Raw genomic sequence first — 72,089 nt, 5'->3', positions numbered from 1 at the left:
TTTTCTCCTGCATAGAACGATATCCATTGTTTACTTGCTACAAATTAAGGTTGCTCATCATGAGAACTACTTTAATACTAAAACAACATTGCATATACTAGTAATAATAAACTAGATAAATGATATACTCAGTGGCAGTAAGGTAATCAGATTCCAGGATTATCTCTAATGGGGTTTGGTTGATTGGTAGGATTTTAGATGGGTTTGCAATTTTTTGACAATAATTCAAGTTTATTTTGATGCATTTCTACCAACTTTTGTGAGTTTAAAACTTCATCAACCTCAACTGGATGAGTCATAAGCTCATAACATCAAATATTGGTTACATACTTACACCACCAACAAACTCGAGGCCAATTAAAATTATCCTTTTCTTCTTTTTCTCTGGTAATCAAACTAACAAAATCATCAATCACCTCACTTGAACCATTTAGAAGAAGAAAATTTAGAAAACCAATGTTTCCTTTTGAACCACCATATGTAATACCGCCACTGCTTTTTCAAAGTTACTTTCGCAAATCATTGAAAGAATGACATGATATTATACTAGAGAACAAAATCACCTCACTTGATATGTACAGTAATTTTAAGTCCCAAATTTAACGTTTGTTTCATTTTTAATTTCCATTAGCTTATATGAAACAATCAAGCTCACATATTAATCATCTAACTACACTACATATACCACATTCACTATAGAAGAGCCAAGTAAACAGCTAATAATAGTAACCCAGCCTGTTCTCCTACCAGCCTATACTGAAAAAGATTAAGTTATTAGAAATGCATCAAAATAAACTAGAACTATTATCAAGAAATTTCAAACCCATCTAAAATCCTACCAAACAACCAACCCCTCTAATGGACGTATCCCTCTCAGGCATTTCATCAAACAGCTATGTAGCATTCTCAAAAAGCATTGCATTTTACATATAAAGAGCAGTGAATTGGAAAAACAAATAACTATGGGCATTTTACCATAACCCAATCCACCACAACTAGCTATCAAACCAAGAAAAAAAAAAACATCGCACAAGGAGAATTGAAAAAAACAGAGAGCAGCAAAAAAAAAAGAAAAAAAAAAAAAGAGAAAAGAGAAAAGTATACCAGCGGTGAACAGCCAATGAGACAACGGCAGAACTCTGGCACCGGAGAGAGGATGCCGAGGTTATGGACTTCTGGTTGGATAATCCCCCCCCCCCCTCTCTCTCTCTCTCTCTCTCTCTCTCTCTCTAAACTGAGCCCAAACTTTCTCCCTCTCTCTCAACGGTTCAGGTTATTCAGCTTTGGTTTTTATTCCCACGTGCCTCTCACATGAGTTTTACTGTTAGTTTATTAACAGAAGAATAACAGAGGTATTAAGTTGGTAGGAGTCTAAAGTTCAAGGCAGGTGTCTTAAGTTCAAGGAGTAAATTGGCCAAAATTAAAGTTAAAAGGATGTTATAACCACTACTTAAAAGTTTAAGGGGTGTCTAAACATTTTTTCCAAAAACGAAAAAGTCTACCAACTTTTTTAATAAACTGTCGCTACAAGTTAAGGCATCATATTGTAGCACTAGTAAAGTGTGTTATTATTATTATTATTATTATTGTTATAAGAGAATTCATATTTATTTTTTGAATTAATTTTCGTAGTATGTTTAAGGTTAACTGAAAGACTAGCCTTACCTAGTCTTCAATTAATTATACCACGTTTATATGATTATATTAGACGTATTCTCTCACATATTTGCAATTGCTGATATATATGATTCAAATTTGACACCAAAAAATAAAAAAAAGGTTTTGAGCTGATTTTTGTGCGATAATTTATTTATTTATTTTTTTTGCTATTTGCGACGGGTGGGCTCATAGTGGGGTAAATCGCTGGCCCAAATAATATTTTCAAAGTGCAGGTAGCCAAACTCAAACTAGGGAGCACACCCAGTTAAACCTGGTACAAGCACCTTGAGACCGAGTGCCCAACCAACTCGGCCAACCCCCTGGGTTGTAGCAATGCGATAACTCGTGAGCATAGAAATGGCACAATAAATTTTTACCATGCAACGGACTGAACCAATGGCAAAGTTCGCATAGAAAGAATTAGAGAACGTTGTCGTAAATGGCAAGGAGCACCCATCTTGATATGATTTGTGGAGAACAGATGCTCTTAGAAATGGAATTAATGTTTACCCTATCTCTTTCTATTCCTCCTATCTTAATATCGTCATTATTGATAACGTTCACGTGATCAAGAACATAATGCTTTTTTTTTTCTTTTTTCTTTTTTAAATCATAGATGTTCCTATCTTCTTTTCATACCAAAAAAAAGAAGCTGAGCTATGCATAAACCCATACAATCATGCATATATATGGCATCCAGTAGTTTCAAGGGTTATATACTAGTTATATTTTCAAACGTCAAATTTCAAAGTCAAAAGGAAGAGTGCATTAATACAATTGAATTACACATATAGCAGTTAATTAATTTCTTGTTCCAGTATATTGATTTTTATTCTTGTCTTTCATGTGCTTAAATACTCTTGATTTAACACAATATTTTTATTTTTTCTAAAACAAAAAAGGCTAAGAGCCTAAGACAAGTGATGAGTGCGATTAATTTATCTGAGCATAACAGTACTTAACTGCTCTTAGGCTAAGACCTAATTTAATGAAATCTAAGAAACACTCACACGTCTCTTGTGGGGAAGGATGACCCGAAACAAAAACACTACACATTGTAAAATGTTGTTGGGTTGAGACCCAAGATTTAATTCCATTTTCTCTTATACCCTGGATTTATTTCCTTATTAGGAAATTGACTTATTACCTTGGCATGGCCCCCATGGTATGCAAGTGGAAAAAACAAATTTCTTCTTCGTGATAATAAAAGTGACTTCTTTTTTATCATATTTATATATCAATCAGAAGGGTACACATATATTTGGTTACTACTGAACACACTTCTGATCAGGAACAACATATTCAAATATGAGTAATCAATAAATTAACCGCTAATTAAATTAGTAAGGACGTTCACCATAATAATTACCCGGAGGATCATAGCTGCAAATGATAAATACCCCCCATTATTGCACTTCACTCTGGCACATCCAAGATGAACAGAATCACGCCACACAACCTGAGTATAGTGCAGGCACTCACCACCAATACATTTGTTGGACTTGTGGTTATAATTAGGCTTCTCAGCTACCCACAAATTCACTGCTTCTACTCAGCTAAAGGTATCATAACCTTCAGCAAGATTTTCTCCATAGGGCCCTTGTGAATGTTCCAATTCGCAGTTTTCTATCTTCGTATTAGCATACTTTTGAGCATAGGCTGCAAGTGTGTTGTTCCATCCAATTGCACCGACACCAACTTTGGCACGAGCTACATTGTGTGCATGGATAAAGTCGAAGTGGGAGTTTTGGGCTAGGGAGACATGAATTAGGGTTAACCCCAAGAAGCATATAGCCAGCAAAAACTTACTAAACCCCATTTTTCTCTCTATGCAAGGCGCAGCGAGCTTTTTCGACATTTCTAGTTCTTAATGAAAGTATTGATTTATTTATTTATAGGCAAGAGAGCGGCGGTCGTTATGGATCGAGTGGTATGCATACATACATGAACCTTGTTATTCCTAATTTAGGATCATATCCCTAGTTTAGGATAATATCCCAAAAATAGTATTCCCACGTTAGACTTCCTATTAGTTCTCCATTGTAGGAAGATGCTACAATATTGCTATAAAAAGAAATGTTATGTGTACACCACATTATGACAACAAATCCTTAGTAACACATTGTTATTGGTGGTAAGGTAAAAAGATAATTTTAATGTTGAATTCAAGTTAGAATCAGTAACAACTTACCACTAGAATTTGTTGTGAAAATATTATAAAAATGTTGCAGATGTAGTACTTCTCATATCTAAATGAAATAAAGTTTAAAATAAATAATCTAATATTGGTATTTTGAAAAGCAGTTAGCTAAAAATACGAAGAAGAAATTAAGGAATCTTTATCAATAACATAACCTCCATAGTCCTTATCCAAAAATTAATAAATAATGAAAAAAAAAATAATACACAAAAATTCAAATAATAATAATAATAGTAATAAAAATAATGACAATGTTTAATTACAAAATTGGTTGCAGTCTTAGGCTACAACCTTATTCAATATCTTTTTATTGAAATTGAATTTTAAAAAATCCACCATTAAATTACACATTTTTCTTATATCCTGCATGTTTAAAAATTTTCTAGAAAATTAAATATTAATAGCTATATCTTCAATAAATTGTTTAAATTGTAAGTTTTTATAATTTAAAATTATGTAGAAAATATAAGCATATAAGTCATAAGGTAAATAATATCTAATTGACACAAAATTTGGCATGTGTGTTAAGACCATAAAGAATAAAAAATTTAATGGTTAGATTTTTAAAATATATAGTAATATTTATTTTGTAACTTATTAAACACATATAAATAGATAGTGTTGAGGGAAAATTTTTGATGTTCCCGAATAGAATATGGGGTAACCAAAACTCAGCGTGGGCCCTTGAAATAAAGCCCAAATGCTTTTCGTGTTGTGTAAGCCCGCCTAAGTAAGACATAGAGACTGCAACTGACAAGAAGACAACAATAAAGCCCAATAACACGTCACTATTATTAGTTTATTATATTATTAATCCTTTTACAGCATCATAGTTCAAATCAGTCTTCCAGCAGTACAATATTATCTCCAGCGCTAGGGTAAATTACATTGAATTGTTAAATAAATTTAATAAAATATTAGCTTTAGGAAAATCTTGTGTGTTTTGTTAAATAGGGTCCATAGTACTCTCAGACATCATTACAGCAACATAAAGAAAAAATTCCAAAAGTCTCAAATACATTATAGCCTCCTATAATAAAACAATAAGTAAATATTAGTGACTGCATAGTGATGAAAAATGAGTTATTTGGCATAGTATAAAGGGAGAGAGGGAATCCCAGCTCAATGCAGCATGTGGTTACAAAGATCCTTAAGGGAAATGAGCGTGGTATGTAAGGTGATGGTTTTTTGTTGGGTGAGTGTGTGAGCTTATGAGAACTTGGTTAAGAGGAAGCTTGGCCGAGTTTCATAGAGAGAGTTTAGGCTGGTTATGGTTAGTTATGGGACGTTTATGGATTAGGAAGGTGTAAGCAATGTGGGGAATGTTGGTGTTATGGTGACTATAGGCTGAGAAAGGTTATGAGTGAGCTCAAGAGAGCTTGGGGAAGCTTGAAGAAAGCTTAAGAGGGACTGAATATTTGCAAAATGTAGTTAATGATAGAAATTTTTAGAGAGGCTTTGGTCTCCCCCCTTCAGGGGCTAGAGTGGTTTCGCTTTTATAGAGAGGATTAGAGCAAACATTAATTAGCTAAAATTCAAAAAACGTAGGTCTAATTCAGGGGAGCAAGATAGCTAAATTAATAACCTGGATTTGGCCTAAAACGGGTGATTTGGCTTAAGGAATATCTTGTCTCTTTGGGCAATGTCTCACATAACCCAAATTCAGCACATTCCCTCATTAAATGCTAGAATTCTTGGAGCTGGTTGGGCCAATGAGGGCTAGGCAAGTATGATGAGAGGATTTTGCTTAGCTACACTGATATTGAAGCATTGAAGTGAGCTCTAACACCCTCAAGCCAAGTGTCAAGTGTTGAGGGCACCCACATGCTTCTGCTGTAGGTTTCCCTAATGCCCTCAAAACCACTAGTTCCCAAATTTTCCCCTTTAGGAATTCATGGGCTTGGTTCATGAATTAGTAACATATATTTCTAGTAATAAAATAAACTATTTAATTGAGCATTTCATGAGTCTTGGTCATGGCTTCCTTGAGTTGTAACCAAAACTTGGAGAAGAAGGGTATTTATTGCCCACTAGATTCTACTGGAGGTAGGATCTTGAGGGAGATGATGATGCCTCTTTGCCCATTAGCTTCCTAACTATTGTTATTGCTAGGAATAGTTATTAGCTACTGTTCTCAATAGAAAATGTGTTAGAATTCTGCCATGACAGCCCCTTGGTTCATTCCTAGAGGTGTGGAGAAACCTTCCGCTGGTGGTGGACTTAATTAGGTTGACTTGTTTCAGCTTGAATTTCTGATTTGTTGGGGACCTTTTTGGGTTGAGCTTTGCTCCATTTTAGCACTTTTGGTTGGGCCACATGGCCCTTTCTTTGCTTGGGCTTGTTCCCTACTCCATGAGATTCTTAGGCCTACAAAATGGGCATAATAATAATGCTTTGCCATGGTTTTTTTTTTTTACTTCTCATGGGCTTTAGTTGTTAGTAGAAATAAAATGAATCCATTAACTTTAATAAATATTTATGATATATTTTGGGTATTAATTTCCATGGGCTTTAAATAACAATTTGTATAGTTTCTCATAATTTTTGCTATGGATTACTTTGTAAATGATATTTTCTTTGGGGCCTTTTAAATAATGACCTCCAATATTTTCTTGAGAATAATATTAACCATGGGTTTTAAATAGAGGCAATATCCATGGGTTTTAAATAAATATGGTAGCAACCACTAAAATGGAATAATGTGATATTCTCATGAGTTTTTCTATAGATAATCATAATGGACATGTAGGATGAATAATTACCATGAGTTTTGGAAATAAATATTATAAATGTTGTGATGTAAGATAGATAGTGAACATGAGTTTATAATATGATATGAAATAAATAAATGTCATGGGTCTAAGATAAATAATCATAACTTTCCATGGGCTTTTATAAGATGATTGCCAAGGGTTTTAAGAATAGATAATTCATAAATTTCATGAGTTTGTAATATTATAGTAATAGGTTTAAGAATTTAAAGTATTGTTCATTATTGGACTTTTAAGTGAAATAATTATGATATAGTGTTTTGCTAAGTGTTAATAACCTTGGGTTTTTCATAAAATAGTGCCAAATAGTTAGTTTTGGCTTTTAATAGTGCCAACGTAAGTTTAGCTTTTGATATTGCCAATGATAATTGGGCTTTGATATTGCCGACAAAAATTGGGTTTTAAATATTGCCAGCAAGAACTGGCTTTGATATTACCAATAAAAATTGGGTTTTGATATTGCCAATGAAAATTGGGTTTTAAATATTACCAGCAAGAACTAGGCTTTGATATTGTCAATAAAAATTGGGTTTTAAATTTGCCAATGTGAATTGGGCTTTAGAAAAATAAAATTGCCATGGGTTTAAATCATAGGCTTTGATTATGGATTTGAATTCCATTGATAAAATTGTTTCACCATGGACTTGAATCATAGGTTTTTCAAATATTGTCAAGAATAAGTATTCTTGGACTTTAAATAAAATAGGATGTGTGTATTGGGTTCATAGGGTTGGTTTTGGGCTTCGCTAAATAATGATAATAAAATTGGATAAAATATGAGTTTTTGGGCTTTTTATGATAGTATATATCATGACCCAATTTAGATAATGAGATATGAAATATTTGTGATTAACATAATAATAGTACAAAAAATATTTGGGAAAACACAATAACTAATTAATGGTATTTAAAAATAAATAGGTGGTACTCAAATAAAATTAGGTGTAAAAAAAAAGTACCCTAACATTTAGCCCCCCGAGTCACGTGTGATCAAGTTATTAGTAATACTATATTTTTTGAAAGAAAAATATTAGGATCACACGTGCGAGTGTTTTTTTTTTTTTTGAAAAATGGTGGCCTTTTGTAGATAACGAGATAGGAAATATTTGTGGGCCAATAAGAAATATTTATGAAGCCCCAAAATAATATATGGGTGATATTTTGGTATTTTTGGTGAATAAATAAAAGTGATTAAATAGGATTAGAGCATGTGGCATGAGTGAAAAGATTGTAGCTCAACATTTAGCCCGAGTATGTGATCAGCTTGCCTTTGGTCACACATGTGAGTTTGAATAAGTCCATAAGCTTGTGTTGCAATGGTTGAATGAGAGAAAGATATGGTGAGCTTGAAAGGGTGAGCTTGAAAGAGAGAGCTTCTTCCTCTTTTCTAAGACTAAGAGAACCCTTCTTCCGCGCTCCTTTTTTTATACAATTCTTCTTGATTGAGCTTTAATTTAGTTATTGGTGGAACTAAAGCCGTTGGCAAGGAGGTTGAAGAAATCGAGCCTTTTTTGCCACTGCATGATCTATGGTGCTGTTATTTCCATTGTTTCAGCAGTAATTTAGAAGGATAATCCAATTAGTGTACCTCTGAATTGGGTGCTGTGAAGAGATATTCTAGTCACGAAACTGCATAGGCTCCACGGTAAAAGCTTTTGTTAGCCCCCATTTGATTTGTCTCTTTCAGGGCTCATTAATGGTTGACTTGGTTGAGAGACTGCTAATGAAGTTTTTTACTGACTCCGTCTTAAAGCCAATATCTTTGGTGAGGTAACATTGTTCTGTTGTCAAATTTCATACCATGATCTAATGCGTCGCTGGAATCTAGAGATGCTGAATTTAATAGTTGTTTAGTTCATGGAAGAGATATCCAGATGAGTGGATTAAGAGGATAACAACATGGTGGAAGCCCTCAAGTCTGATCTAGTGAGAATTCTAGTCATGATAAATCTAAGATCCTCCGATGATGGTTATTTAGATTAAACTGATACTTTTGTTAACCCAACTATTGGTTCCATAGGTCCAACTGTCATGATGAAGCAATTTAGGGGAAGACCATTGCCGATAGGATGAAGATTTATGAACCTATGGAAGAACTCCTTATCTTCTTACATCCTTTCTTTCCTTTTTCTTATATTCCTTGTCTTCATTCATGGCCTTGCATTTTTCTGCCCTTATGGTTCCAGCAGCTTGGTGATAATAACAAGACATAGCCGAGGAAGTATGATGATGGATTTGAGGATAAAAATACAGACTTCGGTAATTTTATGCCCCTTTCCACTTTCTCATCATGTATATTTACTGCTGATGTATTTTCACTTCAAGTTTTGCTGCTGAAGATATAATGGGAATTGACAAAAGCCTTGCTAATGCTGTTGCGGCTGGACAGATTGTTTCTAAAGGGCTCCAGCTGTGATTCCGCCATATCTTCATGATGTTCCTTAGAATTTTTTTTAAAAAAAATCTTCAAGCATGATCTGAAGCTGCTCATACTACTAGAAGGAATTATGACTTGATACTGTTCATCTACTCTTTTGTTGTTACCACTAGATAGTTGACTATGGTCTCTTACTTTATAGCAGTGCATGGAAAATTTCTTGATGTTGCTCTTATAAAATATTAATCTTCAAGGGTACTTGAAGGTATTGTAAAGAAATATTCTGGCTAAATGGTTGGAGGCAAGATTGGTGTTACTATGAGAGGACTATTGCTCTAGCTGTAGTCATATTTATTGTGCCATTGAATCATGTATTGTTTGTGATAATGAAGATATCTGATCTGATGAGAATATTGCATCAATGATAGTTGAACTTTATCCTTTGATCAAATGGATGAGATCATGTGGTGTTTGTCTTTCAACAATGCTTCCCCCTTCAGCAGAGACCATTTGCAATGGCTTTGTTGGAGTAGATCTTTATATTTTCTTAGGTGTATTTTTTCAAAAATTTGCTTTTGCGATGTATTGTAATGTAATGTAATCACTACATAATGTGAAGTGTGTTGTAAGCTTATGCAACTGTAAATGTTGTATTTTATGTGATGTTTTGAAAATTGTTCTAGTCATATATGTTGTATTTTATGAAGTGACTTGAAACTGGTTCAAACGTATAGGCTATATTTACTTTAGCCATAAATTTCTTTTGTCAAGATATCTTGATTGTTAAAAAAAATCACTATTCTTAGGCTACCAAAAATCAAAGTATGGTCATGGAGGCAATATCTATTCTTGAAATCACATGACCATTTTATTTTGATGAGGTCCAGCCATAGAGGCTATTATCAAATTTGAATATTTATAAGTTTGAAACATGTTTTGATCATTGAAATATTGATGCACTTAAGCCAAAATACGGTAATGGAAGTTATACATTTTATTTTGTAAAAATAACTTGTTTAACCTGTGATAGTTTATTTTGAAGATATTAAATTATACAAGGTTTTTCATTGCAAGTTTGAGATGTCAATATCTATTAAAATATTCATATTTTTGAAACAAACATAAGATAGTCATGGTTTAGAGCAAAGACAATGTTTACTCTTTATTTCCGAAGTAGTTTATAGGAAATATGATGATTGAGTTAAGTATGATATAGCTCCAGCCATTGCCACTGATAGGTTCCATGAGATTTTCGCTTTCCGCCATAGTCAGACAATAATAAACTTCCCTTACAAGATAAAGGTCTTCGGACATTGGGATGCCAAATTGATGGGGCCTTTTAGATCAAAGCCCCCAAGTGTGAGGTAGTTGACATCCTTGATGATGCTCAAGATTTCAAAGGTTCCAATATGGTGAATATGATCTTAGTAATATGATGCGTGAGGTCACCACGGCTTTAGGGTGCATGGGGTTACCATGGCCTTGAATGTGTGTGGGGTTGCCATGGCTTTAATGGTGAACATAAAGCTTCTTTGATGACCTCCAATTTGCTTGGTTCAGCGGATGATTCAGAGAAACTTTCTTTTATTGATTGGAACAAGATTGATGATTCCAGTGGCAAGGAGTTATTGAATTTCTTGGATGATTCAGGCTTCTATACTGGGATGGAAAATCCTCGTCAGTTTTATGCCTACAAAATAAAAAAACCCAATATTTAGGAATCATGATGATGATTGAATTAAATAATATATTTTATATTATAATTTTGATTAATGGTCGCAATAAAGATTGATTAATGGTCGCAATAATATATTCATGTTAAATATATATTACTTAATTTATCTCAATCTTTATTTGAGATATCTGATTGAATGATGTATATGATATAATATATATTTGATTGAATGATGTATTTGATTGAATGATGTATATGATATAATATCAAAGTAAATTGTATTAAGCAGTATAGTGCTAGTAGAGTAACATATATTCAATATAAATTTAAAGATAGCAATGTGGTGACTTATCTTGAAAGTTGGGTCCAGTCGTATATCAGTGAACTGATGGCAGTCCAGCAACATGATGACATGAGTATAGCAGTGGAGAGTCCATATGTCATGATGAATCTCTCCATGACTTGACTTTGAAAGCATGTATCACCAAGTTAGGATCTAAACTGAGCATCATGTTGTACTCCTAAGCAAATATATCAATGTACTTTTCATTAGATGGAGAAGGTACGTCAGGTACCACTAGAGGTTCCTTAAATGGTTCAGCTATACAGCTGGACAAGAATTCTTCTTCCATTAGATGTGTTCTCTTTTGGATACAGCCGTGAGTATTGTACTAGCTTCATTTGGCCTAGGACCCTTCTATTTGAGGCAACTAAGCCTCACGCGTCATCATGAGTAACAATATATACTTCCATTTCGTAGCCATGTTTATTCACATTGTGGTTGCGCTTTGCTGCTGGATGCTTTTGTGTACTTTCTTTTACTTTCTTTTAGGTCAAAAATTTTCTTTCAAACTTATTTTTGGGATCATCCTTGATGTCCCTTCAATTTGGCAAGGGAGTTTCAATGAGGCTTGTGATAGAATTTTTCCCATATGAGATAAGTTCATCATAGAGACTAGTTTCATTATAGTGAGCTTCGGATGGTTCAAATGGAGTGAGATTAGCCGGGATGTGTATGGTCTTACCATTAAGTTTCCCCTTTATATGTTTATGGTAAGTGAATGACACGAGCTCACATTTGTGGAGTCATGGTGGTCCAAGCAAGTCATGATAGGCCATGGTTGAATAAATCTTGAGGAATTTTGTAATTGCAATAATAGAACCAGCTCTATATGTTGCCAAGGGTTTGCTCTTAGACCCCTTCATATTGGCTTAAGCAATAGCATGCACGACCAATAGGAAAGTTTGGCCAGCATGAGCTCCAACGGTGAGGGAGTGTGTACCAAATTCAACAATAATTGATATTGAAGCTTTTGGTGCTGCTCTCCTTGACTCCTCTTCGAGCCTCAGTTGTTTGAACAAAATAAAGCCTCACTGAAGAGTAAAGGCAACCGCTGGTAGCATCATCGAGGTGTTGGACATCATTCCCAACATGAATGCCTACCACTAACATGACATTCCCTTCATTGTGTTATGACAATGGGTTCTGCTAGACCTCTTACCCTTATGTGAGGTCAATGGTTCCACTTGAGACCTCTCTATAAAATATATTTTGGAGTGCTTTTAGATCCAGTGATGCACATGTTGATGAAGGCGACAATGTAATGGATCTTGCTTGTCTTTAGAAGTGGGCTCTTGCTTGGTTAGGTTTGTATGGCTTAAGCAACCCATAGGCATCCATCAAAAATTGCATTCATCTCCTCATCAATCCATAGAGTAGGAAGATAGCTTACTTTTTCACTTTCATTGTCTCTTTTTACCTGATTCTCATCACTAGTTTACTGCTAGAGATGATGGAAGCTTGAAGAGTGCTCTTTTTAGGGCTTTCCAGCGGTAAATGATTTTACTAATGCAGCTATCTTGTTGGCATTTTGGAGTTGTGGAACAAATCGAAGCGATATCAAGATTTTCCAAGTATGCATGATAATCATGTAACATATTGTTGATGAAGGTTTGTGCCTTTCATACTACTCATAAAAACCAAGAGCGGTATCTTTAAGCCGATGGATGCAATCAAGAAGTCTTTTAAAAGGATTTTGCTTGGTGTTGTGAAGAGTGATAATGTTGATTTTTCTCTTTCATAGAAAGAAAAATTTTTGAGCAAAAACTTTCAATCATATTGTCCCAAGTGGTGATGGAACCGGGCTTAAGTGTTGCATATCAAGTATATGCATGGTTGGTGAGGGACTTTGAGAATCCCTTTGGACAAAGTTCTTCATTTTTTGTATGAGGACCCATGAATTCGAGAACTTGTTTTCATATCCTAGAGAGTGGAGGCAAGAGCTTCATACTTCTTTAGGCATGGATCATTGAGTAACTTAGCTTGATATGGTGGCTTACAAACAAAATGACTAGGCATCTTTTGGAAGTTTGTCCCTTTCTCTTTCCAGCAGCATGATGAGATCAAAGAGAGCGACAAACTACTAAGGAGAGGTGCTTCGTACACTAGATGGAGGATCTCTAACTGTTGACCCCTTCTCCTGTTAATGTGCGGATTACAAGTTTCCTTTGAGGGGCATGGATGACTAGGACTATTACTGCTGGAATTCTGCAGCAGGTATGGTTGGACAGTGCAAACTGTCACTGCTGGAATTTTGAAGCAGGTATGGCTAGACAGTGCATAATGTTACCGCTAGAATTCTGCATCAGGTACGGCTAGATAGTGTAGAATGTTACCGTTGGAATTCTGCATCACGTACGGCCGGATAGTGTAGAATGTTACTACTGGAATTCTGCAACACGTACGGCTGGACAGTGCAGACTGTTACTGCTAGAGATTAGTATCTGGTGCGGCTGTATAGTGCAGACCACTACCACCGCAAATCAGCATTTGGTGCAACAAGGTAGTGGAGGCTGCCAATGCTGCAATTTGGAATCAGGTGCAATTAAGGAGTGCTGCCTTTGTGCCGCCGGGTTAACATCATGTTGACTTGCTTCTTGTTGGCTATTATGCAACCTTGAGGGCAACATAGACTTTCACTATGGTTGGCTCGCCAGTGGAGTCACCAAAATGTAGAGCGGAAAATTTTGACATTCCCGAATAGAATATGGGGTAGCCAAGTTAAAACTCAGCGATGGGCCCTTAAAATAAAGCCCAAAGGCTTTCCGTGTTGTGTAAGCCCGCCTAAGCAAGAGAGAGGCTGCAACCAGACAAGAAGACAACAATAAAGCCCAATAACACGTTACTATTGTTATATTATTAGTCTTTTTACAGCATCATAGTTCAAAACAGTCCTCCAGCGGTACGATATTATCTCCAATGGTACGGCAAACTATATTCAATTATTAAATAAATTTAATAAATTATTAACTTCAGGAAATTCTTGTGTGTTTTTTGTTCAATAGGGTCCGCAGTACTCTCAGCCATCATTACATCAACATGAAGAAAAAATTCCAAAAGTCTCAAATACATTATAGCCTCCTATTGTAAAATAATAAGTAAATATTAGTGGTTGCATAGTGATGAAAAAGGAATTATTTGGCATGGTATAAAGGGAGAGAGGGAATCCCAACTTAGTGCAGCATGTGGTTACCAAGATCCTTAAGGGAAATGTGGGTGGTATGTAAGGTGAAGATTTTTTGTTGGGTGAGTGTGTGAGCTTATGAGAAGTTGGTTAAGTGGAAGCTTGGCCGAGTTTCGTGGAGAGTGTTTAGGCTAGTTATGGTTAGTTATGGAATGTTTATAGAGAAGGAAGTTGTAAGCAAGGTGGGGAATGTTGGTGTTATGGTGACTATAGGCTGAGAAAGGTTATGAGTGAGCTCAAGAGAGCATGGGGAAGCTTAAATGAAGCTTAAGAGGGACTGAATTTCTGCAGAATGTAGTTAATGACTGAAATTTTTAGAGAGACTTTGGTCTCCCCCCTTAGGGGCTGGAGTGGTTTGCCTTTTGTTGAGAGGATTAGAGCAAACATTAATTAGCTAAAATCCAAAAAACGTAGGTCTAATTCAGGGGAGCAGGACAGCTGAATTAATAACCTGGATTTGGACTAAAACAGGTGATTTGGCTTAAGGAATATCTTGCATCTTTAGGCAATGTCTCACATGACCCAAATCTAGCACATTCCCTTATTAAATGCTAGGATTCTTGGAGCTGGTTGGGCCAGTGAGGGTTGGGCAGGTATGAGGAGAGGATTTTGGTTGGCTACATTGAGATTGAAGCATTGAAGTGTGCTCTAACACCCCCAAGTCAAGTGTCAAGTGTTGATGCCACTCACATGCTTCTGCTGGAGGTTTCCCTAGTGCCCTCCAAACCACTAGTTCCCAAATTTTCCCCTTTAGGAATTCATGGGCTTGGTTCATGAATCAATATTATATATTTCTAGTAATAAAATAAACTATTTAATTTAGCATTTCATAAGTCTTGGTCATGACTTCCTTGAGTTGTAACCAAAACTTGGAGAATAAAGGTATTTATTGCCCACTAACTTCTGCTAGAGGTAGGACCTTCAGGGAAATGATTATGTCTCTCCGCCCATTAGCCTCTTAGTTGCTAGGAATAGTTATTAGCTACTATTCTCAATAGAAAATGTGTTTGAATTCTGCCATGACAGCCCCTTGGTTCATTCCTAGAGGTGTGGAGGAACCTTCCGCTAGTGGTGGACTTGATTAGGCTGGCTTGTTTCAGCTTGAATTTCTAATTAGTTGGGGACCTTTTTGGGTTGGACTTTGCTCCATTTTAGCACTTTTGGTTGGGCCACATGACCCTTTCTTTGCTTGGGCTTGTTCCCTACTCCATGAGATTGGCATTAAAATAATGTTTTGCCATGTATTTTTTTTTACTCCTCATGGGCTTTAATTGTTAGTAGAAATAAAATGAATCCATGAGCTTTAGTAAATATTTATGATAGATTTTGGGTATTAATTTCCATGGGCTTTAAATAACAACTTGTATAGTTTCTCATAATTTTTGCTATGGGTTACTTTGTAAATGATATTTTCTTTGGCGCTTTTTAAATAATAACCTCTAATATTTTCATGAAAAATAATATTTACCATGGGTTTTAAATAGAGACAATATCCATGGGCTTTAAATAAATATGATAACAACCACTATAATGATATAATGCGATATTCTCATGAGTTTTTCTATAGATTAATGGACATGTAGAATGAATAATTACCATAAGTTTTGGAAATAAATATTATGAATGTTGTGATGTAAGATAGATAGTAAACATGAGTTTATAATATGATATGAAATAAATAAATGTCATGGGTCTAAGATAAATAATCATAACTTTCCATGGGCGTTTATAAGATGATTGCCATGAGTTTTGAGAATAGATAATTCATAAATTCCATGAGCTTGTAATATTATAGTAATAGGTTTAAGAATCTAAAGTATTGCTATAGTGTTTTGCCAAATGTTAATAACCTTGAGTTTTTGATAAAATAGTTCCAAGTAGTTAGCTTGGGCTTTTAATAGTGCCAACATAAGTTGGACTTTTGGTATTGCCAATGAGAATTGAGTTTTGATATTGCCAATAAAAATTGAGCTTTAAATATTACCAACGAGAACTGAGTTTTGATTTTACCAATGAAAATTGGGCTTTGATGTTGCGAATAAAAATTGAGGTTTAAATATTGCCAATGTGAATTGGGTTTAAAATAAATAAAATTGCCATTGGTTTAAATCATAGGCTTTGATTATAGATTTGAATTCCATTGATAAAATTGTTTCGCCATGGACTTGAATCATTGGCTTTTAAATATTGTCAAGCATAAGTATTCTTGGGCTTTAAATAGAATAGGATGTGTGTATTGGGTTCATAGGCCAGGTTTTGAGCTTAACTAAATAATGATAATTAAATTGGATAAAATATAAGTTTTTGAGCTTTTTGTGAAAGTTTATATCATGACTCAATTTATATAATGAGATATGAAACATTTGTGATTAACATAATAATAGTACAAAAAAAATTTGGGAAAACTCAATAACTTATTAGTGGTATTTGAAAATAAATATGTGATACTCAAATAAAATTAGGTGTAAAATAAAAAAGTACACTAACAAATAATAACTTAAATTTCAACTCTTTTTGTAACCTCAAGGTAGCTCTACCAAATGGTACCTCTTAATGTTTTGAATAAAGATGTCCATGATTTAAATCTTTCTACTTCTAACAAAGGTTTGTGTATCGTTGTGTGATACCCATAATTAGTAACACTCACAATGAGAGGGGGAGGAGTTGGCCTGGTGGATAGATTAATTTCTCTCATAAGCCTTTTGATTTGAATATGTTGATGGTTGATGAAGGGTTATGTTTATGCAAAGTAATGGGCCTCTGTCTTTTAAAAATAGAACCGAAAGAAATGGCCCACGAGCTATAGTACTAGTGGGATGGGCTTTGATTTTTTGTCTCCAACACGAGGCATCTCTATAAATATGGTTAGTTTTTTTTTTATTATTAAAAAATAGTAATACAAATGAAAATGAATCAAAGTTAGTGCCACAAGATTAAGAATTTGAGATAATTGAATTTGGGTTATTACAATAATCTATTGTTGTGGAAAAACTACTCTCTCTCTCTCTCTCTCTCTCTCTCTCTCTCTCTTCTTTAAAGAAAAGTGAAAAATCTATATTAGAAACTTGAATTTGTGCTTTTCTGAAGCTGCACCGTATCTTTAACAAAATTTACGATATAACTAAAATTGCAAATGGCCAATTTAAATTTTTATGCTAGTGGCCTAGCTAATATATATAAATTTACCGTTATTTTTTAATTTGTTTATAATATGATTGTCAATTTTTTCCAATAATCAAAGAAAAATCAACATGGAAATCGCTTATGAATTTGTTTATAATATGATTGTTAATTTATTACAAAATATAAATCTGTATTATTAATATATTATTGTAATTAGGGTTAGTTGCAGTTAATTTACCTGTGGTTTGGGCTAGGGGTGTTGAAAACAATGCACAACGAGGCTTCCTTCACACATACACATACATATGTGTGTGTGTGTGTGTGTGTCTAGTTGGATTCCAAGGGACAATACTAAAAAGTTAAGAGCTAAATTGACACATTTGAAATGATAGAGACCAAAATAGTAATTTACTCATATTATAATTCATAGGGAATATTTTCACCAATTAGAAAATTTTTTCTAACATCCTAGAGTTTTCGATTACCAAAAGCATCATGAGATTACCAAAAGAATCTTTAGTCACCAAAAGTGTCGTCGGTCACAAGGGGTCATCAAGTACCCAACGGTCGTCAAGTACCCTCCCTGACACTGCGCGACACATTCTGCACTGACGGTCATCACGTATCAATGAGTCTTCAGGTACCAAGGGGTTGTTAGGTACCCAACGGTCATCAGGTACCCTCCTTGACACTATGCAACACGCTCCACCCTGACAGTTGTCATGTATCAATTGGTCGTCAGGTACCAAGGGGTCATCAATAGGGGCAGCGCCACGTTCATGTCAGGGTGTTCCCAAGAACACCCTGACCTGAAAATAAAAATTTATATGTAATAATTAAATTTTTTTTATTTGTTTACTCTCTAAAAAAATTAGGAACACCCTCAATCAAATTTAGGAACACCCTCAAATAATATATATATATATATATATATATATATATGTTCTACTTTCAAGCAAAAAAACAAAACAAAAAAAGCCCAAAAAAAATTTGGTACTAAAATTTTTTAAAAAAATTGTAACAGGCAAGCCCACCAGGAAAAAAAGCCCAATATACTGAAAACAGAAACCCACGGATTCTCAACAAAAAAAAAATGATCAGTACAAGACTGATCGGTGCAAGCCCAGCAAAGAGCAAACCCACGAATTCTCAACAAATGTAATAATAATAAAAATTTTATAAACTTAATACGTATACCCATTACCCATTACCCAATTCCTAACCTAATAAGACCTCATGTCCTCACTTGATTTCTCAAGAGCAGCAGCAGCGACTCGGCATCAACAAGGCAGCAATTCTCAAAAAAAAAAAAAAAAAGAATCAGCAAGGCAGTAACAGCAACACTAAACACCCAGAGCAGCTATGCGATGGCAAGATCGGAGATTAACTTGGCCCAGATCAGAGATTGCGAGATCAGCGATGGTAAAAGCGAAGCTAGATCGGCGACGACAAAAGCGAGATTGGGAAATAAGAACCTCAGCCTTCAACGTGCTGCGGCGCCGCCGCTCCTGATCTTAGGCGACATCAAGGTATTTACTTCTCTCTCCTTTTCCCTATCTCATCTCTACTCTAACTCTCTCTCTCTCTCTCTCTCTCTCTCAGTTTTTATCTTTCTCATACTCAATATTTTCTGACTTGTGTTGTGAGTCTTGTGTAAATTGCTTAGACTTATCTTCTTCTTTTTTGAGCAAATTGCTTAGACTTATCTTTTCACTTATCTTTTGACAATATAAATTGCTTAGCTTTTGTCTTTTTGTGTAAGTGTATGCAAATATAAAAATATGTAATTGTGTTGAAATTGCTGATTAGCTCTTGTCTCTTAGTGTAGGGTGGATGGGGCAGTGGCATTGAATTGGGATAGTGGTCAATGGTCCATTAAAAGTAAGTGAATACACAAAAAAAAAAAAAAACCCTATGTTAAGCAGTTTTGTAGTGGGTTGATATACATATATACACTCTTATTGTAATATTTTTGGTTGTTGTTTTTCATTATTTAATTACATTTTTATGTTTTAATATTCTAAAATATTAATTTTTATGTAATAACTAAATGATCTGAGTGTCAAAAAAGAAAAACTAAATGATTTTTTTTATTTAAGGATTACTTATTTGGATCAATAAATTTATGTTGTATAAGAAAATATAAATATATATTAACCACCAAACACCCTAAAATGGTACATCGAAATAGATTGGTACCAAAATATTCTGTTCCACTAAACAAACTGAAACAAGGTCCAAAACGGTATTCATAATGTTGCTTTCAAGCAAAAAGAAAAAGCTAAAAAGAAAAAATTTGAACTAAAATTTAAAAAAGAAAAAATTGTAACAAAGAATCTGAAGAAAAAAAAAATAACAAAGCAAGCCCACCCAGGAACACCTTGAGAAAAATTCCTGGAGCCGCCACTGGTCATCAAGTCCCAACAGTCGTCAGGTACCTTCCCTAACACCATGTGGCACGTTCCGCCTTGACGGTCGTCACGTATCAATAGGGCATCAGGTACCAAGGGGTCGTCATGTACCAAACGATCGTTAGGTACCATCCCTAACACCGCACGACACGTTCCGCCCTGACGGTCGTCACGTATCAATGGGTCGTCAGGTACCTAGCGGTCGTCAAGTACCCTCCTTGAGACTAAGCAACATGTTCTACCCTAACGGTCATCACATATCAGTTGGTCGTCAGGTACCAAGTGGTTGTCAGGTCCCAACGGCCGTTAGGTACCTTCCCTAACACCATGTGGCACGCTCTATCTGACAGTCGTCACATATCAATGGGTCGCCAAGTACCAAGGGGTCGTCAGGGACCCAGCGGTTGTCAGGTACCTTCCTTAATACTACTCAACATGCTCTGCCTTAACGGTTGATAAGGACAAATCCCATAGTAGACGGATCCAATATGCTAAGCTAATAATAAAGCGACAGTGACGCCTAGAAACAGTCTGGATAGCCTAGCAGACAAAGACCTGGTAGACGGAGTCTCGTCTTGAACGGAAGGTAGAGAGACGAACAAACCCTTTAAAGTGGGCGGACTCTTTAATAAGGACAAACTCTTTAAGGTGGATGGACCCTTTAATGGGAACAAACTCTTTAAGGTGGACGAACCTGATGGAGATGGGTGGCAAAGCCACATGGCACCCATGTGAACTAAGTAGTCTCTAAGGAACCTAATATGGGAATGCTTTGCATACGTTCCATTGTAATCTAAGAGATCCTTACAAGGAAAGAATCCCACAATATATGGATGCTGGAAAAGATCTTCTCTATAAGGAAATACCTTCTCCATCAAGAAACTAAGGTCAGCTTTATGCTACTATAAAAACTCCAAAGCCCTCACAAATCAAGGTATGTGAATTCTCTCGAGCTCTTGCACTATTGAGTTCTTGGAGATTCTTCCATCACTGACTTATCCTTCGGAGGGTTTTTGGCTGGTACCCCACCGGTGCCCCCTTTGATTGGTTCTTTTCTTTTATTCTTTAGGTGCACCCATTGGCACATGTGTGGATGATCAACTCATTGATGATTTTATGTATCATCAGTTGGCAACGTCTATGGGAACTGAGTGATTAGCCATATCACCGCTTTTAAGACAAAGAGTTACATGGTCCAGACGATCAATGGCTACCATCAACCAAGAGACCAGAAACCCACCCAACGCCTTAGAGAGGCAAGTGCAAACCCTCACCGCAACAGTTGAGCGACTCACCCAATAAAATCATGAGCTAGAACGAAAGTTGGGCCAACAGAACGGATAGCATCTGAACCATCTAAATGACGAATAAGGCAGTGGCGAACGTAACAATGACCATCCCTTGACAGACAATCACCAAGAAAAGGATTACCAAGATGAAAGCATTTGAGTGGACCAATGAATGCTAAAGCATTTGAGGAACTGAAGGCATACCTCACATCTCCATCACTCCTCCATCCATCCAAACCCGATGAAGAGCTTTCCATTTACTTGGCCGTGTCCCCCACGGTTGTTAGTTTAGCTCTCATCCAAAACAAGGATCGTGTGCAATTACCCGTATGCTACACCATGGAGAAGTTAGCATTTGCTTTAATCACTCCATGGATATCACTCCATGGAGAAGTTAGCATTTGCTTTAATCACAGCAGCCTGCAAGCTTAGGTCATACTTCCAAGCACACACCATAGTAGTCTAGACGAACAAGCCCCTTAGCCCAAGCATTAGCTGACTTCGTCACATAATTTACGACGAACAAGGCGGAAGGCTAGGGGCAGCCCCATGGAAGGTCTCAACAGACGGATCATCCAACAGACATGCTGGAGGGATCAGAGTAGTCTTACAATCTCTTGAAGAGGACATCATAGAATGCGCCATCCAACTCTAGTCCCAACGACCAATAATGAAATTGAGTATGAAGCTATACTAATGAAACTCGACTTAGCCAAAGCAGTCAGGGCCTCATCAGCCATCATCCATAACGACTCACAAGTTGTCATCGAGCATATCAACGAAGACTATAAAGCCAAGGGAGAGTGGATGAAGAATTAACTTAGCCTTGTCAAGAGACGGACACATCAAAATTTTGCAGCAGAATTTATACAAGTCCCAAAGGAAGAAAAAGAACATGTTGATCGATTGGCCAAGGCCACATCTACCGAACACAAGACTATCCGAAGGACCACAACGTGTCCTAAAGGTTGAAAGTTCGAACATTGCACTATGTGTTGATAGGAGAGGTTTCTCCCAACCATACCTAAGATGTTTGATCCCCTACGAAGCAGACTACATCATGAGGGAAGTCTATGAAGGGGTGTGTGAAAACCACTCAAGTGTGCAATCATTGGTCCACAAGCATGTCTGACTAGGGTATATTGGCCTACCATGCAGAAGGATGCCCAATCTTACATAAAAGCATGCGACAAGCGCCAACGCTTCAGCATGAACTTATGGCTAAACACTATGAAAGGAAGCCGACTGGCACCGAATCCTCATCCTAACGGGATGTATAGACAACCAAGAATGCCTATGGGCACCTAATTCTCATCCTTACGTGATGGATGGACAACCATGGATACCGACGATGAAGAATGCCAACGGCACCTAATTCTCATCCAAAACTAAGTCCTACCTATGGGATGGACCAACAGTCAAGGATGCCTACGGGCACTTAATCCTCATCCAAAACTAAGTTCTACCTACGGGATGGATCGACAACCAAGAATGCCCACAGGCACCTAATTGTCATCCTTACAGGATGGATTGACAACTAAGGATACTGACGATTAAGGATGCCAATGGCACCTAATCCTCATCCAAATTTAAGTCTTACCTATGGGATGGATCGATGATCAAGGATGTCAACGGCACTTGAACCTCATCCAAAAATAAGCCCCACCTATGGGATGGACCGATGATCAAGGATGCCTATGGGAACCTTACCCTTATCCAAAACTAAGTCCTACAAACAAGAAGGACCAACAATCAAAGATGCCTGTGGGCACTTGTTCCTCATCCAAAATTAAGTCCTACCCATGGGATGGACTGAAGATTAAGATAGCCAATAGGCACCTAATCCTCATCCTTACGGGATTGATCAACGCTTTAAAACACCAACAGGCACCGGATCCTCATAGCAAGCTAAGTCCTACCTACGGGTGAACAAACAAACAATGTCACCTAAGGGTTGACGGTCCAACATAAAGTCATCCCCAAGAGGGACAGATGATGAACAAAGTTGCATACAGGTGGACGGACTACCAAAGTTGCCTACAGGTGGACAAAAAACTAAGTTTGCCTACAAGTGAACGGTCCAAAGTAAAGTTATCCCCAAGATGGAAGGACAACAACCAAAGTCACCTACGGGTAAATAGAAAACCAAAGTCTCCTACGATGGACAGTCCAAAGTAAAGTCATCCCTAAGAGGGAATAACAATGACCAAAGTCACCTATAGGTAGATGGAAGAACCAAGCCACCCACGAGTGCCTTGGTCAAAAGCCTAAGTCTTCCTACCTATAGGTGGATGGACGAACTAAGCCACCCACAAGTGCCTTGGTAAAAAAATTTAAGTCCTACTACGGGTGGATGGATGAACCAAGCCACCCATGAGTGCCTTGGTAAAAAATTTAAGTTCTCCTACAAGTGGACGGATGAACCAATTTACCCATGAGTGCCTTGGTAAAAATATAAACTTTCCTACCTACAAGAGGACTGACAAACCAAGCCACTCACGAGTGCATTGGTAAAAAAATTTTAAGTTCTCCTACCCACAGGTGGATGAATGAACCAAGCCACCCACGAGTACCTTGGTAAAAAATTTAAGTCCTCCTACAGTTAGACGGATGAACAAGGCCACCCATGAGTGTCTTGGTAAAAATTTAAGCCTTCTTTCCTATAGGACGACGAACGAACCAAGCCACTCATGGCTACCTTGGTAAAAAAGTTTTAATTTCTCCTACCCACAAGTGGACAAAAGAACCAAGCCACCCACAAGTGCCTTGGTAAAAAATTTGTCTACCTACAGGTAGACGGACAAACCAAGCCACCCACGAGTGCCTTGGTAAAAAATTTAAGTCCTACTACTGGTGGACAGACGAACCAAGCCACCCATAAGTGCCTTAGTAAAAATTTAAGCCTTTCTACATACAGGAGGACCGACGATCCGAGCCACTCATGAGTGCCTTGGTAAAAAAGTTTTAAGTTCTCGTACCCATGGGTGGACGAATGAACCAAGCCACCCACGAGTGCCTTGGTAAAAAATTTATGCCCTCTTACGGGTGGACGAACGAACCAAGCCACCCATACTTGGTAAAAATATAAGTCTTCCTACCTATAAACAGACGAATCAAGTCACTCACCAGTGCCTTGGTAAAAAAGTTTTAATTTCTCCTATCCATGGGTGGATAGACGAACAAAGCCACCCATGAGTGCCTTGGTAAAAAGTCTAAGTCTTCCTACCTACGAGTAGATGGACAAACTAAGCCACTTACGAGTGCCTTGATCAAAAATTTAAGTCATCCTATCTACGGGTGGACGGACGAACCAAGCCACCCATGAGTGCCTTATATAAGTCTTCCTACCTACCGGTAAATGAACGAACTAAGCCACTTATAAGTGCCTTGGTCAAAAATTTTAATTCCTCCTACCTATGGGTGGACGGACGAATCAAGCCACCAATGAGTGCCTTATATAAATCTTCTTACCTACAAGTGGACGGACAAACTAAGCCACTTACGAGTGCCTTGGTAAAAAATTTAAGTCCTCCTACCTACGGGTGGACTGACAAACCAAATCACCCATAAGTGCCTTATATAAGTCTTCCTACCTACAAGAGAACGGACAAACCAAGCCACTCATGAATGCCTTGGTAAAAAAAGTTTTAAGTCCTCCGACTAACGAGTGGATGGACGAACCAAGCTACCCACAAGTGCCTTGGTAAAAAATCTAATTCTTCCTACCAATGGGAGGATGGACGAACCAAGCCACTCGCAAGTGCCTTAGTAAAAATTTAAGTCCTACCTATGGGTGGACGGATGAACCAAGCCACTCAGTTGTGGTCAATGGGTCATCAAGTACCAAGGGGTCATCAGGGATCCAACGGTCGTCAGGTACCTTCCATGATACCGCTCGACATGATCTGCCTTAACGGTTGATAGGGATAAATCCCATAGCAAATGGATCCAATTTGCTAAGCTAATAATAAAGCGACGGTGACACCTAGAGACGGTCCAAATAACCTGGTAGTCAAAGACCTAGTAGACGAAGTCTCGTCTTGAATGGAAAGCAGAGAGACGGACGGACCCTTTAAAGTTGACAGACTCTTTAATGGGGATGGACTCTTTAAGGTGGACAGACCCTTTAATGGGGACGGACTCTTTACGGTTAATGAACCTGATGGGGACGGGTGGCAAAGCCACATGACACTCACGTGACCTGAGTAGTCTCCAAGGAACCTAATATGGGAATGCCTTACATTTTACATTCCACCGTAATTTGAGGGATCCCTACAAGGAAAGAATCCCACAATATATGGACGCTGGAAAAGATCATCTCCATAAGGAAATACCTTCTTCATCAAAAACTGAGGTCAGCTTTACGCTACTATAAAAACTCCAAAGCCCTCACAAATCAAGGTATGTGAATTCTCTCTAGCTCTTGCACTATTGAGTTTTTGGAGATTCTTCCATCACTGACTTAACCTTCGAAGGGTCTTTGGCCGATACTCCGCCGATGCCCTTTGATTGGTTCTTCTCTTTTATTCTTCAAGTACACCCATTAGCACGTGTGTGGACGATCAACTCATTAACCATTTTTGTGCATCATCGATAATTATTGTTGTCATTTCCTATGCATAGTATGCATAATGCATAAAGCAGCAGCATGCACGCCGCTTCCATAATTTTGTCACTATTATTATTAACAGTCTCCATGCCTATAAATCACTTTTAGACTATTGTTTTTGTCTTCACATCTTTAGATGAAGCGTTTGCACCGGCAAGAGGAATCAACCTTTGAGATTTGATTCCTCATTAGGTTTGTCCTTTATCTCACTTTATTTTAACTAAAATTCAAATTCCTTGTTCCTATTGTAAGTATCAAGTTTTTTTTTTTTTTTTAATGAATGAATCAAAGAAAGAAATCACCAGATTTTCTACTTGTAACGTGCTTCCTCTGGCCCCGTTTTGGCTGCATCCATTGATTAACAAAAGCGCACATGACGAGCCTCAACTATATACTTACTTTCCACATGAAGTTACAATTTTTTTAACTTGTAGTTGCAGGGCAGATTCGAAATAGAGAAGGTCTTATATTGACATTACTGCCTGACTGTTTCCTTAATTACATCTAGGTACGGCCCTAGCTAATCCATCTTTGCGTCATGGCTCCACCGGCATCCTCAGTGCAAGAAGCTACAATTCACAGGTAATGGGAATGATTCATGAATGCCTTTGTTAAGAAAGTTGGGAGTACTATTCATTTGAAAGTTTCTTTGCCTGGAATTGCTTTCAAAAGAATAATAGTTACTTCCATGTATGGCACAAACCTATTAGCAACTTATTTTTCCATAGTCTTTATTTCACATATTGTTTTTGTAATTAAATGCAGGAATTATGGTGAAAAGTACGCTGATGTCAACTGGGATGAACTTGGATTTAGCTTAACTCCAACGGATTTCATGTTTGAGATGAAATGCTTTCAAGGAGAAGACTTTTCACAAGGAAATCTCATTCCTTATGGAAAAATTGAGCTTAGCCCAGCTGCCGCAATCTTAAATTATGGACAGGTCAGTAGCAAATGCAACTTTTACACGAGAGAATTGAAGCATAATAAACATGAACTACAACTCTTTTTGTTTATTAATCAGACGTGAACAACTTTATCCAACTGACAAATACATGCATGGTTGTGTGTTTAGGGATTGTTTGAAGGCCTTAAGGCATACAGGAGAGAAGATGGTCATATCGTGCTCTTCAGGCCAGAGCAGAATGCTCTGCGCATGAAGATGGGTGCAGAAAGAATGTGCATGCCATCACCTTCTGTCGAGCAATTTATTGATGCTGTAAAGCAAACAGTCCTTGCCAACAAGCGTTGGGTATTAATTCATTTCCACTACCTTCAATATCCCCTTTAGTTCCATTTAGTACTGTCTTTTTGAATGAATCAATGTTCTTGTTTTGAATTCAAACATATATAGGTGCCACCTCCAGGAAAAGGGTCACTATATATTAGGCCTTTGCTCATGGGAAGTGGATCGATTCTGGGAGTGGCGCCGGCACCAGAATATACATTCCTAGTGTACACTTCTCCGGTGGCAATTATTATAAGGTGGGTTGTGCTATCTGAGAAAAACTTTGGTCCTAGAAATAGTGACTGCAGGAAATTGTTGCAGGGATGGCTCTAGCAGTTACAATGGAGAATAAAGTAGTCATGGGAAGAAATGAGTTATACTAATGGAACTTGGAAGGTCCTTTATTTGTGCACTCTTGATTCTCAAAGCAGTATTATTGAGTAACTCATGTTACACAATACTGATATGCCTAGCAAAATAGCAAGTCCTTTTACCTACATATAAATATAGAGAGTTTAAAATTGTCATGAATAATGTACACATTTCAACGAGCTTCACTTAATTGACTTTGTCCTGCTACACATATAGATCTATAATAGTTAAGATTTTCTTCACACGTACTTCGTCTGTATATACATAATAGGGCACTGGCACGCCTATAAACTTGATTGTTGAGGATAAGCTTCATCGAGCGATCCCTCGTGGAGCTGGAGGTGTCAAGACGATTGCCAACTATTCACCGGTGAGCTACTCATTTTGTTCTATTTTGAGGTACCCATAGGCATCCACTAGATTTCTTTGTGTTAGAATTGTTATTTATATTGCCAAGAGAATTGTGGCTGTATTCCCTCTCTCGGGCTAGTTGTAACAAATATATATATTATTGACTGTGAATTTTTTCAAATCTACCATTAAATTTTATTGTTTTTATTTTATTTTTTATGCTTGCAAAATTTCAAGACAATCAGAGATAAATAATTATGTCATCAACTAGATATTAAAAGTTCAAGTTTTTGTAGTTTAAAAATGTATATCAAAGATGAGTTTCTTAATCAAATTCTAAATAAAGTTTAATTAGCGTGAAATTTAACATACATGTTAAGTTCATAGAGAACATATAATTTAATAGTAAAATTTTTTAAGTATTTATACAATAAAATGTTGTTAGTTGGTGTAATATTTTTCAAAGTACATTAAAAAGTTTTCTTTGGTACTTAATCATTTAATTAACACTTTGGTTTTTCAAAAGTTCTTTTGAAAGAGGAAGCTTGCAATCTAACAGTCATATGCCAAATCAGCAATCAAACGGTGAATTTTAACTAAAGACTGAAGAAGGAATAAACAGCGTCGTTTGATTAAGTGACTCAAGATGTGTCACTAGACGACATCGTTTAACACCCACTCCTTTTAATGTTCAAAGCTACACTATGTCACCTTCTTCAGTAAAAAAAAAAAAAGCTACACGATGTCGTTTGTTGCAGATATTTTATGACCAGCTTGGGAATCCAAAGCTAAAAGATTAATTCTATAAAGCTCTATAAATAGAGCACTCCTAGATTGTAATTCATAAGTGCTTTCCAATATAATTTCTCACATATATTTTCATTTCTTTCAAGCTAGAGTTCTCACACTTTTGCTCAAGTTCACCTAAAAGCTTATCATCTTTTGTGTATGATGAAATAATTGCAATAATTTATTTGTTGTGTTCTTTCTTCTTCACATGAGCTTATAATACAGAGGAACCGTTTTTCGTTTCTTTCGTATATAGGTTCTCCAAGCACTCACTCAAGCAAAGAGCAAAGGATTCTCCGATGTCTTATTCCTGGATGCAAAGACTGGACAAAATATTGAGGAGATTTCAGCTTGTAACATTTTCATTGTGAAGGTATTAACAATTGTTGTTGCCACGGGCAATAATAATTATTTAAATCAATTTTACTTCTGTAAGCATCAATTAAAGCTTTCTTTTCTTATCTTCAATGAGTAGAAGTATGTCTTTTTATTGCTGGCATAAGATGAATTTGAGAATTTCGTAAATAGTAGAAGTACCAAGTTGCTAAAAGAAGTAATGCAAATCAGAATTTTTTTTTTTTTTATATGCGAGTATCTTCAAGAAGAAAGAGAGAGATGTTTATGTATAGGATTAGATGCTACTCATAACGAAATAAACATATTCAATACTTTAGTAGCCAGTTTCACCCAACTTGAGACATTAGTTTGTGCATTCCATCAACAAAGTAAAATGCCATATCATAAGGACAAAGTTTGCCAAACCTCATCCATATTATAATGTGGTCTATATAGTTGTCAATAATTCTAGAGTAAAATAAATTTTCATGAAATTTTTTATAGGTAAAATGTTGTTAATAGTAGATAATAAAACGATATTAAAAGTGAGCTTAGTATTTATTTACTCAAAGACTAGTCTTCTCAACATTCTTGTCATCCTGTTTCTGTAGGCATCATTTCTATTTACATTGCCCATATGTTGTAGGATAAAATTATTTCAACTCCAGCTACACTTGGAACTATTTTGCCCGGAGTTACGAGAAAAAGTATCATTGACATTGCCCTTGATTTTGGCTTCCAGGTGATAACTCTTCTTCTATAATATGATTCGAATTTGAACTATTCATGGTTTATCAGTTCTAGCCAATATTTGGGTGTTTTGGTCTGACTAATCCTTATTTTGTTCACTAATCAACAATAATAGAGGAATCATTGGCACAGAATCAAAAGTAGATTATGATCCAAAACCATTAATGAAACAACCACTAAACTCACAATTCTAAAGTGTTATATTATATGATATTCCAATTGGGGAGAACATGTGCCATTCCGCGGGGAATATTATGCTGGGATTAATTAGCTAATATTAGTGCCTTCCCCCCTCCCCCCTCCCCCCGCCCCAAAATTTTAAAAATTTCTTTAATTATATGTTTATTTTTTCAAACCTTTAATGATTTAACTAAAAAAATAGAAGTCCCCTCCCCCCCTCCCCAAATATTTGAGCTAGTCAATGATGCTCTTTGAAAAAAATATAGAATTTGTCAATTGGTCTAATAGTTATAATGAAAATTTAGTTTTTCTTTACTCAATTTCTTTTCTTGTACATGTCTAATATCAAAATAAACACATTTTATATACTCATTGGAATTTCAAAGATGATAAATTCTCCCAAAATTATCTCTTGAATAAATATATGTCAAAGTTGATATTTAATTTTGTATACAATATATATTTATAAATTATGACCCTAGTATTATTAATATCTTAAGGTTATATACGTGTGTTTACACATGTGTGATGGTTTGTATTAATTCTTGTTTGATATATTGGTACCACAATTTGGCCCCTTCAAACAAAAAATCCTAACTCCACCTTTGGCTACAATGTTCTCAAAAGCAACATATGCCGCATGCATGACCCTTGTTAGAAACTAACATAGATGCTCGTGTTATAACTAAGAGTCAGGGTCTTGTTACTTTCCTTTGTTGTCATTTTTATTCCGTTGAATTAGCAATAATTAAACTCTCATCCAAATGCAAATAACTCAAAACAACCCCCCCCCCCAAAAAAGGAAAAGGAAAAAATGAAGTATAATGTATGAACAGTTAAGACAAAAGACACAAGTAGTTGCTCAAAATTTAATTTCTAACGCAAAATGTGCCATAGGAGCAAATAGTAATTTGGCTAAATTCCTCTAAACTATCCTGAGGTTTGGGCTAATACTAACTAGATCTAAGACTTTTAAAAAACAACCAACTTGGTCCTTAAAAGACAATTTTATCCTTGAGTCCGTTTAGCAAGGTTACTTTATTCTCACATTCTATTCACTCCTCTTTCTCATCTCAGACCCCTCCCCTCTCTTCACTATCTTCTCTCATATTTTCTCTTCTATAGTAAATGTTTATTACATGTTGAGATCTTTGATTTCTATTCACTATGATCACACTAACATGAGCATGGATATGAGCAAAATTCATATACTACACAATTGCACCATGTCATAGACCACAAACATACACTAATACACATATAGCCATATAAATTCTAAAACTTGAAACCCCCAAAAATCATCCCAAATTACTAATCATACACACAGATTCATATGCATACATGAACAAAATCACCATATTAGAGTCATTTTGAGATAAACCCTAAATCAAAAAATACCCACAATTCTGCAAATGACCATGCGCAAACCCCCTTTCAAACCCGAATAAAATAATTACAAAATCATTATATCACATAAGAAAACCCAATCCCTAAATTGACCAAGACCCAAACCAACAAAGAACCAAACCAAAAGAGAAATAAAAAAATAGAAAAAAGAAAGAGGATAGAGATCGGTGGCCACTAGTGGTGGCATCAAAGCTTGTGGGTCTTTGCCAAATGTTCCCTTGATATTTGGCACACAAACAAAGATCCAAACCTGGAAACAAAGACCCAAACCCAGAAACGAAGACCCAAACATGTTTGGCATCAGATTAGAGTTGTTGGCAAGGAACTATAGCAACGGTGGTGATGCGAAGCTCAAAATCCCTAGCTAAATGTCTCTATGGCACTAATTTGAAGAGAGAGTGGAAGATAGTAGTGGAAAATCATGGGCTTCGGCCATGAAAGAGAGAGTCTTCAGCTGCCGTGGGTGTGGGTGAGAGAGAAGGAGCCACTGTGGCTGAAAGAGAAAAAATAATAATAAATAATAAAAAAAAGCCAGAGGTCTAAGACAGAGAGAGAGGGAGAAGAAGGGTTTGGATCTGGGATGAGGAGAAGAGAAGGGTTTGGGCTAAAGTAATGGTGCTAATAGAGTTAGGGACAAATTTGTCTTTTAAGGATCAAGTTGGTCATTTTTTGAAAAGTTTTGGGCCTAATTAGTATTAGCCCAAATTACCTCAAAGTAATTTAGTGGAATTTACCCTTTTAATTTCTTAGGACTAATATGATAAAAAAATAAAAAATAAAAATAAAAATTCGATATATCTTTTTGTGCCCATACATTAATTACCAAGCATATCCTTCTCAAAAAAAAAAAAAATACTAAGCATATGAATGTCAATATGAAGCACAAAAATTACAAAAATGGAGCCTAATTTCATGGAGGCTAATTACCATGCATATGAATGTCAATATTATACTACATTGACACTGTCAAATTGTCAATGGTCCATTATATCAGGTGGAGGAACGTGTTATTCCAGTAGAGGAGTTGATGGATGCCGAAGAAGTTTTCTGCACAGGAACTGCAGTGGTTGTTAACCCTGTTGGTAGTGTAACTTACCAGGGTATAAGGTAGACATGAGTGGCTACGTATCTGTTTTTCTGATGAAATCTTAGATTTGTATGGTGATTTTATTTACAACATTTTAGTTCATGGCACTGTTAATATTGCTACTTGATTATCGAAATGCAGGGTTGAATATAAAACAGGAGTGGAAGCAGTATCCCAGAAATTGTGTGCAATGCTAACAGGAATTCAAACTGGTCGTATTAAGGATAAGATGGGATGGACAGTCGAGATCGATTGAGCATGTAATCCATATATAAATTTTAATAATGATGGTGGAGACTTAGCTCTTTATCATATTGAATTTTATGATTCAAAAGTAAATATATTATTGAATTTTAGAAGGTTATCAATTCCTGTTGCTTCGGCTTTTTTTTCCTTTCTTTTTTTTTTTTTTTTGCAATATTTCCATTAACCAGGGACGGATCTATAGGGGAGCTAAGGAGGCCCAGACCACCCCCCCCCACCCCCCCCCCAAAAAAAAACAAAAAAAAAGGAAAAAAAATTGGGCCCCCTAACCCATAGAAATAAGAAAACAAAATTTTGTTTAATACTTTTATATATATATATATATATATATATATATATATATATATATATATATATATATATATTAGAATTGTGCCTCACTCTTCCAAAAACTTATTTGCTTCCTTTTAATTAGTCTAACCCAACTAGCAACCACCCAACTCAAAAACTTAACAAAAACAAATTTTTAAAACAAAAAATAAAAAATCTCAGTCAACCCAATATTAGAGTATTAGTATTAGGTGTTCTAAATGGTAAATATTTAATATTTAGAACACTAAATACAAAAAATACTACTATATGAAACATTTCAAATGCTATATTAAAGTAGCAAAATTAAGTTTTGGTTTGTGAAAATAAATTTTTTTGCAACAGTTAATACTCTTAAGAAACAATATTATTTTGTGTTTTTTTGTCTTTATTGGTAAATTATTGCATTTTAATATATTAAGAAACAATTATTTTATGTATTAATCTTGGTTGATATATAGTTTATTAGTACTGTATGAATATCTAATTGGATATTTTTTTTCTTATACTTCAGTCTCTTAGCTTGAAATCCTTAGTCTGCTCCTAATATTAACACATATGTTACCCCATTTTTCTCACTATAAAACGAGATATTATTAGGTCCACCAAGAAGACTACTGACATGGTCCTCCCTAACCTCCCAAACAATAAAATATCGTTATTTATGCATATGTGACACCATCTTCTAATTTTTTTATTTATTGTGCTAATTAGGATGCTCACTCACACATTTGTATAAATGGCATTGTCTCATTGGTTGGGAGGACCACGTCAACAGTCCTCCTGATGAACATAATAATTTTTCTTATAAAATAGTAATTTTATCAAGAATATCCGAGTGAAATATTCATTTCCTCCAATTCTTTGGGGGGGGGGGGGGGAGGAGATACAAGGATTTTGTGGGTGCATCAATTCTAGTAACAAAATGAATAAAATATCTATTTGATAATAATTTGAATGAGAAAATGTGGGAGTTTGCAGGCTCTAATAATTCTCAGATGTTGAACCAAATAATCTAATTTTTATATTATTAAAAAGTTAGATAATTCTCTGGTGTTCTTTTCTTATTTTTGTATGGATGAAGTCTATACCTCCATGACTGCTATGTCTCAAATCTTCTTTCTATGAATTAATAAACTGATAAGATTTTCTTCTCAAAAAAAAAATCAGAATTTTTAATGAATTAAAATTGAACTATCTAATATGGGTTGAGTTCAAGTGACACATGGTGTAACTCTAAACGATATTACATCACTCAATAACTTGTTATTGAAATCATATTTTAAAAATCTTACAGTTGGATTATATGTCCCATATATTCTTAACAAGCATGCCAATTTTCATGTCAATCAGATATTATTTACCTTTCAATCCATAAACTCATATTTTATGTATTATTTTGAAGCTATAAAAACTTGATTTTAAACAATTTATTAATAACATGACTATTGATCTTTAATCGCTTAAAATTTTGCAATTATGGAGAATATACGAAGAAAATATAATTTAATGGTGGATTTGTTCAAATTTGCATCTAATTAAAAAATATTAGATGGTATAACACAGCTTAAAGTTACAACTTGAACTCAACACATCCAATTTATTATATACTATATAATAAAAGTTGAGTTTAAAAGTTATGGTTATAGTTCCACCAAGTGACTTCACTATATTGCATAAATTTTTTCTAAATTGTGGTTGCAGTAAGTGTGTTAGAAACCAATGAGTAAAACTAACTCTTGAAAACTAACTTGCAAGGGGAGGGTGCCCAAAAACTTTTAAACACATGGTTATACTTACACTTAATCCATGTGGGACATCAGGATCATAACATACCACTACGCTCTGCAACCAACGTCCACGACTCATTCTAGCGACACTGACATGATTGTAGGCCTTTCTCTTTTTGACAGCTCCACTCACCTATCAGTTATTTTAATATAGCCCCTAAATCACCCCCTTCAAGTTTCGACCACAAAATCACAACTCATTTGATTTCATACTCAATCAGTTACATCTGATTACTCGACTTGGTGGTTGGCTCTAATACCAAATGTTAGAAACTTATGAGTAGAACTGACCCTTGAAAACTAGATTGCAATGGAAATTTTAAACACATGGTTAAGATTACACTTAATCCAAATGGGATATCAGAATCATAACATACCACCACACTCTGCAACCAACGTCCACGACGGCTTACTCTAGCAACACTAACCCAATCGTAGCCCTTTCTATTTTTGGCAGCTTTACTGACCTAACTATCAGTTATTTTAATCTAGCCTCTAAATTGCCCCCTCCAAGATCCGATCACAAAACCACATCTCATTTGATCCCAAACTCAACAAGCTACGTCTGATTACTCGAAATAGTGATTAGCTCTAATATCAAATATTAAAAATCTATGAATTGAACACACCCTTGAAAACCAACTCGCAAGGGGAAGGATGCTCAAGAATTTTTAAACACATGGTTAAGCTTGCACTTAATCCATGAAAGATATTAGGATCATAACATATCACCATGCTCCACAGCCAATGCTCACGACAGTTTACTCCAAATACACTAACCCAATGGCAACCCTTTCTCTTTTTGCAGCTTTACTCACCTAGCTATTAGTTATTTTAATTTAGTCTCTAGGTCACCCCCTTTGAGATCCGACTACAATCCACAACTCATTTGATCCCATACTCAATGAGCTATATCTGATTAGTCAACACGATGGTTGGCTTTGATACCAAATGTTATAAACTCATGAGTAAAACTCACCTTTGAAAACCAGCTTATAAGGGAAGGGTGTCCAAGAGCTTTAAAACACATGGTTAAGGTTACACTTAATCCATATAGGACATTAGGATCATAAAAAATCGGCTTCACCAAATTACAACAATATTTTGGATAAAAACAATTTTTTGGATAAAGACAAAATCTTATTAGTTCTTATAAATTTCTTTAGATAAAATAATAATAATAAGTATTTTACAAAACATACAACATAAAATTTCAGTTGATAGAGACAACAACTTATTTGTTCTTATCAATTTCTTTAGATATCAATTTATTTAAATAAAGTAACAGTAAGTGTTTTAACAAAACATACAACATACATCTAAATTTCAGTTGATAGAGACAACAACTTATTCTTATCAATTTCTTTCGATAAAATAACAATAAGTGTTTTAACAAAATATACAACATGCATCTAAGTTTCAATTAATAGAGACAACAACTTATTTGTTCTGATCAATTTCTTTAGATAAGATAACAATTAGTGTTTTAACAAAACATGCAACACGTTTCTAAGTTTCAAAAATTTAAATCTTACTCCAACTAAAAATATATTATCAAAATTTCAAAACTTATATATATACTCACCAATGATCTTTCTATAGAATCTCTTTTACACCCCACATTTTTTTTTTTAAGTTGCAACTTTTTTTGGGGGGGATTTTCAAGTTGCAACTTACACATATGTACTTGTATTGGAAGGATATACATGTTGTATAGATTCAAAGGAGCTGATAAATTTATATAATACTCTATCTCTCTTTCTCTCTCTCTCTCGAACAATTTTTTTCCTAACAAACAACTACTCTCATTATTTATTAAATTTATTTTTTAATTAATTTTTAGGATATATTTCCTCAAATTAAGGGAAAAATTAACAATAGTTTAATTTACATAAAACTTTATTATTTAAATTTTAACAAATTTAAATCATATTTAAACTAAAAGAATATTATAATTTTTTTTAGCTTCCTTTCTTAAGAATAAATAAATGAATTCAAAACCGATACCTGGAATCTCACACAACACCCCATGCTTTTTTTACCCTCAAGTTGTATCTCACGTTTTATTAATTATTTTATAAAATTATTTTATTGATTGGTAGGATATATTTCCTTGAATCAAGGGATAAGATTTAATTATAATTTAATTTAGCTAAAATTTTATTATCTAAGTTTCAGAAATTTAAATCCTACTCCAACTAAAAATCTATTATCAAAATTTCAAAACTTCTATATATTTACCAATTGTCTTTTCATAGAATCCTTCTTGGAACCTATGTTTTTGTTTTTTTTTTTTTTTTTCAAGTTACAACTTACGCATATGTATTTGTATATGATAGTTTTGATTAAATAAATTCATCTTACTTATTGTTATTTGATTCTAAATTTTCATGTATGGATACTGTGTCAAAGGAAGTCTACTATAAAAAAAGCAAAACAAGGGACACTCAATTAATTTCTCTGTTTCTCTCAGGTAAGTTAGTTATTTATTTTTTTTAAAATTCTTAACTTTTGAACTGTGGCGGGCGAAATGTAGATCGGTTAATTAAGACTGGTTTTAATTAAGCTACAGTTCACTCACACAATTAATTTAAAGAGATGGGATGCAAGGTCAACCTTGAAATACCCATTGTGCAACAAGAAACAAAGATTAGAGTTAAATTTTCTTATGCAAAATGGAAATATTCAATTAGAGATAGCATAGAAATTAGCTAAGTGGTCGTCCTCAGGTTCAGTCCGAGGATAAAAATACAGCTAGATTGTTTCTCTCTTTCTTTTGTTTTTCTCCCCTTAATCTCCCGTCCCCCCACATGACCTATTTTGTGTTTTAGGTTTGGTTATTCTATGTATTTAGTTTGTAAATATTTTGATTTTTTCAATTGACTATCGCTAAGAAAAATCTGGTTCAAAACATATATTTTATGTGCATGTAGTGCAATTTAATTACAAGTTTCTTTTGCTTATTGATTCTTAAAACTTTATCATTATAATTATATTTTAAAATTCTTTTTTTTGTGTTAAAATTTTAGTATGCAGAATTCCTCCTATATCCTTTTAGATCATATATATAAGATTCTTGTGAACTATTTCATGATTTTATTTGAAAGTCTAATTAAATTCAATTTAAAATTCCTCCTATATCTTGTTAGATCATAGATAATATTTGGTTAAATTAAATCCATCCGTTTGAATTCCTATGTAAGTTTATCTTTACTTAACTTCTTTTTCATATTTTTTAAGAAGTTCAAAAATTTGGATTGTTTTTCATTAATGAATTGGGATTTTGGCTTTATTTTTTTTTTCAAATATTTTAATTGTTAAATTTATTATTTTTTTCATGTGTAATATTAATATATGTGTTCTTAAAGGATAATGCACAATATAATTAGAGAATTTACTCAAGATGTATAAGTTAGGGTGTTAACCATTTGAATAAAATCAACACTAGAATAGATGATTTAAATATCAAAATAAGACTTAAAAATGAAATTTCTTTTAGGGGGTACAAATACAATTAATTTTTGAATCTTAAGTTTGGAATTAATTATTTTAGGATAAGCTTATTTATGTAAGTATTAGAAAAGATTTAACTCCTTCAGTTTAAATCACCTGGCCTCTTCATTAATAGATTATAAATTATAAATAATAATAATCAGAAAAGTTTTTATTGATCATTTTTTTGGGTTACAACAATTTAATAAGATAGTAATACCACGTGTCATGCCCGAGGTCGTAGAGTCTAGTGTAGTTACGAGGAGACCGTACACTCGGACAATGAGGCCAAAGAGGCGAGTCATGGCCACGTCAATGGCATATCACCATAGGAGGCCACACCTGTAGAGGAAGAACTTCATAAAAGGGGTTAGCCTCGACGTGACTGGAGGGATGGTAACTACCACCACATTTAATGCACCCCACCAAACCCCCTTACCCATGTATGTGAAGAAAACTTCTGAATAGTGCTGTCTTGGTTGCAACAACTCACAAAAGATTTGGAAGGGTGTTTGATAGGACAAGCACTCAAGTAGTAGCCTACATAATCAACAAATGGAGGGTCAAGATCAAAGAAAATGGGCTATATAATGTAAGAGACCCTCCAAGAATGGAGGATCATTTGGGAATTTGTAGAGAAAAAATTGTAGTAACAAGAACTGAAATTTTAATCAAGCTTCAGAGAGACATATACAAGGCCTATTCTCCTCGGACTTAGTCGAGGAAGAGTTATTTTGCATAAAACCTATTTATCTTGGTTTTTCCTGTCATCTAGATCCACTTTAATTGTTGTCCAACTTATCAAAGCCCAATTTCCAACCCATTTTCTATAAATTCATTATGTCGGGCTTGTTGGGCCTTAATTCTATTACCTTTTGGGCTTAGGATCCAACCCGTGCCCCTACAAACATTTTAATTAGAAATATTATATATAAGGATAAATATACAAAATTATGCATTTTATATAATAATAATCATTCATTTAGATAGAAACAAGTTCTAAAATTGTGTAATAATAACCCATTTAGTTAATATCTCTAAAAAAAATACTATATTAAGAAAATTCAAGACTAAAGTCATGCAATGAATATACAATGTTCAAAGGAGTGTTAAAAGAGAGAGACATAGAGGAAACGTTGTCGTTCCAGTCAATAAAGCAACACTCAAGCACTAAACAGTAAACAGTGTTGTTGTAGATCAAGACTAAAACACACGAGTCCAGAGCGATGTGGTATCTGCTGGGATGCACGGACACGATGTGGTGACGCGCGAGGGACGCCACTACACGCGCGTCGGTGCCGCATCCGGCCGCATCTGCCACATGTGTCCCCTTTTTTTCCAGCCGACTCGTGCCGACGCAGCTCAAATTCAGCGCAATTCGTGCTGACTCAGGCTGAATCGCGCCGAATCGGGCCATATCGGGCGATACCGGCGAAACTGCCGAAATGGCCGATTCAGACCGAAACGGCCGATTCAAGCTGAAATTCAAAAAAAAAAAAAAAAGGTGTGAAACACACCGTATGAAATTAATAACAAACCCTACTTCAGCCCACTTCATTCTCACTTCATCAAACCAAACCAAAACTTCAGCTCTCATGCCGCATCACTCCTCAGTGCTCTCTGCCTCTCTGCGGTCTCTGTGCTCTCTGCCTCTCTGCAGTGTGCTCTGCTCTCCATCTCTGCCTTCACTCTTTGCCTTCAGCCCTTCACTCTCTGTCTCTACTCTCTGTCTCCCTTGTGAGACACAGCCTCTCGGCAGTGCCGAGAATCCAAGTGTTAACACGGATTCCGTTAACACTCAGTCAGAATCCAAGTGTTAACAGAAACTTCAACTCTCTCTCACGCATTCTCAACTCTCTCTCACTCATTCTCAACTCAGGTATTGATATAAAGTTTTTAATCTTAGTTTGATTTGTGATTTGTGAATCTGTGAATGTGATTTGTGAATCTTAGTTTCTTTTCAATCTTAGTTTTATTTAGTTAATAGTTATTATTTGTGAATCTGTGAACTTGGTTTGATTTATTATTAATTTATTTAGTTAATAGTTATTATTTGTAGGTCAAATTGAATCTATTGAATTTGCAATGGACGAAGTTACTAGCACAAAAACTTCACCTTCGTCTAATCAAGAAGTGCCAAATGATGAATCTCCTCTTTGGCAGTATGTGAATAAAGTAGAAAAACCAGCTGGTGCATCTGTTAAATCAGGGGGAAACACATACTTTAAGTGCAATTATTGTGGTGTAGTTTATACGGGGTCTTATTCTAGGGTTAAGGCTCATTTATTAAAAATTCCTAGTAAAGGAATTAAACCGTGCCCTAAGGTGACACCGAGTCATAGGCTGGAAATGCAGCAAATGCATGATCAAGTTGAGAATGATAAGTTAGAGAGAGAACGAAGAAGTCAAATTCCCTTACCCCCACCTCCCCCAAGCTGTGGGCCTATACCTATTTCCCCATTTCGAAGACATGAAATGAGTGATAGTACAAATCCGATTGATGGTAAGAGAAGGAAGGTGGCTGTGAATAATACTTTGGAGAAAGCATACCAGAATAATGCTAGACATGAATTGGATAGTAGAATTGCTAAGATGTTTTACACCGGTGGGCTTCCATTTAACTTTGCAAGGAACCCATATTATCGTAATTCCTATGCATATGCTGCTACCCATAGCATTCCGGGTTATGTTCCTCCTGGATACAATGCTTTGAGAACAACACTTTTGCACCAAAAAAAGAGCTCATGTTGAAGAACTTTTGAAACCAATTAAGGACTTTTGGCTTGAAAATGGTGTAAGTATAGTTTCTGATGGATGGTCTGATCCACAAAAAAGGCCTCTTATTATTATTATGGTTGTATCAGATGGGGGTCCAATGTTTATAAAGACAATTGATGGGTCAGGTGAGTTCAAAGACAAACATTATATTGCTGGGGTGTTGAAGGATGCTATAAAAGAGATTGGATATGAAAAAGTTGTCCAAGTCATCACTGATAATGCTAGTGTGATAAAGGCTACTGGATCTCTTATTGAAGCTGAGTATCCTAAAATATTTTGGACACCCTGTGTTGTCCACACTCTCAATCTAGCTTTAAAGAATATTTGTGCAGCAAAAAACACTGAAAAGAATGAAGTTACATATGAGGAATGTAGTTGGATTACACGTATTGGTGATGATGCATCCTTCATACGTGTTTTTATCATGAACCATTCAATGAGGTTGGCAATGTTTAATGAATTTTGTCCATTAAAACTGGTCCAAGTTGCTGATACTAAATTTGCTTCGGTTGTTGTAATGCTAAAAAAGTTGAAGTTGATAAAAAGATGCCTTCAAGCCATGGCTATTAGTGACCAATGGGCTTCTTATAGGGAGAATGATGTTGGAAAAGCCCAAAAAGTGAAAGATCTGATTCTAAGTGATCTTTGGTGGGATAATATTGATTATATCCTTGAATTCACAGCACCTATTTATGATATGCTACGAATAGCCGACACAGATAAGCCTTGTCTTCATCTTATGTATGAGATGTGAGATTCAATGATAGAGAAGGTGAAGGCAGTAATATATCGACACGAAGGCTTGGAAGATGATCAGCATAGCTCATTTTAAAGTGTGGTGTATGATATACTCATTGATCGATGGACTAAAAATTGTACACCACTACATTGCTTGGCTCATTCCTTAAATCCTAAGTAAGTACATTTATTTTCTATTTTCTTTAGTTCCCCCTTCTAGTAAAACACACTTTTTATTTATATTTGTTTTTTAATATTTAACTCTAGGTATTACTCCATTGAATGGCTTTCGGAGAATCCAAAATGCATCGCTCCACATCGAGATTATGAAATTTCTATGGAAAGGAGCAAGTGTTTGGATCGATACTTTGAAGATGGGAATGAATTAAGTGTGTTGAAGTTTGAGTTTGTAGCATTTTCAGGAGGGAGGTTTCCTTCACTAGCTGCCTTGACAGATAGGTGGGTCTTACAACCTTTAGTTTGGTGGCAATACTATGGCACCGCATTTCCAACTCTTCAAACCTTTGCCTTAAACTTCTTGGACAACCTTGTTCATCCTCATGTGCTGAGAGGAATTGGAGCACATACAAATTCATTCATTCCTTAAAAAGAAACAAAATGGCTCTTGCACGTGCTGATGATTTGGTATATGTGCATTCTAATCTTTGACTCTTGTCAAGACGCAATGAGAAGTACATACATACAGCAACAAAGATGTGGGATATAGGAAGAGACTCTTGGAATGAGAGCGGCATACATGGAGGAGCTGGAATTCTTGAGAGTGCAACCCTTACACTTGATAAGCCAGAGTTGGAGGCCATAGTTATTGGGAATGCTAGCACTAGTGCTACTACTAGTGAAAGTGAAGTTCGAAGTGAAGCTATTGATCTTGATGATGAAGATGTTGGTGTTTGATTGTCTTGTTGATTGTCTTTTATTTAGTTTTAGTTTCAAACTTATGAGTTGTATTCTAATTTCTGAACATCATGTAATGTTTTAGTTTCACTCTTGTGGGTTGTATTTAATTTATGAACATCATGTTTTAGTTATTATCTACTATTGCTCTTAAATTTGGTATATATTTATATAATGTGAAAAAGTATGCTTAGTAATATATTAAAAATATACATAAAAATATTTTTAATAATTTTTTAATCACCGAGTCCCGCCGCACCCACACCCACCTTTTTCAAAAATTGCTGAGTCCCGCACCCGCATCTGCACCCGCACTCGTGCTTCATAGGGCATATGTACTGAAACTTTAGGTGAGTCACCTGTTGCAAGTTTCATGTGAACAATTACTAATTCCTATTTGCTTAGGCACGTGTTGTAATATAATTGAGTGTAGATTGGATTAGTTGCATCTTAAGTTCTTAACAGAACTCTGTTATGCTTAGCAATGACTAGGGTCAGTTTTCTTTCTTAGCACTTGCTCTGTTTTGTATATTTAGCAAAAACATTTGTAATTAAGCTCTTAATATTTTCTTCAATATAAGAATCAGAAAGAATTTTATTTAGACTGAGAGTGTGAGTTTTAACATAAACAATTGAAAGTCCATATTTTCCTATGTCATTATTTTAATATGTTTTTTTTTTTCTAATTTAGTTTATAAAGTTATAAATTGTGCTAAGCTATGTAAATTTAAACTAGATAAAATTTAGTTTCTTTCTACTTTGAAAAATCTAACACTAATTTTATTTTTCTTAAATTAGGTTTGATTTTTCTAAACAATTTTCATTTACATCATAAAGTTATTTAATTTCTATAAATTTTTAATTGACTTTTTATTAATACTTATTAAATAAATATATGTGTCATATATAAACACTTTTTGTTGAACTTCCCCGTTAATTGCATCATCTTTGGACACTATTGAAAGCACTTATTAACCTTCTTTGAAGCACTTGAGGATTTAAACTTAATCCGTCACGTAATGTATCCATCTGACCCAAAGTTGAGAATCACATTCTTATGATTGTGTATATATAATATAATACGTTGAGTGCATTCATAAAGTACTTAATATTCTGAAATTATTTGCAGAAAGTCTTGATTTGGATTTTGGGTCTCTGAAGTGAATGAGATAGAGATACAATGACTGAGAGAGATACAGTGAATGAGAGATAGAGAGATACAATGTTTTGGCAAAAATGAAAAGCAAAAATGAAAAGGCACTAAAATGAAAAGCCAAAAAACAAAAAAACAAAAAAAAAAACAAAGGGAAGATTTGGGAGGGGTGCGGATTTAGAAGGTCTATAGTGGCAGTCTAACCCACTACTATAATTAAGGTAAAACGCCACAAAAATGAGACCCTATTGCGGTGGTCGTACAAAACGCCACTAAAGCTCGAATATTACAGCGTTTTTCTCTACCACCGCTATAGCATTTGCGCAAAATGATGTATTTATTGCGGCGGGTTTCAGGAGCGCCGCTATATCTACGTTACCACCGCTAAAACATATATATGCGGCGGTTTAATGTCCCGCTGCTATAGGAAGCTGCAAAAGTCTATACCTATAACGGTAGTCCCAAAAAACACCGCAATAGACCCTATGTACAGCAGCGGTCACAAAAAATGCCGCAATAGTCCAGTTTTGTTGTAGTGCGAGTTCCAATTGCAAGTTCCAGTCGCGAGTTGCCTCTTGATTGCACATACTTGATCAATTCTTTCCACTCTCTCACACACAACCCTTACATTATTCCCACCTAAATACAGGATTTTACATGCTAAATTACAAGCAAATTTGGTACAGAATAAAACCAACACATGATTGAATAAATTCAATCTTATACCAAGTTTTACCAAATTTCTAGGAAATATAGTGGAAAATACCCTTTTCATTCACCAGAATTTTGGCTATTAATGTACACTTTTCTCCCTTACAGGAAGTCAGGAGAAGTGAAACTTGTACTGCATTATTCTAATGCTCCTGTAAGTGAAATTAAGCTACACTAAAGTACATTGGATTATTCTTTAATAGCATGTTGTATTAATTCATTGATCGAGGTATTTTTCTTTTTTTTAATGGGAGCTGAATAATTTATTGGATTATTGCACAAACTTACAAAAAGTAAAACTCCATCAGCATTGCCAGCTGAGACACCGCCTACAACCCGAGTCTCTTTGTACCCACCAATACCTGAAGTTCAAGACCCACCTTCAGCCTACCCAAATTGGTCTCCTTCTCCAACATGGTATCTACCATCAACTTCAGCTTATCCGCCATCTCCACTAGCCTCACCCCATTTATATCCACCACCATCTCCAACTTATCCTCCACCTCCATATCCACCACCTCAAACTTATCCTCCACCTTCATACTAGAGTGATTTCGGATGTGTCTACAATATTGGGAGTGAAAAGATGTATAAAACACAGCCATTAGAATAATGAAAACAGACTCTTTGTTTTCAGGACTTATTTATTTATAGTGATTTGATTTGAGATTTTATAAATTACTTGTTCAATGAATAATGAAAACATAATCTTTACTTTCAGGACTTATTTATTGGTAGTGATTTGATTTGAGATTTTATAAAATAATTGTTCAACATTGTTCACAATAACTTTTTATTGGATTTGTGAATTATAACAAATTCACTATTGAATTATGCTTTCTTCTTATATTTTATATGTTTGAAAATTTTCTAAAAGATCAAATATTGAAGAGTTGTTTTTGTTTAGGACTGTTGATGCCCAAGAAAAGTGGCTTTTTGACTCAATGGGAGATGGTCATGTCAATGTTTACCATAAATAGGTAGGAATGTAGGATCCAAGTATAGTAGTCTGGTTGAAAAGGCCATTCAAAATATGCAGGAACAAGTACAGAGTAAAATGAAAAGCTAACGGAATTGTATTAAACATCTGATAATCAAAGTTTTATATAGCAAAACATTTTTTTTAATTATTACGTGGTTAATTATTAAATAGTAGACTAAACCACATGAAAATTCCCAACATGTACCCAGGGAGCGTGACAGAGAACCAATTTGTCCCAGGAAATAATTCTAAGTATAACAAACCCAAACAAAAGGCAAGAGAGGGACATAACATCTTGCTGTAACTAAAAAAGTACTAATAGATTGCATAAAGCTTTGCGCACTTGGAACGACCTTTTATATATATATATATATTTCTCTCCTAAGACTAGGCCCGAGGCGCTGGTGAGCTTGGAGAAGGAGCTGTAGATGGAACGGAGGCTGCCGCATCACAATAGCCACTTAGAATATTGCCTTCCTCAGCTGTGAAACCGAGTGAAGTGAGCATGGCAGGCCAGCAGTTATGTGTTATAATAGTAATGGCACGGCAACAGTCAGGACCAATATCAGCCTGGCCATTGAGGAAGAAAACAACAATCTCATTTGAACATGATTTGAGCTCCAATAGCGCATTCCAGCAAGGGACTAAGCCTTCACTGGTATCAAGCCTTGCTGCGAGCCTGTGTCCGGGCTTAATGTACAAGTCCCTTGTTGCTGTCACATTTGTCACTGCCAAGAGACATGCAAGAAAGAAAAGCATAAACAAATTTCCGCTAGCCATTTGAAAATGATTGTCTATATGAGAGTGGGAGATTGAGAGATATGAAAAAGTTGAGAAGTGGGAATCTATTTATAGAGCAAGTGATGAGGGATCGAGAGGAAAGGATTTTGTGATGTTTAACCATTATATATAGTGGTAATGGGGTTTAATTGTATTAATCAAAACGTGATAATAGGAGATATGATGGGTTTCTGTAACTGTCATCTGATCAATCAAGATTTTAGCCTTATGAAGCCGAAGGAGTACAGATTTATTTTATGGGAACTTATGACAAGCGGTGACCCACACTTGTAACAAGCCTGAGCAATCTGAAACTCAACTTTGTTCTATGTAACTTTCTTTCAAGTTTTTGTATTTTAAAATGTCTAACTCTAAGTTATGTTGTATACAATTTAATATTTTTTATTGAATGCAAATTTTAACAAATCTATCAATCACTATTGAATTAGATTATCTTCATATATTTTACATGCTTACAAAAGTTGAAAATGATCTAAACCAATAATTATGTCATCAATCAAAAGTTTAAATTTAAAGCTTTTACATTTAAAAAAGTGCATACATGCCGTATTTGTTTTTCAATCTAATAGTAAATAACATTAGGGATGGACCTACACTAAGGCGGGGGGCCATTGCCCCCCCCCCCCCCCCTCAATTAAAAAAAAAAAAAAATCTGGTATACATATGTAATTTGAAAAATTAAGATTCGCCCTTAAATATATATATTTTTGGATCTCTTCTGAAATAGTATCGAGTTCCATTTTGATAAATGTGTTGAAATATTTAAAAAACATTTATTTTATATGTTATACTTTGTTGACATTTTAATAATATCAAATGTTTAAGAAATACTTATTTTATATCTAGTATTTTGTTCAATATGAAATAGATGTTAGTTTTTATTTTCATAAAAAAATTTGTTTTAAGCTTTTGCCCCCCAGGTTCGAATCCTGGTTCCGTTCCTGAATAACATCTAATTGAAACGAAACTTGGTATTAATGGTAAGAATATAAAAAAAAACATATAATTCAAATAGGTTAGTGAAAGAAATTATGCCAATGCTCTAAAACCTAAACGAAATTGAGTTTGGCCTAAAAAAGTGATGTGAATTTAATTAATAACTATATGATGTGGCACTATCACTTAAGTAGTCATATCAATTTATGGATTTTTTTTATTATAAAAATCAAATTTATGTTTTCCATTTCGTTCTGGCAGAAAATTTTCATTCCAGCCGCTTAACCATGATGGATCACGCCCTTCATTTCTTTTCTTTTTTTTCCCTGATTTTCATCTCCAATTGTTTGGCTTGTTTCATTTTTTTTTTTTTTTTTTTTTTTTTTTGAGAAATAAAGCTTGTTTCATTTATTTGCTTTGTTTGTTTTTTTCAGTTTTGTGAACCTAGGTGCGCGACTAAGTCTATCATTGAAAAGGATAAAGGAGGAAAAGTGTAGGCTTTTTGTTTTGACTTTTAATTAAGTCCCTCCACAGTCCACAGTACTAAAAATATGTGAACGAAATTTACTTATTATTATCATTATTATTATTATTAAAAAATTAAATATCGGGTTTGAGATTGTTATATTAATTGAAATATAGACCAATAATTGTAAAATTCTTAGTGAATTATATGGGTTTTGACCAAATATATGTATATAACTAAAAAAATAAAATAGACATAACCCCGAAATAATAAATTGAAACAATACGTAATATTAACCTATGATGTTCACTCCATGATGATTATTATTTATAATTAGGCCAAGATATTAATCGATTTTTATTGTATGCAAAGTTTGAATTTCAAACCTCTTATTCAAAGAAAAATATCTAATTAAGCTAACTATTACTCACTTAATTTATAGAATTTTAGTTGTATATAGCATATACTTCTAGCAATATTTCTTAAAAAATGTCAAAAAAATATTTTCAAAATTATTATTAATAATAAACTAATCAATTATCATTATCCACGTCATATGGTGCGTGTTAATTTCTTTTTTATTCTTTTTTGGTGAAATATAGTGTTAATTTCTTACTCCTTAATTACCTTTCATGTCCCTTGCTGGCTTAAACACCGCGTATACTACTATTCCAAGTCGGTTGGTTAGAACTTAGAAGTGGACCAGTGGTCATCAAACTCGTAATTGTTCGCTTAACTGGTAGACTCTTTCCAAACCTTTTTTTTTTTTTTTTTTGAGAAAGACTCTTTCCAAACTCGGTTGGAAGAGATACCAACAATATTGTTTGACTCTAAAAGTCTTGCACAAAACTTCGAGGAACATGTATCCCACACGTAATATATTAATGAAAATTCCAACTAAATCGTTGCAGTAATACTATACGAGAGTTCATCACAATCCAACTAAATAGCTGCTGTAATCAAATCCATCATGTCGATTATTGGCATTCAAGGCCAAATTCTTGAGGTCACTGGTAATTGTCGATGGCCCTTCAATTCCTTTCTTTTTATAGCTTTAAACTAATGAAGATTACAGCAAAAACGACAACAAAAATTAATACCCCAATCACATCTATCTCCATGTATATATGTCACTCTTGTTCAATGTCGTTTTTGGTTTGGTGCAGTTGTTGGGTGCAACAAGCTCAAAGACACCGAATGGATTTCAAAGCAGGACCCGTATGTGTGCCTCGAATATTCTAGTGCCAAGTATCGCACTAAAACTTGTACTGGTTTGTACCAAATTCTCTGTCGGATCTGAATTCAAACTCGAAGTTTTTTTTTTTTTTTTTACGTTTTTTTGGTTTTATTTGTATATAGATGGTGGTAAGAATCCGACATTCAACCACAAATTTAAGTTGGAGTTAATTGAAGGTTATGTAGAGATAAAAATCATGGTTTGGAACGAGAATATAGTTACTTCCCACAAATTCATCGGCAGTGGAAGGTAATTTGCTTTTGTAGTTTTTATGAAATGAAAATGCATTCTTTTGAGACCCTCTTGGCTTAATTTAATTGGGTGGTTTTGGTTATTGTTAGAGTTCTATTGCAAAAGGTTCTTTCTTAGGGATTCGACGACGACTCCTGGCCTCTGCAGACTACTTCTGGGAGGTAAAAACTGTCCCTTTTATGTTCTTAATCTGTTTTTAAAATGGAAAAAAGGTATTAAAAAAATTTTATAATTTTTACTACATAAAGTTACAGTTTGACATGATAATTAATGTAATTGTTACATTTTAATAAAATAATAAATAAAATTTTACAATTTTTTATTATTAGTGATGCATAAGTTGATAAAATTTATAATATTTCTCGTCACTATTTTAAAAATTATATAGTAAAATCTATAATATTCCTCGGAACTTGTCCTAGAAGATTTATGATTTGGTTTAATTTGCATGGTAGCCTTGATATATTCCATTTTCCAAATTATCTAAATGAGGTTTGATTTTATTTGGTACTATAGTAGTTAATCTGTACAGGTTTTGAGAATATTTATTGTAAAACATGTAATTAAATATTTATCTATAAATAAAAATTCAAATACACAAAAAAAAAGTCAAATAAGAGATTTTGTAGAAAACATTCAATGCAATTAAGTTAGGATTTATTCAAAAAATATCAAGTGTAATTTAATCAAAATTTGGTTACTTTATTCTAATAAAACGGTGAGTATACTAATGTAGGTAACATGTAACAAATTGACCAAATTAAATTAGTAATATGCCTGTGTGGTATTAGAATTAATTAAAAATTAAATGCAAATTAAAGAGAAAATTTTACTAACATAATCAAAAGTTTTTTTTTATACAATATAGAAATTCTGCTCTAGCCTAATCTAAGTATATATGTATGTAAAACTCCCTTCTAGAGACTTAAACTCCAGTCATTACTCCTTCACACCCCACAAACACTTATATTTGTAAAGTAATCATCGCATCAAGAGTTAATAATTAGTGAAGTATATTTGTGCAATGGTCTAACATAATCAAAAGTTAATAATTAGTGAACCATTTAAAACTTTAATAGAATGTACGTTGAATAAATTAAGTCTATGCTAGTTTAAAGTAATATAAGAGAAGATTCTTTTAGGAAAAAAAAGTAATATATGAGAAAAACTCAATTCAACTGCCCATATAGGATGCACGAATTAATTGAAAAATATGTGTAAATTAAAGAAAACATTTTAGATATATATAATCAAAACCATTTTTATTGGGTTTTTTCCCAAACAAAGAAAAGTAAGCTAACATGCATTATTTCTTGACGTACTAATGGAGTAAATGGGCCTTTAGCAACCCCCAAAAAAAAGAGTAAATGGGCCAAGTACTAAACCCATATCACATTTATGAATGTTTGGCGCACACAATACCAAATACGTTCTATTTTTGAAATTCTTGATGAAACATGGTGTTGATATATAGAGGGAAAGGTATAACATCCTATTTTATTTTTCTAAAGTAGGACTTTCACCAAATCTTTCTCACAAACAATAAGTCCCTCATTAAAAAAGATGATAATATTAACAATTTTTTACTTCTAATTGATTCATTCAGTACTCATTCTCCCAATTTATCTTTCACTTTGGAGTTGCAAAATTCCTACATTATGAATTTATATGATACTCTTTTCTTTTTTTTTTTGAGAAGGGAATTTATATGATACTTGACATGCAATAAGTGTTTATACGTCTCTCATAAAGAAATATCTCTGAACATACGTGGACTCACAAAACATTAAGTTGATAACATTTTTTTTATTATACTTTTTATTATATATACCCCAACTCAAAAACCAAAAAATCACGCACAATTTTCCTTCTCATTGTTTGGCTCGGTTTTTAAAGTTATGGTGAACATATAAGCTTATATGCAAGGTTGTTAACCTATTTTTTCTAAAAACGTCCTTCAAAATAAATCATAAATATGAAATATGAAATATGCCCCTTTATTTTTATGAAACCCAATCATTTATTCTTGTTTTGCGCGCAGAGGGAGGGATAAATCATAAATATGCCCGTTTCATGTGATTATGAAATGTGAATTCCCTAATCATGTGAAACAAATTAGTATTTTCTTAAAACCACCTTCTTCTTTTTTATAGTGTTGGTGTGCAAGACATAACATTGAGTTGTTTTTCCATTTAGTTAATTAAATTGAAAGTATTAATTTCATGTCAAATTGTTTAATTTTTCATTTTATCAAAGTTATATTTTTCTCTCATCATTATGTCCATTAATTCTTTTGTTTTCAAAAAATCTTTTTTTGTGTTTTGAATTACAGATTAGCAAATAAGATATAAAATCAATTTTGATTGTAAAAGATAATTTAGGATAGCCTTTAACTTTAGAGTCAAGAAAAATTAATGCAAAATTTAATATATAATCAATTATAATTCGTGATGATTATATATTAAATTGATTACATATCTGATGATGTTGCTCCCATTGTAATTCGTGACAGAAATATCTGTTTATTCAATAAAATTCTTGAATTGATTTTCAAAAAAAAAAGAACCATTTTTTTTCTTTTATTATGATTTTTTAATACATAAACAGATGCCAGTTTTATTTTCATGTATTAATTTAGTGTTGAATGTTTGTGTAATTATTTTTCCTATATGGTGAAAAATTGTTTCATGCTTTGGCCCTCTAAGGGAAAAAAAATCCTAGCATCATCTAGGAGGGACTAAATAATCTTAGAGCAGTGGAAGGAATTCTGGTTCCTTTCCCTTCTTTTCCAAATTCTGAAATTTGAGCTATGGTTTGTGTTAAAAACTTAAAGTTGTATGAACTGTGTCCCTATTAGGACGTAAAATTGTAAAATGAGACTTAGCTATAGGTTGAAGGGAGAATATAGGCAGGCATGATTTCAATCCTAAAAGTTCTTACATTGCTTTTTATCTTATTTCCCGAGTTAATAGTGGAAAATACCTATTGTCATGCACCAAAATTTTGCCTATAGATTAACGTAGGCTTTACTCCATTGCAGATACGCAGGAGAAGTGAAACTTGTACTGCATTATTCTAATGCCCTTGTAAGTTAAACTAAGCTACTCTACAGTATTTTGGATTATTATTGAATAGCATGCAGGCATGAAACTTGTATTAACTCATTAAGGTTTTTTAATGGGAGCTGAATAAGGTTATTGGATTATTGCAGAAACCTGCAACAACAAGCTTTTCTCCATCAGCATTGCCATATGTAACACCATCTATACCTGAAGTCGTCCCTCCGTTCCCTATACCCCCACCAGCACCTGCCGCTACTTATTCTGCAGTTCATTACTCATCTTCATGCCCCTATTCTTCATACCCTAATTGTTCAGCTTGCTTTCCACCATCCCCATTCTCAGCTCCACCACCAACTTCCTATCCTCCCCCACCTTACCCACCAACTTCAAATTATCCTCCACAAGCCTCATACTGCTACCATCCCCAACCAAATCGTCCACCACCTCCACAAGTCTCACCCTCTTATCCTCCCCCACCATACCCTCCAACATATGCTAACCCTCGACCACCTCCACAAGACTCAGCCTATTATCCTCCTGCAGGTAAATTTGTGTTTAGGTGAATGATTCCCACTGCTAATATATACTTAGTTATTCGCTTTTGCTAAATAACGATGTTTTCCATCAGGTCCTTATAGTGAGTATCGTTGACCACTATTGTGAAAATCAATTCACGCAAGATTTAAGAAGATAGAAAAGAGATATCAGCATGGAGACTATGAGCCGACTCCAACCACCACCAAACTATGAGTGAACTCGGATGTGTTTACATACAATAGAATAATGAAAGCATATTATTGTTGAAGCAAAAAATGAAACACATAGTATGGGATAGAGAATTTACTCATGCTCAATTTATGGCTCTTTGATGCAAACACAAATATTCCTTGTTTAAACTTATAATATTCGAGTTATTCATTGATTGCAGGTTTTATAAAATAATTGTTCACTGCTATTTGAATTAGAATCCAATTTAGTAGTGTCTTTATTTATCACTTATAATGTATTAAATAAATATCAATTAATAATTAGGATAAACCATATGTGCATCACATTAATTAAGTTTCTAAATGAAGATATGTATCTCATTCTTCCAATTGACCCACATGACATTTAAATAACTTTAAGAGTGATACTTATTGCAATATAGTCATCATACTACCCATGTCATCTAATTATAAAACTCTTCCACTCAAATAAAAGTTGCAATATATGAATGATGGCAAGAATACCCAGCCAAAAGTACTTCCTTCCATGTACTACAATGGGATAAAGATGGATATGCAATAACTATATGATCAAACAGAATGGTGTTTTCACCTAGTGGTGCTGAAGGTGTTTGGTTTTGGAGATAAATTCATTTGGTGATGATTGGTATTTGGTTTTTGTTAAATCCTTATTTTTATTGGCTTAATTCCTTTATGTATTTTATTCGCTTATTTTTTTATGTATTTTTGGGCATTATTATATTATGGGTAGAATGTACTTGAGCCTGAGAAGGCAGGTCACGACCTGCCAAGTCTCAACAAGCATGCAGACAAAACAGTTTGTTTTTTCCCAATCACTTTTCCAGCTTTTTTTTTTTTGTGAAAAGGAAAATTTCATAAACTAAGCAACTGAATCAGGATTCAGGAGCAACACTCCGTTCATACAAAATCCCAGCATCTAAGCTCAACAACAAAGCAACGTCTGTTGGGAATCAAAAACAAGAAAATTACAAGGAAGCAGTGCAGCCCTCCTAGCTAGTGCATCCACACATTTGTTGGCCTCTCTATAACAGTGTTGAATTTGAACCCTTGGAATTCTAGCCATTCCTTATCTGCAATCAACAACAAGATTGCTATTTCCATTTGGGTTGTGGTTCGCATTCCTAATCAGATTAATAACATGTAGAGCATCCAATTCAATTATCACTGCAGGAAGATTCAGCTCTAAACATAATTGAATTTCATCTCTCAACGCCGCAGCAATGCTCGTTGTGTTTTCAATAGCTCTTGCATACCCCTTAATCCACTTGCCCTCTGCATTCCTGATGATGCCTCCTCCACCCACACACCCTGGGTTGCCCATAGAAGACCCGTTCGAATTGAGTTTGACCCACTGCACCAGGGGTGATGTCCATCCAACCTGAATAATAGTTTTCACCCTCACATTCCTCCCATTCACATATGTCAAACCTCACATCTTCTGCATGTTTGACGGGGCTAGAGAGTGTGATATGAGTATATACATTGCATTGAGAAAGAGTTCATTTAATCCCATCCATCTTTGTAAAGAAATAGAGAACCTTTGTCTAGAGAAAAACCTTCTACCAACCTCTCTTCTCAATTTCTCTCACCATCACTAAATCATTTGGAGAAATTTTTACACCTTCACCTCCATCACCATATACTGAGTGTTGTGAGTTTTGTTGAAGGCTTGGAAACCACTAGAGACATTTCAAATCCAAATCAATTTAAAGGCTTTCTGATGGTGGTTCAACGGTATTGTTTCCGGTCAACTAAATGAAGAAAAGGTTTGGTAAAGCCAGTTGTTAGCTAGAGCTTCGAGAGCTCAAGTATATAGGTTGATATGAACTTGGAGGCTTCACAGTCTTTTATGCATCGCAATTCGCAAGTATTCATACTAGTAAGAATTTTCCAACGGAATGAGTAGGGGAGAGGTTTTTCCACCCGTTATTCGGGTTTTCCTCTTCCTAAACACTTCTTAGTGTCTAGCTTGGTTTGGTTTTTTTTTTTTTTTTTGCGTTTTCATATTGCTCTTTATATGTTTTAGTTTATATATATATGTTAATGCTAGCAATATGAAATTTGGCTAATCACTCACATTAGACTAATTGGTAGTTTAGGAACGGAAAATTAAAATGAAAAATCATTCAATAACATATCATGAAAGAGGTTCTGAAACCACAATGGAATATGAGTATGAAAATGCAACTAGAATACATATAGCACAAACTTATGTTAAGTTTTTTTTTTTTGTGTATATTATTTTATGATCATGTTTTTCCTTTGGGTTACAAAAGGCTGAAGACTTACAGAGTTAGCAGTTCTAATTATTGAAACAATAATTCCAAATTCATACAGTAAACCAATGAGAAATATTACGTCCACAATATTTTCACAATAAATTTTCAGTGGTGAATTGTTATAGGTGTGAAAAAAAAATTAAATTGTGGATTCAAATAAAAGCTAATAATAACTTACCACATATGATTTATTGTAGACATAAAACTTCCCAAAACTAATAAATGTATGTAATTTTTATTTTAATTATTCTATATGTCACACAGGCCACCTGGTAGTTTTTTATTTTAGATTTGGTTCCTACAAGTAGGAATTTTATTTTGCAAAAAAAATGTCATTTTGCCACACCAAAAACCTGCTTTATTATTTTACCACATCATTCTACAACATCTCATTTATCAGATGTTTTATTCTTCAATTCTATACATTAAAATAATATTTACATCACATTAAAATAATGTATTAAATTCCTCCCCCATCATCATCATCAACAACACCAACAACAGCAACTACAACAACAACCAGAAAAATTATTGCAGCCACAATCTCCACAAAAAAAAAAAACACAACCACCAAAATCAACCCACAACTGCCGCCGAATCCACCGATTCGCCTATCATCGATTTGCCCATCACCAGCCAATTCACCATCACCACCGCCGATTCGCCCATCACCAGCCAACCCACCCACCACCACTGATTCGCCCATCACCATCTCAACCCACCCACCGCCATAACCCACAACCCGAACCCACCCACCACCAATCTACCCATTTGAACCCACCCATTTCCCAACCCACCCATCAAACCACAGCCAAAAAATGTGAACAAAAAAAAAAAAACCCGAAGTGGAATAGAGAAGATAGATGGTCGGCGGCGGCATCTAGTGGTGGTCTTTGGTGAGATCGGCGGTATTGAGTGGTGGCCTTTGGTGATCGGCGTGCTGTGGAAGATGAATAAAGAAGATAGAGATGAGAGAGAAGACAGAGATGAGAAGATGAAGAGAGATATCTGTGATGAGGAGAGAGAAAACAGGAATAAAATAATAATATATATTTTTCCATTACTTGTCCGTACCGTGGAAAATTGTGAGGGTACTGTAGCATGTTGCAAAAATTTGACACATTTAGCACATCTGATAAAAGGGATTTTTTGGTGTTTAGTGTGCCAAATGTGCCAAATATTTGGCATTTGGCACATCTGTTGTGGATACTCTTAGGCATAATTTTGAAATTTCGACTGTTTAAAGAACCGTACCAAAGAGAGGTTTAAGATTTTTAAGGTCAGACCGAGGTCGAACCGAGATTCCACCATGATGATGTCATAATTTATTTAATAATTATTTAAATTATAAATAAATATATTAAATTAGTAAAAATTGAAAATTTAACTAAAATATAAAAATTTATTTGGCAAAAAAAAACATTTTTCAACCTAAGATTTATGGTGGATTTATATATACAGTAACTTCTAAGAGCATCCACAGTAAATGTTGCAAAAAAAATGTCATTTTGCAACACCAAAACCCTACTTTATTATTTTACCACATCATTTTACAAAATCTCATTTATCAGATGTTTTATTCTTCAATTCTATACATTAAAATAATATTTACTACACATTAAAATAATATATTTTCTCATCCCTATTATCATCGACAATAGCAACAGCAACAACATCAATGCCGATCAACAACACCAACAACACCAACAAACCAACACCAACAACATCAACAGCAACAACACCAACAACACCAGCAAATTTCAAATCCAAAAACCTCAAAAAAAGATGGGAGAAAAAAAAAAAAAAAACTCAAACAGACCCAAACTCAAACAACGATCGGCATAAACTCAAATAGACCCAAACTCAAACAACGATCTGAAGGTTGGCGGTGAGGACTGTGGATGTCGGTGGCAAGCGCTGGAGCAGATCGGCGGCGGGATCGGTGGTGAGGACTGGCAAGACCGGCGGCGAGGACTGGAAAGTGAGGCGGCGAGATCGAGATCGACAGGGAGGAGCTTATAGAGGCGAGATCGAGATCGAGATCGGTAGGGATCGAGACCGAGATCGACAAGGAAGATTTTTGGGTTTGATATGAGGTGCAAAAAGAGAGAAAAACGTTTGAGGTTGAGGGAGGAGCTGGGAATCTAATTTGAAGAGGGAGAGAGAGGCCGATTGGGAGAGAGAGAGAGTGAGAGACGGATTGTGAGGAGAGAGAAAAAAATTCAATTAAAGAAGGGAGAGGAGAGAGAAAAGTCGAATAAAAATAATAATAAACCATTTTGCAACATCCATCCGTACTGTGGCAAAAATACAACGTTATTGTTCAATATTGCAAAAATATGGCACATTTGACACATCTAATAATGCTCTGTTTTTGTGTTTAGTGTGCCAAATGTGCCAAATATTTGACATTTGGCACATTTGGCACATCTGCTACGAATGCTCTTAGAGCATCCACACCAGCTCAGTTAAAAATTTGTAAAATAAAAGAAAGTACAATTTTTACACATTTTATGCAAAAAAACACCCACATCAGTGGATGTATAAATAGCCAAAAATGTGGAAATCCATACACGAGCTACAGTACCGTATAAATATACATGGTTACTGTAGCTCGTGTATGAATTATTTTATTCCAGGAATAGTTCGCTCCATTTTTCCTCTCTCTTCTCCGTTCTCAACGAACTCAACAAACTCAGTATCATCCACAGAGAAATTAACACAGATACTCAGTAACAAACTCAAACATACACTTGCTCCAAAAAAAAAAAAAAAAAAAAAACACACACACACACACACACACACATACACAAACACACCCACGATGCTTTGGTCGGCAGAGCTGCGGATCGAAGCTGGGATCGGTGGTGCTGGGGATCGGAGATCGGAGCTGGGATCGGTGGTGCGTGGATCGGAGATCGCGGCTGGGCTCGGTGGTGCGTGGATCGGAGATCGCAGCTGGGCTCAGTGGTGCGTGGATCGGAGATCGCGGCTGGGATCGAAGATTGGTGCTGTAGATCGGAGATCAGAGCTGGAAAATGGGTAGAGAGATGAGTAGAGAGAGAGAGAGCAAAAGAGAAATGAAGAGAAGGAGAAAGAGAGACACGAATCAGAAATGAAGAGAAGAAATGAAGCGAATGAGAGAGAGAAAGAGAGAAATTACCAAAAAATGAAGAGAAGGCGCGCGGTAGTTCGAGAGAAATAATAATAAAAAAGTGAGGAAATTATTATTTAATTAATAGAGGTGGTAGGACAGATGAACTGATGTAGGTGATTTGTAAAAATGAATGTATAAAATTTTAAAAGGAGATTTTTTGTGTAAAATAGACGAAATTTTTACACGAACTGATGTGATTGCTCTTACTCTTCAATATTGTAAAAATATGACACATTTAACATATTTAATAATACTCCATTTTTATATTTAGTGTGCCAAATATTTGACATTTAACAAATTTGCTACGAATCCTCAAAGTTAATACAAATTTAAAACCTTTTTCTTTTTATTCCCTTAATTCACCTGTCAACGTCATGTCTGGTCTCATCAAGACATCAACTTTACTCATTTTTATTTTTATTTTCCCAAGACTTTTCATTTCCCAAAATTTGATATGCACCACACCTTTTAAAACAATCTCCACCACAAGCCAGCCATTTACTCTTTTATTTTATTTAAGTAGCTGCCGAAGTTTATAGGACCGTATGAATTTTGCGAACGTGTATCCTTGCACGATAATTTATTATTAAAAAAAAAGTTAAAAAATTTTAAAAAAAAATTAATAATTTTTTTAATTTTTAAGAAATTTTTTAAAAAAATAGATAGACTAACCGGAGCTTGTTTTATTTATAAATACCAAAGTAGTTAAAAAAAAGAAAAGGGTTGCCAACAATGACTTCTTCAACCATTTGCTATTTGCTTTTTCCGTTGTTGTTAAAGATGCACGTACCAGACAGAAGTAGGTAAAGGGGTTGCGTTTTGGTTTTGATCGGAGAAAGGATATATAAGAAGACTCCAGTTCATTGATCGATCCACACAGCCATTTTTATCGTTACCATATATATATATATATATATATTCTCTCTTACACGTTCACTCGCTCCATTGGTAAGGATTTATCAGTTATATATGCATCTTGTTTAGTTTTTGACGTTCCATGGTAACAACTAACAATTCTGTGAATTTGATCTCTAGCAAAAAAGGTTATATGAATTTGATCTCAGTATTGACCAACTTCACTATGTGAACCTGTAGTTTTTATTCTTTTTGGCTTTGAAATCTCTTCACTGCTCCACTTTATTATGTACTTGTGATATTGATATGCTTAACTTAATGGATTTGGTTTTTTCCTCAAAAGAACACACTATGGTTCGAATCTTGGTTGCATGATTCCTTCGACTAATGGTTGCATAACAACAACAAAAAATGATTTAGTATTGGTGAACTTGGTTTTTTCAGTGAAATTTTTTTTCTTAATTTTGTTTGCGAATTTATATTTCCAGTCATAATTACATTAAAATAATAGTAAATTTTTCTTCCCATAATAATTTATTTATTGAGTTAATCCTTAATTGTTATATTAATTGAGTTAATTTATACATTAATAAAAGAAATATATTTCTTCCCACCATTTGAATTATATATTCACCTAGAGTTAAAATCTTCTGTTCTATTATGTTTGCTCCACGCCATACTCTACCATTAAACACATATAACGTGTACACCTATTTAATTAAATTAGACTTTTCTTATTTTAATTATCTAAAATAAAATAACACCCCAGAGCCATCACCACCCACCATCAACCTTAGCCGATACCGTCCTCCGGCCTCCGGCCTCCGACGTAATCAGCATCACCTGTCACAGCCAAATCACCTATTTAATTAAATCCAACCCCATCTCCACCGTTCCTTTCAAACCCATCAACCTGGTGAAACCAATGTTTCAAAGTTCAAACCCAACCCAATATCATCACCTTCAACCGTCATCGGTACCGGTCAGCGGCGCCACCAACATCTCTGGTCATTACCAAACATCATCTCCGGTCCGCACCGTCAATCTCAAACCCACCAACTGCCATAGCTGAAACCCATGTTTCATACCCAAGCCAATCCATGTTTCATCACCATAGCTAAAACCCATGTTTCAAACCCATTCCTCATTCTTTTTTTTCTTTTTTCTTTTTTCTCTTCCTAGCCTCCTGGATTACCTTTCTGTTTTTGCTCTTTTAATTTTCATTTTCATTCTCTTTTATTTCCTGATTTTTATACTATTACCGAACCCATTTTGTGTTAGTTTTGTTTGATTTGTTTACTTTTCTTTGGTTGATTCAATGATTTAGTTTCTCTTTGGAGTTTGGTTATTAGGATTTGATGATATTGGCTTGGCCGGGTTTGAAACATGGGTTTCTGGTTGGTGGGTTTGAAAGTAACAGTGGGGATGGGGTTGGATTTAATTAAATAGGTGGGTTGGCCGTGGCCGGCGAAGCTGACGACGTTGGAGGCCGGCGGTAAGAGGACGGCGACAGAAGGACAAGTCACGGTGCCGGCGAAGGTTGATGGTGGGTGGTGATGGCCAGTGTGAGGTGCTATTTTATTTTAGATAATTAAAATAAGAAAAGTCTGATTTAATTAAATAGATGGAAATGTGGCATGTGTTTATTGGTGAAGTATGGAGGAAACAGACAAAATGAGACAAGATTTAGACTCATATATTTACTAGAGAAAAATATGTTATGTAACTAGAATATAACAAATAAATCTATACCATTTAAATTCCCTTTAGCTTCCTTTCTCTCTTACACATCGTAAGATTCATGAAACATATATTTGTGGCAAATACTAGTTATATTTTCATTTTCATTTCAGAATAATGTGAAATTCGGCTATATAAATTCAAGTACTATATATTTGACTCAAATATTAATAAAGAGAGTTTCAATCTATAGTGTGCATATTATTTGTTAATATAGATGGTTATGTACATACATATATATTTACATATAAAAAATTAAGAAGTAAAAAAAATTTGAAATATATATATTGGCCAAAATATCGATAGATTTTTGGATTTAAATTTAGCTATCCGAAAACTGCAATCAAACCATCCTTTACCTCCATTTTCCATCAATGAGATTAATTATTTTAGCCTAATTAACATTTTGAAATGTATTGAAAAATGCAAAATAAATACATGAATTATCAAGTCATGGTTAAGACTGAAATCCTATCCTTAGCCTTAGAAAATCTTCTGAAATAGCCAAAGTAATCACCATTAAGTTCCTGTTTAGATTATTGATGAATATAAAGCTAGACAAGAAAAAGCTTCGCGCTTGATATGATTAGTCTCATGCGAAATTTCATGACATGAGTGACTGTTTTCTTGGTTGCAGCTGAGGCCAAGTTTGTGTCTATGGCTTCACCCACTCAAACCAAGAGTAACAGGTAATACAAATAGCTTTCAGTTAAAATTACATTGAGCAGTTTGACCAAATTTGATTAGCATTTTTTCATGCTGGAAGTTACATAAATATGCTTCTTGCATCAAACTTAGTATATAGTATAAACATATATACCTTGGTGTTTTCTTTACTTACATTTCTTCATGTGATTCGTGATCCATTAAATATATTTGTGTATGCTTGAATAATAATTATCATATGTATCATATATAAGATACGAGGATCAAGGTGAATATATTTGTAACATTCTTCCCTTTCGTTTGATTGCAAAAAATATACATGAAACACTAGTGGAGTTGAAAAATATGCCGATATCAACTGGGATGAACTTGGATTTGATCTAGCCCCAGCAGATTACATGTATGTCACGAAATGCGGTAAAGAGGAGTATTTTACCAACGGAGTCGGAAACATTATTCCCTATGCAAACATTGCAATAAGCCCATTTGCCGGAATCTTAAACTATGGACAGGTGAGATCGTCTTTGATTGTGCAAAGAAATATCATACCCAATTGTATCATTTGGCCTGTAAACGAATTCACTTTTGGTCACATAAAAATAAACCTCATTTATACGTACATACTTATTTACACAAAGCAAGATTCTCTTTATTTTATTTGAAATGGAGAGAATTTATTTCATGATTAAAATTTTATTTTTTATATAAATCTGACACTGAAATATGTGTTATGTAATTTAAAATACTAAATACACTTTTAAATTTGTAATATTTAATCTCTGAATCATCTGATATCATGTCTTTAGGGATTGCTAGAGGGTCTAAAGGCATACAGGAGAGATGATGGTCGTGTATTGCTCTTTCGACCGGAACAAAATGCTCAACGCATGCAGACTGGTGCAGAGAGACTGTGCATGCCATCGCCATCTATTGAGCACTTTGTTGAGGCTGTAAAGCAAACAGTCCTAGCCAACAAGCATTGGGTATCAATTCCCTTCTTGTCTTTTATTCCTCTAATGTCTCAAACCACAATTTTTGAATCTTTAGAAGTTAGTATTTGATGAAATAGGTACCTCCCCCACGGAAAGGTTCGCTCTATGTTAGGCCATTGCTCATTGGAAGTGGACCTGTACTGAGTTTGGTAACAGCACCGGAAATCTCATTTCTCATACATGCTTGCCCTGTTGGAAATTATCACAAGGTGGGTTATTGGCTATGCTTATTTTACCTTAGTTATTAGAGGAAAACTATACTGTACCAATATATACCTAAAACGTCTCTCTAAGAACGCTTTGTTGCAAGAAGACAAAGTCAAAGATAAAAATTCTTTTTGGAACGGGTACAGGTGTAATGTCTCTTACAAGAAAATGAGACCGTATGAGACTCACCTCAATTTTAAAGGCATTACCATATCCCATTACACCTAATATCATCGACAATAAAGTTATGCTATTGAAAAAAGAAAAAAATAATAACAAAAAAATGTATTCTTTTGAATTTTATATTAAATTGCTATATTAATTAACAAGTAATATGAAAATCATAACATTTAATTTTCTCAATTTCATTTATAACCGATGACATAGCTTGATGCGATTGGAGCATTTACTTGGATTTACTACCGACACCATATTTAGTGTACTTTAATCACAATAATAGGCCAAGCCATATCGATAGAAACTGTGCAAAATGTTATCTCTAAGACATCTTGTAATTAAAACTTATTTTAACAAAAACAAATATGCTTATTTACGTACAAGATAGCATCATATATATATATAACATAAAGAGAAGGTAACTATCAAGGATTGAAGAATTTTCAAGAGCTAAATATAACGTTAATCAGCTATACTAGTTTAACGTATCAATGTCTTTTATAATACCTATTTTGAAAGGTGTTGCCTTCACATACTGTAATGTTGGGTTTTTTTTTTTTTTTCCCTCCTTATATAATATAATAGGGTCCCTTAAACTTGCTTGTGGAAGATAAGACCCATCGTGCTACTCCTGGTGGAACTGGGGACATCAAGACCATCACCAACTACTCACCGGTAATCATAACTTCTTTCACGTTTTTGCCTTAATAATTCTACTATTCTAGAGCCTCTTGTGCGATTAATGCCTCCGAGTAAGGTTTTTAGTATTTTTATCTATATCGAAAATTTAATATAATTATAATTATACAAATATACATTAAGAATGAGTCAATAAAAAACTTTACGTTAAAAAAACTTTACCCTTTTTCTTTTTCTGCATGGGTTCAGCCTTTCAGGACAGGAGGATCCAGTGCCAACTCTAGGCCTAGGCTTAAGATCCCACTAATTTTTTTTTAAGTCATAAAATTTTAAAATGATAATTAATTTTTAATATATATATATATAAGTGGGTTTTACATTCTTTTCTCCCTTCCAAGAAAGCCCCAAAATATTGAGATAATAGAAATTCAACACAAATAAAACCCTAAACTTTTCATAAAAAAATAAAATAAAATAAAAAGTAACGAGTATGCTGAATATTATTTAATTGATATTTAATATATGAAACAAATTAATTTAAATAAAATAAAACAACTAAAATTTATCACCTTAGACATCAAAATGGTTTATCTACTTGCCACGTTATCAAGTAAAGGGCTTCATTATGATTTCCTGACTATACTGATGATCACTTATGCGCAGAAGTGTTCCCTCTTCCATTATGTAGGTATACAAAGCAATAGCTCAAGCAAAGGCCAGAGGATTTTCTGATGTCCTATTCCTAGACGCGGTGTCTAAAAAATATATTGAGGAGGTTTCATCTTGTAATATTTTCATTGTCAAGGTATGATAATTTTCGTTGTGATATTTTATCGGAAGCAATATTAAAAATACTACAAATTTTATATCTTATAATTAAATTTATGCATCAATTTTTATACGCATGATAAAAAATTTTAAAATAATTATTTATTATATTGTTGATGAGACACCAACAATTTAGAAGTATAGTTTATTTATGTAACTCAAGACAGATGGAGAATACAATAAAACTGAATTTGCTAAATCATGTCAAGCTCAATCACATATTTTAATCACATTATTTCTCAGAAATTATTGTATTTACATAAATTATGTTGTAGGGCAATGTTATTTCAACCCCAGCAATTTGTGGAACAATTCTGCCTGGCATCACTCGAAAAAGCATCATTGAGATTGCACTTGGCTTTGGTTATCAGGTGATTATTCTTCTCCTATGATTGATGTACCAAGTGACTACACATGTTTGCAATGAAAACATTCATTGCATTCAAAAACTATTTTATTATAAGGTATTCACCAAAGTATTAAATTTACATATTTCAAAAAATGATTACCATGTACTGATTAAAAATGTGCCAATTTTGTTCAGGTCGAGGAACGTGTCATTCCATTGGAGGATTTGTTTGATGTTGATGAAGTTTTCTGTACTGGAACTGCTGTGGTTGTAAGTCCAGTTGCTAGTATAACCTATGGAGATAAAAGGTAACTATCAATTCAGTTCATTTTCATAAATATATATAGCAATATATATGTCTTTTCCTTTATGTGTATATATGAGGACTAGGTCTTATTGGTTTTGGTTACATGGCTATGCATGCAGGGTTGAGTACAAGACTGGAGCTGAAACAGTGTCTAAGAAACTTTATGATATGTTAACTGGGATTCAAACAGGCCGTATTGAGGACAAGATGGGATGGACTGTCGAAATTGATTGAGCCTTCCCTCTCATTTGTGGCAAAATTTTGTTTCTTTTTTTTTTTTTTTAATTTGGACTAGAAGAATGCTGCATTTCTAGAGTTCGTCAAATTTTATGACTTCAAAGGGATAGTTTTATTTCTTCCATTTTTTCCCCTTCTCGTATCATGTGGTGTTGAATTATTGTAGCCTTTTGGTCCTGATAAAAATATAGGCCACCCCTTTCATATTAGAAATAAACGAATTCTTATGAATTACCACTGTTAAAAGCAGAAAAAAGCATTATTTCTCTTGAAACCCTCTCCATGTGTCTAGAATAATCGTGTTAATTAATTCTCAGTTGAAAAAAATTATTAATTGAATAACATGTCATGAAAGAGGTTATGTTACCACAATGTATGAAAGTTTATACAAAATGTATGCAACGTACGGAAAAGCAAAATATATACCTCCAATCGTTGTTCAAGCATCTTGAAGAGGAAACCCACTTGCAGTTGGCATTTTAGGGAGAAATTTCTTCTAACCTATAGCATGCCTTCATGAAATTCTTTTTTCTTTTTTCTTTTTTTTCTTTTTGAGATAAACTTCATGAAACTCATTGATAAAAACATAAACTTGTTTTAAATGATAGATTAATGACTCTCTTTATTTTAACGTTTAGCGTTAAGCATCGCCTACATGATTATAGACTTTTCTTTTTTTTATCAGTACATGATAATAGACTTTTCTTTTCTTTTATCTGTACATGATAATAGACATTGTTGGTAAGATTTTAACGGTAACACATGCTAATATATATCCATAACTTTCACATAGGTAATAACCAATTAATGTTCCTTTTTTTTTAAGTAACAGCCAGTGTTCAAAATTAAAGCATGATGCACGTTATTGCTCATTTTATATTAGTGCAACTTTTTTTTTTTTTTGGCTTATTACTTAAACATGCAAATTGTGGGTCTGCTTTATATAAACTAAGCACTAATCATTCAAATGAAAAACATAAACAAAAACTTAATTTAATGCATTTTGATTAATATAAACATGCTAGTATAATAATGACATTATGGTTTCATAAAGCGAAGTATCATTTGTTTGTTTATTCATTTCCAAAGTCAGGTTTCATTTCTTTTTCAATTCATATAAACAAACCAATAATGGTGGATCCAGATTCATGGGGATGTAGGAAAACTAATAAAATTGCTAATAATTTCTCAAAAAAAATAATAAAATAAAATTGCTAATATAAACGATTACTAGATTTTAATTAATAATTCAATTAAGATTTTCATAAAGATGAAGAAAACCTGCTACGAGCCCACGAGCAATTAGCTGACATGCATGAGCACACATGATATCCGCATTCAACGGAATAAATTATAAGTTTTTTTTTTGGTAAATACAATAAAAAATTTCAACTTATAATATCTTTTTCATGATAATTTTTTTTTATCATCACACTAAAATATTAGTTGATTTTTTGTATAGATAGAGTTCAAATCCAAATAAAAGATTTTACTAAATTTTTTTTAATCAAAAGCTTTATTAGTTAAGCTAATTACACTACAAAAAAAAAGGTTCTATAGCCGCGTTTTTAAAACGTGGCTATAGCTCAGAAAAACGTGACTATAGGACGATTTGGTCTATAGCCGCATTTTTTTAGGCCACGTTTTTAACAGTGGCCTAAAATGCGTAACTATAGGCTTGAGAGGTCTATGGCCACATTTTTTTAAACGCGGCCATAGTTGTGGGTTAAAGCCGCGTTTAAAAAATGCGGTTTTAGGCTAGGATTATAGCCGCGTTTTTAAAACGCGACTTTAGCCCACAACTATGGCCGCGTTTTGAACGCAGCTATACCTTTGAATACTTCACAACAGCCTGCTCTATACCCTCAACTTCTCTCTTGCCTTCAAGAAGATCAAAAGGAACACGATTACACTAGGAACATTTTTTTCCTTTGACTTTCCTACACTTTCTCAGCAATGAAACACAAAATTGATGCCCAGAGTTCAAACAACAGGATATAACAATCATAATAACAACAATATTTCAAAACATAGAGACTTTCTAGTTTCCACAAAGCATCTATACACTGAAATTCCAAAAATTTATTTGCCTACATCACAACAATAATGCTATTTTTGTGAAGACAAAAAGCCTCCCAATGAACCAAACCTAGCATAACTCATCAACTCTATATGAGAGGCAACTTGAGTTCTTTTGTATCTATTATTATTTTTATAGGCAAAATTTTGGAAGACATCCACAATCACTTTGGCATCTATCTCAACAATAAGACAAGTGATATTTAATGTAATTCCAACAAATATAAAGGTAATTCCAATCAGCGCTGAAAGCCAATAATCACAGATTTGACAGTATAACAGTATCAACTGTTATCCTTACCTCCGAAGTGATGACTCCACAAAAATGTCTTCCCTCTTGCTTTTTGGTGTACCCAAGCTATAAAATAAATGAGAGTCCAAGAATGCGTATGGATAAACCTGCTCTCCTACACCAAGAATGATTTTTCAGCCAATCAAAAAGAAAAATATGCTCTCTATGTAGCTATATGTTCCCCAAGAATAAAACCCAATGATATAAGGCATATCTGATTCGTGGAGAAGAGTTTTTTCTTTTTATATTTTTTTTATAAGTAATAATGAATTTCATTAGAAGAACTCTGAAATGGTTTCCAAAAGAATTACAATCTAAGATTTACAAGATCCATGAAAACTACTAAAGAATTTACAAGTTATCCTACCAATTATAATACAACATTCAAACAAAGAATGCAAAAATCATTTTGAATTATACCAAGTTACAAACTAAAAACTAAGTAGCTCCAAAATGAAAAAACTAAAATTTGAGAAATATAAAGCACGACTTTTATATTTGACACCTTTCTTTATAGCACCTGTAGTTTCAGGTGCTTGTTTCTTCTTTTTCAAAAGGTCATAAAGTTATCCCATTCTTCCCTTGTTTCAAGTGCACTTAATTTAAATACTTCCAAAAACTAGAGTCCAAACCTAAAAGAGACAAGTAAAACAAATTGATGTCATCTATAAATTATACACCTTGATAATATTTTAAGTTTTACCTCAACAGCAAAACTAAATTTATTTTTGTATTACAAGACCAACTTAAAAGTAAACACCCTACAAAATAGAAACCAGTGTCATTGGACATAACAAACTACCAAGCAGATTAATTCTTTGAAGGATAAACAACAAGTTTTTTATTGGTTTGCTGAAAGTGGGTAAAAGTACAGTTGTATCAAGAAAAAAAACAAGATTTCAAAAAGTTGCGCATAAGCAATGGAACTAAAAAGCTAATCCAGATGCAAGCTTAAGTATTTACTAAAGAAACAGAAAATAACCAACATTTACTCAACTCTATCTCTATCAAGACAAAACCACTTTGCATAATAGAAATTTGAGTACTGAATAGGCCAAAATGGACCAAATATTCTAAATTGGACCGAAGTGGCTGAATTGGTCCGAATAGACAAAATGAACCCAATGGACCGAATTGAGTCACCAATGCAGTTAATAGAAAATTCTAATGTAGAGCCATATCTAGTCACTTGCCATTGCAACCAGAAGAGCCAATGGTGCCTCTCCAAATGGCATCTTTATTGTTTTCACCAAAGCATTAGCAGATTCTTTGGTGTGAACTAGAAAACATTCAAAAGAACTATGAGAGTTTTGTTTTCTTTTTGATAATTAATTTGTTATAAGGATTGGCTTTTGTCATCTGGTGCTAACAGTATAACTAAAATTCTTTGAATCTAGAACATTCCTTCTACAATGCCCACAAGATTTTGCAAACGTTCAAAATAACAAGACAATGGCAAAGTCAAAATAAATATATAACAAGAATTAGAGAAAAAAAAAAATGTCCTCAGGACAATACCGACATGCAAAATAATGAAACACCGTATGGTTACTATAAGTAAGACTTACAGATTAAATATTCAACTGAATTCATTTAGAATAATGAAATGAGTAACAAAGTGAGCCTCCTAACTGTTAGATGACAATGGGGGGTTAAGCTAGACTCTTAACTCTTAATGTAGTACATCAAATTTAACAAACATAAAAAGAAGTTCTGAAGAATCACAAACTTACCCATACACCTCTCTTGTGTGCTCCATGTCTTTGGGCCGTCAAGCTCTTCGTATATGGCATGGCATAACTAATCCTATGAAACAAAAGGCCAAAGGCAAACAATCAGCAACAAAGTTTAACAATATGAAATCCAATTAAGCGAATTTCAATCCAAATTCTCAAACAGCAAAATGGACAATAAGTAAATATATCGCTTCCAATACGATTTCTCTCTAGTAAACCTCTCTAATTCTCTCCTTAAATCATAAAAAAAAAAAAAAAGTATAAATTCCTACATCTAAAAAAAAGAAGAAGCGTAAAGATAATAGTGGTTTGTTATCAAAGAGTTTGTGTTTGATTTAAATTGGGAAACCAAGTAGCATAATCCCCTAAAAAAAGAAGGGTAAACTCCTACCCCTAAAAAAAAAAAAGCGTCAATTCTTATTACCTGACTGCCATTGAAGTTTAATGCCAACATAGACTCAGCCAAAGAAAAAAAAAAAAATATATATATATATATATATATATATATATATATATATATATATATATGTATATAAAATAAAGTAAAAATAAATCTCACCAAAAAAATAAATAAATGATACATGGCATATTTACTTGATTGCTTCAATTACATTTCACCCAGAGACTTCTAATATTAATGAAAAACTTAAAAACAAAAATCAGGTAGCACAACAATCAGCTCCCTTCAGTTGGTTGGTTGGCTCCAAGAGGTTGATAGCAACCCCTATTTGAAATTCATTGAGAAGTTTTCTCAAGCACCTGGCGTACATTCCTTTTAAACCCAAAACAAAGCCACCCATTAAAAGAGCAAGCCACCACCATTACAAACAACCAAAGAAAATCATACAAAATCACAAAATCCAACAAGACTATCCCATATTTTGGTTCTCAACGCAACAAGACTATCAACACTGTTCTGCCATGCATCACAAACTACCCATTGAATTCCAACCACCCAATAAGCTATCTATCCACTCCTACCACCACCAGCACTGCCAAAATCTGATTTGGACAACAAATCATTTATTTGTTGGGAAAAATAAGAGAGCATTTGAAACCATGATTTCAATTTCCTACCATCAAATGCAGGCATTTGAAAGCATTCACCTACTATTATCAAGCACATTAATGAAGCTAACGTATTGAAGTAAATAGAGAGCATTGTCTAGATGAAGGAGACAAAAGAAAAATAAGTAAAAAATCATGTGATTTAAATAAATATATAAATAAATATATAAATAAAATAAAATATCATACCTACCTTTTCTACATATTCAACTACGGTAGAGTTAATCACCTCCTTGATTACTTGCATGGTTAGAGCATGTGGAGGCCCCTCCATAAAAACCACAAGTACATGGAGTGCTGCTCTAAACTAGTCAGCCACAACAAAGGATAGGTAAATAGTCATTAAATGATTGGAAGCCACTTCTGTTGACTACTGTAACTCTTCATGGATGACCATATGCAATTAGAAAGCAAAAGCAAAAACAAAAAACAAAAGAAATGAGCTTCTCTCCATGATAAAATATACACCTTTTGCAAGACCTCAGAACTCAGACTCAATGAACCATTAAAGCAAACCCCAAAAGCCTCATACAATATATGAACGGATATATATATATATATGACCCAAATTATTTAAACTTATCTATAGTACTTATGAAGCACTTAAAAATAAGCCCATTTTAAATAGAGACATTGAAGAACTCCAATCAATGATATAATAACTCATAAATCACATGAATAAATTCAAAGTGGCCAAACCAAACATAAAACCTCCATCACGTTACAACAATATGATTCCTTAAATCTCAAATAATTGGAGTAGTAAAAAAAAAAAAACAAAAAATGTAAGAATCAAATAGTATACATACCAAGGTTATTGTCGAGGGTTTTGGTGAATTGGTTGAGAGTTGGGGGGACCTTGAGCCTCTGCTTGAGGATCCTCTTCTTCCTCTGAAGCTGAACAATCTTAGGCCATTTGATGAATCGGGTCAGATCTCTCTCCGGTGGCAAAGCCCTACCGATCTCAACATCTCGTCCAAATCGACAACCTTCTTCAACAACCACCACCACTCTGCCTCGCCGCCACGCGTCAACATGTACGGCGTCTCCCCTCCGTTGTCTCCTTCGGTGCGATTCTCCATCAACCATGACCGCTCGATCTCTCCCAACAAATCCATCTCCGTCTCCCCACGCGGCGGCACGTCCAACACTGTCAGCAACCCTTACCACCACCACTTCCAGATCGTGAAGCGCACCGCTCCTCAGAAATGAACCTGTATGTGCTCTCCTACCACTCACCCCGAAATTTCCATATATACCCCTTTACCTGGATATATAAAAATCATATATAATCTCTCTTATCAAAGCCAAAGGGTTGAGATCGGAGATGGAGGATGAGGGTTGAGAGATGGAGGCTTGGAGGGTGAGGGTTGAGATTGAGCTTGAGAGGTAGAGGCTGACGTGCGATTGAAGAGGCTAGGGTTGAATTTAGACAGAGAAAGGTTTGAAAGGCTTAGATCAGTGCCTTAGGGGTTTTTTTTTCTTTCCAATTTATAGTAGGGGTTGTAGCCCCGTTTTTTTAAACGCAGCTTCAGGCTAACTATGGCCGCGTTTTTAATAAACGCGGCTTTAGGACAGACCTATAGCCGTGTTTTATAAACTTGGCTTCAGCCCATTCTAGAAAAACGCAGCTGGAGAACCAACAAACGCGGCTACAAACCTGGTCTTGGGCTGCGTTCAACACATGCAGCCATAAATCTGGAGCTGT

General features: G+C 34.5%; 3 protein-coding genes, 1 long non-coding RNA gene and 2 pseudogenes across 6 annotated transcripts; 3 read left to right on the top strand and 3 right to left on the bottom strand.

Moving 5' to 3' along the window:
• Positions 1 to 2,999: 2,999 nt before the first annotated feature.
• LOC142643698 (basic form of pathogenesis-related protein 1-like) lies at positions 3,000 to 3,478 on the bottom strand (annotated as a pseudogene).
• A 22,673-nt stretch (positions 3,479 to 26,151) lies between these two features.
• LOC142643619 (branched-chain amino acid aminotransferase 2, chloroplastic-like) lies at positions 26,152 to 32,485 on the top strand (annotated as a pseudogene).
• A 13,172-nt stretch (positions 32,486 to 45,657) lies between these two features.
• Positions 45,658 to 46,050, bottom strand: LOC142644185 (egg cell-secreted protein 1.2-like). The gene has a single exon (XM_075818850.1). The coding sequence runs from the start codon at positions 46,048 to 46,050 to the stop codon at positions 45,658 to 45,660; it is 393 nt and encodes a 130-aa protein (XP_075674965.1).
• A 2,354-nt stretch (positions 46,051 to 48,404) lies between these two features.
• Positions 48,405 to 52,880, top strand: LOC142642028 (elicitor-responsive protein 3-like). The gene is made up of 7 exons (XM_075816376.1): positions 48,405 to 48,486; positions 48,640 to 48,744; positions 48,833 to 48,959; positions 49,052 to 49,123; positions 52,003 to 52,048; positions 52,174 to 52,567; positions 52,653 to 52,880. Exons 1-4 carry the CDS (start codon positions 48,444 to 48,446, stop codon positions 49,077 to 49,079), a joined length of 303 nt encoding a protein of 100 aa, XP_075672491.1. The 5' UTR covers positions 48,405 to 48,443; the 3' UTR covers positions 49,080 to 49,123; positions 52,003 to 52,048; positions 52,174 to 52,567; positions 52,653 to 52,880.
• Positions 52,881 to 59,016: 6,136 nt separating this feature from the next.
• LOC142642531 (branched-chain-amino-acid aminotransferase 6-like) lies at positions 59,017 to 65,449 on the top strand. Of its 3 annotated transcripts, none has more exons than XM_075816911.1 (10): positions 59,017 to 59,157; positions 61,442 to 61,493; positions 61,802 to 61,982; positions 62,277 to 62,453; positions 62,540 to 62,671; positions 63,432 to 63,521; positions 64,174 to 64,290; positions 64,589 to 64,684; positions 64,858 to 64,970; positions 65,089 to 65,449. In XM_075816911.1, exons 2-10 carry the CDS (start codon positions 61,462 to 61,464, stop codon positions 65,201 to 65,203), a joined length of 1,053 nt encoding a protein of 350 aa, XP_075673026.1. In that variant the 5' UTR covers positions 59,017 to 59,157; positions 61,442 to 61,461; the 3' UTR covers positions 65,204 to 65,449. The 3 variants fall into 3 exon arrangements, with proteins under 3 accessions (XP_075673026.1, XP_075673027.1, XP_075673025.1); XM_075816912.1 differs by lacking the exon at positions 59,017 to 59,157 and adding an exon at positions 59,737 to 60,610; XM_075816910.1 differs by lacking the exon at positions 59,017 to 59,157 and adding an exon at positions 59,737 to 60,634.
• Positions 65,450 to 67,553: 2,104 nt separating this feature from the next.
• On the bottom strand, positions 67,554 to 71,388 carry LOC142644766 (uncharacterized). The gene is made up of 4 exons (XR_012845992.1): positions 71,191 to 71,388; positions 70,575 to 70,688; positions 69,311 to 69,383; positions 67,554 to 67,692 (listed from the first exon to the last, which is right to left on the bottom strand). It is a non-coding gene; the product is annotated as an uncharacterized LOC142644766 (long non-coding RNA).
• Positions 71,389 to 72,089: the final 701 nt, after the last annotated feature.

Source organism: Castanea sativa, chromosome 7 (genome assembly GCF_040712315.1).
Source record: "Castanea sativa cultivar Marrone di Chiusa Pesio chromosome 7, ASM4071231v1".
NCBI lineage: Eukaryota > Viridiplantae > Streptophyta > Magnoliopsida > Fagales > Fagaceae > Castanea > Castanea sativa.
The sequence above is the reverse complement of the archived record's forward strand: the minus strand, read 5'-3'. Positions and strand labels throughout refer to the sequence as shown.

What these genes read in the sequence shown, in the direction of transcription:
- LOC142642531 (XM_075816911.1), top strand. Translation starts at nt 61,462, where the DNA reads ATGGCTTCACCCACTCAAACCAAGAGTAACAG. An exon ending in TCCTAGCCAACAAGCATTGG is followed by an intron (nt 62,454 to 62,539) that starts GTATCAATTCCC and finishes TTGATGAAATAG; the next exon opens with GTACCTCCCCCACGGAAAGG. An exon ending in GTAATATTTTCATTGTCAAG is followed by an intron (nt 64,291 to 64,588) that starts GTATGATAATTT and finishes ATTATGTTGTAG; the next exon opens with GGCAATGTTATTTCAACCCC.
- LOC142642028 (XM_075816376.1), top strand. Translation starts at nt 48,444, where the DNA reads ATGTCGATTATTGGCATTCAAGGCCAAATTCTTGAGGTCACTG. An exon ending in CCAAATTCTTGAGGTCACTG is followed by an intron (nt 48,487 to 48,639) that starts GTAATTGTCGAT and finishes GGTTTGGTGCAG; the next exon opens with TTGTTGGGTGCAACAAGCTC. An exon ending in AAATTCATCGGCAGTGGAAG is followed by an intron (nt 48,960 to 49,051) that starts GTAATTTGCTTT and finishes GGTTATTGTTAG; the next exon opens with AGTTCTATTGCAAAAGGTTC.
- LOC142644185 (XM_075818850.1), bottom strand. Translation starts at nt 46,050, where the DNA reads ATGGCTAGCGGAAATTTGTTTATGCTTTTCTTTCTTGCATGTCTCTTG.